This window comes from Bacillus rossius, chromosome 11 (assembly GCF_032445375.1).
Source record: "Bacillus rossius redtenbacheri isolate Brsri chromosome 11, Brsri_v3, whole genome shotgun sequence".
Classification (NCBI taxonomy): domain Eukaryota; kingdom Metazoa; phylum Arthropoda; class Insecta; order Phasmatodea; family Bacillidae; genus Bacillus; species Bacillus rossius.
In genome coordinates this window covers 28527605-28585486 of record NC_086338.1, presented here as the reverse complement: position 1 = coordinate 28585486, position 57882 = coordinate 28527605, and the positions used below count along the sequence as shown (strand labels likewise).

At 40.3% G+C, this 57882-nt stretch overlaps 2 protein-coding genes across 2 annotated transcripts; one reads left to right on the top strand and one right to left on the bottom strand.

Moving 5' to 3' along the window:
- Nucleotides 1-521: 521 nt before the first annotated feature.
- LOC134536441 (mucin-7-like) lies at nt 522-13388 on the bottom strand. Its single transcript, XM_063376155.1, has 3 exons — nt 13171-13388; nt 11911-12045; nt 522-567 (listed from the first exon to the last, which is right to left on the bottom strand). Exons 1-3 carry the CDS (start codon nt 13386-13388, stop codon nt 522-524), a joined length of 399 nt encoding a protein of 132 aa, XP_063232225.1.
- Nucleotides 13389-17730: 4342 nt separating this feature from the next.
- LOC134536743 (transaldolase) lies at nt 17731-45701 on the top strand. The gene is made up of 7 exons (XM_063376649.1): nt 17731-18046; nt 19429-19555; nt 29903-30010; nt 35657-35788; nt 37876-38138; nt 41598-41708; nt 44902-45701. The coding sequence occupies exons 1-7, from the start codon at nt 17941-17943 to the stop codon at nt 45066-45068; spliced, it is 1014 nt and encodes a 337-aa protein (XP_063232719.1). The 5' UTR covers nt 17731-17940; the 3' UTR covers nt 45069-45701.
- The last annotated feature ends 12181 nt before the right edge of the window (nt 45702-57882 follow it).

Here is a 57882-nt window from a genome sequence, read left to right as displayed (position 1 = left end):
GCTGAAGTGTATAAATAGTCACCTTTAATTGCTAAAACCATAATTGGTTCAATTGATTGGTCATGATGCTGCAGTGGGGTGCAAGTCCGCTGACAAGTAGGCCTCCCTACATTTCTCCAACACTCCTCCTGAAGTGTCCCGCGTTCCTTGTCAATACACTCTCCTCATACAAGCTATTCCATTCCCTGATGAATCTCATAAACCAGAGAGTTCTGCCACTTCTCTGTTTCTCTCTCTCTCTCTCTCTCTCTCTCTCTCTCTCTCTCTCTCTCTCTCTCTCTCTCTCTCTCTCTCACTACCTTAATGGATTTCTAGTGTTGAATGTGTTAGTTACTCTTCATGGTTGTGTTGTCTAGCCGGCCCAACCTGGAATGTAACAAGACGTCCCCCTTCTCTTATCTCCCTCAACATACGGTACATCCTCACAACATTTCTTCCATATTTCAAACTCTCCCACCCCATCTCTGATGGGCTCATCACAAGCTACCACACTTGCCCTTCACCCACCGCGCTGCTCTCCGCTACACACCCTCCAGCTTCCCATCGAGCACCGTCGAGTCTGGCCCCCTGTATCACAGCAGCACACTCCAGCATGGGACAAACCAGCACACTGCTTCCTCCCCTCAGTATCCTGCCTTGGAGAGCTGTCCCTCTCTTGATAAAACCACTTGTGCACCATAGTTTTCTTTGTGAATCAAACTTATTCCTCCAAACCATCCAAGTGCTGCTGAAAGCCTCCAGCCACCGCTGCCTGTCTCATTCATTGATCATGATTGTAAAGGGTAATGGTCCGCTACTGGCAGTCATATGGGAGGAGATAGGGGTTACTCCATCCCCCCCCCTCCCCCCTGAATCACCAGAAGTAAAAATAGCTGGAGATATGAAAAAAGCCTTTTCTTCAAGACATCAGAAATGTGTCAGTTTTTCGAAATGAATGAGTCTGTATTTAACTAGTTTGCCGTACCTACCCCTTAAATTCAAAATAGGGTCTGTTCGTGATGGTCTCGGAACATTTCCCTGTGGCAAACTTTTACCTTCCTCTGGCAACTCGTTCTCTACATGCACACTTGTTTTCTGTTCTTGCCACCTTCTCCACTTTCTGCATCAACTTTGCATGTGACACCTTGTCACAGAGTCGAAGCAGGCCCCACTCTGTTTTCCCATGTAAACCTCCTGGAACAAATCCTACAGCAAGCCCACCAATTAGATTTCAAATGAGCATCCCCTCCTAAACCCATGCTTATGCACTGTGCACTGATGGGAATATTACTGGTACGTAACTTGCTTGGTCATCTTTTTCTCTTCCTTGGTATCAGGACTGCCTCCTTCCATTCTTGAGGGATCTGCCCCTTCTCTAATGATGTACTATATACCATGGTCTCACAACCTAATTTTTACATGCTGTTTAATATTCCATCTTTACTTTTCCCTTAGTTGATCTGTCATTTACACTTCTCCTGTCCCTTCCCACTGCTGCTGCTGCTGCTGCCGCCGCCGCCCTTGCTCAAATACTGACAGGTAGGTAATGTTTTTCCTCCTTATTCCCCACCACAACTTCCTTCAGAACTGGCAATTACGGGATGGGTTGTTCCACGTGAACTTACCAAATCTTGTAAATGGCTCCAGCTTCACCCTCTTGAATTTTTTTTTAAATAATTTGTAGTTTTTTTTTTTCTTCAGGAACTGTTATTTTTACATTTTATACATCTATTACCTGGCTAAATTAACTGTAATATGAAGGCTCAGGAATTTTTTCCCCCTTCCAATACTGACTTAAGATTGTGACTAGAAAATTTAAAACATGAAATTTTACTTTGTACTTCATTGGCCCTTTATTAAAGCACATGGGCCCTATTCTTGATGCTGTGGAATAAATGAAATCTGATATATATTTGCAAAACCTAATTCTCGAACACTTGCTAGCAGAATTATGTATCGGATTGAAGTCACAAACTGTTGAGAATTATTCTGCCACCTCTTTTGCTGGCGGATAGTAAAGCTAGTGCATTGTAGACTGGTTTCTTTCCAAGAGTAAAGTATTTAGCTATTGCAGTATTAAATGTTAATACTTATGACTTTCGCTAATGTATGCTGCTACGAACAGTTTGAGTTGGAATACAATCATGAAAATGGTGGTGGTGATCAAGAGACACTATTATCTCGAAAGGTGAAAATCTTTTCAGGGGGAAATTTCTTCATGTGATGATGCATTGTAGTGTAGTTATCAGTCTTGTAGTCAAGATTATTTCTGTACCTACACTATTATGTCATAAGACAAATATGTCAAGAGGAACACTTATAAACACCTCCCCTTTAACACCCTTCCAAGAAATTGTGCTAATGATTATATTTGTAAAAAAAAAGTTTTATTTTGTAACAAAAAAAGTTTATGAAATTTGAAACTGCATGATAATGTAAACTACCATTTCAAACTTTAACATAGGCTTCAGTAATATTAAAACAAAAGACTATGCTATTCTTTTGGCATACTCTTGACACTTCAAACCTGATCAATTGTATATTCATCATCAAAAACAATAAATTAAAGATATACAGATGCATAAGTAAAAAAAAAAATATAGGTATATAATTTCATCATATTTCTGGTATAAACAAACATGATTTACTAATATTTTCTTAGATATCAATAAGAACAAATTATGCATTACAGATAGAAATTAAAATAGTAATAATGCTGTTTACAGGCTCTTCATGGCTAAAATTGAGAAAACCATAAGTTTGTAATTTATTTTGAGTTTTCTACAACTATTTTAATAGGGCTTTGTGATGTAAGAATTACCTTCTGACATTCTATTTCGCAGGTTGGTTGAAGTTTTTAATTTCCTAGGTTAGATTGGGCCATATACCTACTAAGTTCTTTAAATAAAAAAAGGGCCCTAAATTTCTGTTTCACCAATGAGATACATATTATTTCAAACAGGTTAAACACTGTTAATCGAAAAGGCCCTTAACATCCTTTTTACCAATTTAATAGACTAACATAAACTTGTTTTAAATATCTGTAACTCCTATAACATTAATGGTGAATGACAAATTTTTGAGAATAATAGTTTTAAATTAATTCAAATTTTTGGTTAAATTCAATGATCTTATGAGAGTAAACTAATAAACTATTGTTAAAAAGGAAGTAAATGGAAAAAATAGTTAGGTTACCATAAACTAGTATATAATAACTACAAGTTCTATCAATAAAATAGCTACTTTTTAGCAATATAGCTACATATAATCACAGAAGTATATTGCTCAAAAAATCCATTGCCACACTCAGAAAAATACACCAATGTTGACTCATGAAGGTAATTTTCATAGCCAGATAGTGAATGTAAAAATTATTAAGATTAAGAGATTTTATCCCAAGCCGTGATAAAATTTTTCTATTGTTAATTGAGACTGATCAATAACAAGTATAAAAATAAAAAAACCTCCTAAACAATTCCCTACACAAAATAATAGACAACCATTATTTACTATTCAAAAATTCAAGTGTTTTTAAATCATCAACCTGGTAAGAACTTGTTGTCCCTCGGTCTCCGTCGAGGATCGCCCTGTGAAGTCGTTTGGTTGCCTGCTTAGCTCCAGCCGGAGAGTGGCGAGTTCAGGCCTAACGTGGCCGGGACCGGAAGAAGTGGGACAGGGAAAGGATTTCAGGAGAGTTGGAGGTACTGGCGTAGGCAGTAGGAAAGAAGACATCTTGTCCGGTTCCGTGAGTGAGGTTTATTAACGGAAGCCCTATCGCAGCCTGGCCGACCACGTTGCGAGACGAACGTTTCTCCCACGCCGTGACCCGGACTCCCTAATTACAAAAATGATGAAAACACGCGGTCTTGTAGGGCGGCTGAAGGCGGCCCCGTGATGTACTCAGCTAATCGCGAAACTCGACTGTACGTGATGTGTTACTTCTAGCGGAGTGGAGCGAAGCAGGTCTGCTCCGTGCGGCAGCTAGTCAGCGACTGACACTCCGCCCGCCCGCCCGCGCGGGTCGTGGAGGAGGGGGGGGGGGGGGGGGGAGAACACGAGCTCGCGGCGGATCTACACACTAACACAGGCACTGAAATAACATTATATACATAAAAATACAAATACAAATGAATTACAAAATAAAATACATAACATGATACAAATACGTGGCCGTTCGTGAGCGGTCCAGGGCGTACGCGGGTGCGTCCCTGATCAAAAAACACTACACCACTGCATTGAACTGCACCAATAATGCAAGAGAGGGCGCTGACGAAGCATAACGACCTGAAGGAGCCGGGGAGACACTTGGGTCGACGTCAAACTAAAATAGAATATTTATATTCTATGATATCACTTTTATAAATATTAATTTCACATTAATTAAATTTCTTACTTACAGTAGATATTTGCACAGCTGTACAAAAATCTGGCATTATATTGTAATTGTAATATTATTTAAACAAATAAAAAATTTAAAACAAAATATTTGTTAGGTATAACACCTGTCAAGTTAAACACTATTGAGTGTATGTTCATATAGTTATTTTCTAAACTTTATATCAAAACCACGTGTGTTTATAAGAAATTTATTTGCTATAAATGCCCAACCAACAGCTAATCCGTTTTTTTTTTCCAGACATGCCCCTCTCCAAAACCATAGACCATTAAAATATTAAACATAAAATATTACAACATAAACCAAATCACACACACTTCTTTAAACTTGAAGTTGTACCTACTCATCGCTCAGGACATGGGTGGTTTGTTTGTTTCTTGCTTTTGAAGTCGTTTATTCTTGCTGATTTTTAAACACTGACTTGCATACATAGCAACTCTCCAGATAAAATTCTTATATCATTTTTACATTTTGTGTGAATGCACATATTGGCGTCATCATGGAAAATATTTCAGTAAATCACTTTTCTTGTAATTCGTCTATCCTCATTGTTAATAATAATTCGATGCCGAATTGAGGTTATCTGAATTTCTTGGCTGTTTTGACCAATAAGTACGCAAACTGTTTCTTATTCATATTAAATGAATAATATCAAACATTTTGATGATAAAAACTAATAATATCGAAATTACAATTAATTTACATGCGACGCTACTCATAAAATCAAACTATCCTTTCCATTTATGTACGAACAAACATCACCAGTTTCAAATGGCGGGGGAAAAAAAGGCAAATTCAAAATAATGTACAACAATGCGATTACCGGAAGCACAGTAAAACTGAAGACTCTATGGTCAAATTTAGCGCTACCCGCGCAAAGTACGCGGAGCGCGGGAACGAATTGAGCTGAGATTTGTGGCATAGTCGCAAAGAGAATAATCTTTTTGTGTAATTATGTGAGAAAAAAGATGATATTGGGATTAACATTTAACAAATAAAAATATATTAACAAAGTTTTGGAACTACATCTGGCGGACGAATACACGTATAACAAAACATGGAGTTAAAGATACCTCCATGTAACAAAAGCGGAGCAAACAACAACACTCAATGGCCGCAAGGGCGGCTATCGACGCATTTAGACTTCGAGACTGTTCTTCACGTTGCACTTACTTGCACTGTCGATGGATTCGTGGCACGAATATGCTATCGGGGCGAGCGTCGATGTGGCGTTGCGTCCTGCGTGATAGAGAAGTACCATTGCTTGGCGACAATAAGGAACGACTTGAAGCCAATTTATTAGAAACTATAAGCAAAAAAAAATTATTTTTAAGTGATAAAAATTTTTTAACAACGGTACAAAAAAACAACATTACACTGTAAACATTTTCGTAAATTATTATTTGTAGTACTTTTCCCCACAATAAATAAAGTTAACATTTGCATTACACAATAATATTTTTTTCTGCTTAAAACTACTTTTTTTATAAGTGATAGAATTTTCCTTTTCTCGGGTGTAACTTTACAGCACATTTTTGTTGTAAACAGTAAAATAAATTACATAAATGAATGACGACGCTCAAATTGATGGAGTAGGCACTGTTGTAGGTAGTTCTTTTACTTGGATTTGCGACTGGGAGGAATCGTCTGTGGTCGAATATTTTTCATAGCAAAATCTAACTGATGCATCAGGGTTGGATGTCGGTATTATATGTAGAAATAAAAGTATGAGATAAAATGGAGGACTGATGAAATTTAAATAAATAGTTTAAATAAGACATTGAAATACTAAATGACAATCAAATGATACTTACAACTTTCGAGTGTGTACTGTATTGTTAAAATAGGCAACTTTTCAAATATAGTTCATAAAATTGCATGTAAAATTATGATATTTAATTTTTATAAGTATTACATTGCCGTCGTCCGGGTTCTCGTGTTCGAGATCGGGCGTGTGTCCTAGCGGGAAAACTGGTTCTTAGTGAAAATGTTTCTGGGAGGCCGCCAGGCTAGCTCTGCGTCTAACCAAATTTAAGTTCTGTGGGTGCGTTGCCCCTGCGTGGCCCGCTAGGACCGTCGGCGAAGTTTGCGGTTGGAGGGATCCCTGGCTGTTAACACGTCACAGGCCCTGTGCAGCATAACATACTGATTCCTAGCTGGGGTAGGGAGACTCAACACAATAATAGACACGAATTCGAACTTGATACTGTCGGTGACACGTCGCGCACGGAGTGTGCGGAGTGTACGTTTAATCAGTCGAACAGTTACAATTACAGTTTACACTTACACGACGTACATTGAATTACCCTACGAAATTACATTGAATTAACACTGAGTGGTCTGACGCACTATCACTAATTTAAGCTCTCACGCCAGTCGATGTTAAGGGGGAGGTTGATTGGAAACGGCCAATCCCGAAAATTGCTAGTGTGGAGGCACCCGGGTTCACCTGTGTGGACCGCGGCCCGCGGCCCGCAATTAAATTAGATGCAAGTTCTATGCGTAGCTGTCGCCGGTGTCTGTGCACTCGATGTTTACAAAAATTCACTTGTAGCAGGAGTCGGCCCGTGCCGTATGGTGAACTGCCCCGCGTAATATCTAGTGCGGGGAGTTTATAGTTAAGTGGCTGGGTTAGGCCCTACACCATAAAAAAGGACCGGGGACGCACGGGCAGTTTACGCAACAAAAAAATATTAGGTTTAAATGACTATAGTTACCAGCAGCAAAGTTCAGTGAAGACAAAGGGTGATAACTCCCTGTGGAACGCATGTCCGCCCTGGTCTGCGAGTCGCTCGGTACTGGCGTTTGCCCTTGGCGCGAGGGAAGGTCTCAGCGTTCTCTCACGCCAAAGTTGCTTAAGTTCCATTATTCGGAAATTATTTTTATAGCAAGAAGCTGGGAGCATCTCTAAATTTACACATTAATTATTAATCACTAATCTGATTTACAGATACTCTTTAATAATTAGGTTTAGTAAAATTACGTAAATTAAGTTTAAAAATTAAATGTCACACCAGAGACTGTTCGTCACTTGCTGACTGCTCTAGTGGCTAGTCACACATAAAAACAGGGAGGTAATATCTACGTTAACATAACACTGTAATTAATTCAGGCTGAAGGCCGCAAGGGAGACAGTCACAAATGTATTAACATAATTTCACACGTGAGTGACTCGGGCACTCCTGAGTCGCACTTTCCTTGGGCGGGGGTTTTAATAAAAAGTGGCATTACTATTAAATTAGTCTGATTTGTTTAATGAACTGGGGTCGATGTGTTTGATTAATTACATGTGGTCCTCGTTTCTACCTGGTCCTCAGGGGCACGCCATACTCGGGTGGGCCATGGCTAGGGGTGCATTCCGTTAGCGGGGTCGGATATTGGCGGTCGCAGGTCGGGCTTTGTGGTGGCCTTCGGCCGGACGATGTTAGTTCTTAATTTTTTTTTTTTTTACCAAAATAAGTGCATTTACCAGTGGTTTTTGTATTTTGTTTCTAACTTTATTTTTGTTCAATGTTACTGGTGAAAATATTCTTTCAATTGCTGCGGATTAATGAGGCAGGCATAACATATGGCTTTAATGAACACTGTTTAAGAATGGGACATTTGGTCTCCTACCACATTTTTCATTCTAAAAACTGTATTCCAATAATCCATAAATTCGTTGTCTTTCTTCAGTGCTTCTACAGTCTTTAATAAACGCCATTCCCTATCCAGGTTTTCGTAATTTTTTTCTTCAATAACATTAGGAAAATGTTTGGCAAGTGTCATTATAATAAGATTTTTGTCTGATTTGCACTTTTCTGAACTCAGAATTGCTAAACCTTTTAGAACAGTCGTTAAAATTTATTCGTTTTCAAACTTGGATGCAAAATTCAACATAAAAGGCCACACATTTAACTTTCAATTGTATTACATCACTTGGTGGAACTATGTTCTTGTCTAATCCCATCAAAAGGGCTTTTCTCTCGCTCCTAGATAAACTTTTGTTATGCCTCAAAACTGGCTGTTGACAGCTGGATTTTTTTTTTCAATTGGCTTATTTGAAACATAGTGAGATTTCATGTAATATTTAATTATCATTTTCATTTTTTTCTCCCACTGATGAAATCAGAACGTGAAGACGTGATATTCAGTACCTTGATAATCTAAATTTAAATTAATTACTATCGGCAGAATAAAAGTGAGGAACAAAAAAACATGCCTTAATTAATGGGTTTTGTAGGGCTGTCAAAATGGATTTCACTATTTCAAATCCATCTTGAAAATTTTTTACTGAAATACGAAACCAATGCATACCACTGTTCTATGATTCGCTACACAACATCTTCATTGATAGCCAATGTGTTTTTTTCCCCATCTCAGCAAATTGTGTGGTTTCAACTCTACAGTTCCTGAATTTGTTTGAATTCTGCTAACCTCTTTATTGTTTTTTTTTTTTAATGAAGTTGTAAATATCAGCACATAATTCTTCTAAATGATTTGGCAGTTTCTTACATGCTTCTTTTGCACACAAATTAAAACTGTGGCAAATACATCTGGCTACAAATAAATGTTTCTGTGATGATTTAAGGCGTGCTTGAATACCAGAATAATACTATAACATAAGCACACTATAAGCATGTCAAACAAGCTGAACTCGATGCATCAGTAACATCAATTATGTTAAGAAACAAATCCTCGACTCTTTTGGTGGAATTGCCATAGTAACGAACCACCACTGCTAAATATTTATTTGCAGTTATGCCAGTTTTGACTCAGGACCTAATTAAAGTAAAATAATTATTTTGAAGCTTTTTTGAAATTTGTTACAGTGAATCTATAGCCAAAGCATTTTTTTAAATAGTTACATTTAGAATGTCCACACTGTATTTTGTTCACAAGTTCACTTGACGCCGTCCCCGTTGCCTAAACTGAATTTACGTAAATTTAAGCTGGTAGGTTAATTTTGAATCTCAAGGGGGGGTTCCTGGCCTCGTGGCAGTAGGCAGGGATGCGGCGACAAAGGACTCCCCGGGCTGTTATGGCCTCCCAGGACGCCTTACTAATGAAACACACGAGTTCTTTTGGTGATTTATTACGTAGCACACTCTACAGATCACACGTTCACGTGACTGGCCGCTTCACCGTCGACCTAAGCTCCGCGCACCTGAACCTGCTAGGGTCTCTGCGAGAGTACACGGACGTGGCGTGACGTGTGTGGACGATCGGTCCCGCAAATTAATTAAGGCAATACATGACACTAGATTACTGTGGTTAGTCCGCACAGGAGAATGATTTACTTATTAAAACACGTTACACTGAATTACTGCGATTAGTCCCGCACAGGAGAATATGCATGCGCGGATAGTCCGCGGGGTGGCTGGGCCACGTTAAGCTGGGCACGGACACGGTGGAATCTGGAGCGATATCACACACGTGGCCGTGGCACGTCCCAGGTGAATACTCGTCCGAAAGTTCTGGTCGCGTTCGGCGCAGTGCCGCCCTGCGTGGGCAAAGAACTATGTCCCGTGGTGGGACGTTAACGTGTGAGGCGCAGGTGCCACGACAGGTCACCTAATTGCTTACGTAAACTATAAAAATCCCTGATGGGATACACATATTATTAAAAGACCGCGCGTGGTTGCTAACGGCCGATTTGGGCCGACCGGGGAGCTGATATAAAACGTTTGGACTATATTTACCTATTGCAGTTATATGGTGTTGGCGCGAAAATTGAAGGCTCCCCGTGCGTGGGCTGCCGGCCCGGGCGAGTGTTGGATGGCGACTGACTAACCTCCCTGGCCGCCGGGGCCAGGGAGGGGGGAAATTCCGCGGGAAAACTGCGGAGCGCGGGAAGGTGACTTCGGCCAGTTTTGTGAATTATACCCTTTTAACATATGATCATTTAATTAACATTAATTATTGAATGGTTTAGATTTCTTAGTTTTTGTTTATATTATAAAAGGCCTGAGAAACAATACCCTTGCGCAGTGCCACACCCGGCCGGGCGCTTTGCACACGTAGGAGGCCGTGACTGACGTCACGCCGTTCGGGGCACTGCACTACGTTGCGCGCGCGGGCGCGTTCGGGGCGCGGGACTTATCAGGTGTTGAGGACACATAACGGCCTGTGCTCTCAGAGGGAGCACTGACGGCGGCGTCAAATGCCCCCCCCTCGACGAGGCCGTTCTGTGCCTCAACACCTTACACACACACTTAAAGATACGCCGGCACACTGACCTGGTAGACCCGTGGCGGCTGTCCATGGGGCGGCGTCAGGTACCTGTGCGTCAGCGTCAGCTGCGGCCGAGGTGGGCAGCGGCGGCGTGGCGGCGCCTTCGGCGGCAGGCGGCGGCACGTTCGAGGTGGCGCCCTCAGCGGCAGGCGGCGGCGCGCCCAAGGTGGCGCGCGTGGTGGCGCCCTGAGCTGCATGCGGCGGCGCGCCCAAGGTGGCGCGCGTGGTTGCGCCCTCAGCGGCAAGCGGCGGCGCGCCCAAGTTGGCGCGCGTGGTGCGCCCTCAGCGGCAGGCGACGGCGCGCCCAATGTGGCGCGCGTGGTGGCGCCCTCAGCGGCAGGCGGCGGCGCGCCCAAGGTGGCGCGCGTGGTGGCGCCCTCAGCGGCAGGCGGCGGCGCGCCCAAGTTGGCGCGCGTGGTGGCGCCCTCAGCGGCAGGCGGCGGCGCGCCCAAGGTGGCGCGAGTGGTGGCGCCCTCAGCGGCAGGCGGCGGCGCGCCCAAGGTGGCGCGCGTGGTGGCGCCCTCAGCGGCAGGCGGCGGCGCGCCCAAGGTGGCGCGCGTGGTGGCGCCCTCAGCGGCAGGCGGCGGCGCGCCCAAGGTGGCGCGCGTGGTGGCGCCCTCAGCGGCAGGCGGCGGCGCGCCCAAGGTGGCGCGCGTGGTGGCGCCCTCAGCGGCAGGCGGCGGCGCGCCCAAGTTGGTGCGCATGGTGGCGCCCTCAGCGGCAGGCGGCGGCGCGCCCAAGGTGGTGCACGTGGTGGCGCCCTCAGCGGCAGGCGGCAGCGCGCCCCAGGTGGCGCGCGTGGTGGCGCCATCAGCGGCAGGCGGCGGCGCGCCCGAGGTGGCGCGCGTGGTGGCGCCCTCAGCGGCAGGCGGCGGCGCGCCCAAGGTGGCGCGCGTGGTGGCGCCCTCAGCGGCGGCGGCGGCAGGTGGCGGCGCGCCCAAGGTGGTTCGCGTGGTGGCGCCCTCCGCGGCAGGCGGTGGCGCGCCCAAGGTGGCGTGCGTGGTGGCGCTCTCAGCGGCAGGCGGCGGCGCGCCCAAGTTGGTGTGCGTGGTGGCGCTCTCAGCGGCAGGCGGCGGCGCGCCCAAGTTGGCGCGCGTGGTGGCGCCCTCAGCGGCAGGCGGCGGCGCGCCCAAGGTGGCGCGCGTGGTGGCGCCCTCAGCGGCAGGCGGCGGCACGCCCAAGATGGCGCGCGTAGTGGCGCCCTCAGCGGCAGGCGGCAGCGCGCCCAAGGTGGAGCGCGTGGTGGCGCCCTCCGCGGCAGGCGAAGGTATGGCGCCTTCTGCGGCGCGAGTGGGAGCACGGCCGGTTTGCATCGCGCCCACCCCCCGTGAGCCTTCACGGCAGTTGGGGGCGGCGTCGGCGGCGGCGGCGTCGTCGTGGCTGTCAAGTCCGCCTCGGTGCCTTGTGGCACGGCGTCGACAACCCGGTGGTCTGCCAGACTAGGTCGAAATGTGGCGCTTTTGAGACGAGCGGCCGCGCCACGTGCTTTCTCGGTGGCTGGGGGCGGCGTCGTCGGTGGTACCGGAGGTGGTGTTCGAGATCCGCAGTGGCGCTGCGTGTGATCCGCCACCTGGTGATCTGGACTAGGTCGCGATGTGGTGAATTCGCGACGCGCGGCCGCGCCAGCCGCGCTCTCGGTGGCTGGGGGCGGCGTCGTCGGTGGTGCCGGAGGTGGCGTTCGGGATCCGCAGTGGCGCTGCGTGTGATCCGCCACCTGGTGATCTGGACTAGGTCGCGATGTGGTGGATTCGCGACGCGCGGCCGCGCCAGCTGCGCTCTCGGTGGCTGGGGGCGGCGTCGTCGGTGGTGCCGGAGGTGGTGTTCGGGATCCGCAGTGGTGCTGCGTGTGATCCGCCACCTGGTGATCCGGCCGGCGGTGTCGCAAAGTGGCCGTTTTGAGGCTTGCGGCCGCGCCAGCTGCGCTCTCAGTGGCTGGGGGCGGCGTCGTCGGTGGTGCCGGAGGTGGTGTTCGGGATCCACAGTGGCGATGCGTGTGATCCGCCACCTGGTGATCTGGACTAGGTCGCGATGTGGTGGATTCGCGACGCGCGGCCGCGCCAGCTGCGCTCTCGGTGGCTGGGGGCGGCGTCGTCGGTGGTGCCGGAGGTGGTGTTCGGGATCCGCAGTGGTGCTGCGTGTGATCCGCCACCTGGTGATCCGGCCGGCGGTGTCGCAAAGTGGCCGTTTTGAGGCTTGCGGCCGCGCCAGTTGCTGCTTCAGTGGCTGGGGGCGGCGTCGTCGGTGGTGCCGGAGGTGGTGTTCGGGTTCCGCAGTGGTGCTGCGTGTGATTCGCTACCTGGTGATCCGGCCGACGGTGTCGCGAAGTGGCCGTTTTGAGGCTTGCGGCCGCGTCGGTTGCTCCTTCGGCGGCTGGGGGCGGCGTCGTCGGTGCCGGAGGTGGTGTTCGGGATCCGCAGTGGTGCTGCGTGTGATCCGCCACCTGGTGATCCGGCCGACGGTGTCGCGAAGTGGCCGTTTTGGTTGGCCCAATTGCCACCTGGGCGGCAACAGGGGGCGGCGTCGGAGGCGGCGCGTCCGCGTCGTCCTGACGTGTCCACCCGATCCCCGCGTGCCAATTGTACCACAGGGGCTGGATGGGCGTGCCTTCCTCTACCTGTGGTGATGTCGTCTCCGCCCCATATGGCGACGGCGGCGACGGCGTCGGGGGCGGCGACGGCGTCGGGGGCGGCGACGAGGTGCGGACGGGTGTTTCGGTTGTTCTTAAAGTGGGCGACATCTTGGCCGCGACAGCGGCGGGGTGGCTGGCCGTGTGTGGAAGCGGCGATGCGTGCTGTGTCATGTGGTACAATCGTGGCGGCATCCAGTCTACTTCCGGCCCCTCAGTGTACTCTGCGGTGACGTCATCCTCCCACTCGTCCTGTTCCTCGTACTCCCAGTTGTACCCTGGGCATGGGTAGCCCTCGCTTGCCCATGCCTCGTAGGCCTCCTGGAAGTCGTTCATCTTCAGAGACTCGTGGTGACTTATGACCTTGTTGCTCCACTGTGCTTGGCTCGCGGCTGTCCTACGTCACCCCTCACAGCTGACCTGAAGGAGGAATGTGGTGTGGAGGGGTGGTGAGCGGAGCGATGCGCGGGCTGAGGGGTGGTATCGGGCGTAGAAGGGGTGGTGAGTGGAGTTCCGTGCGGGCTGAGGGGTGGTCCCGGGCGGAGGAGGGGAGGGGTACTGAGCGGGCAGGAATGCGGGGCGGGGTTGTCCGGCTGGCGCGGCGCCGCTCCGTCGCGCGGTGTTGCCACGCTGCGCGCTGTTGCACTGTCCCTACTCGACCCCTTTGTCCACTAAATTCTCCGTTTCGTTTTCTTGGCTTGATTGTCGAAAGAGTTTGGTGATGTTCTAGCCACACTAGTTGGGCGCCATTTTGACGCCGTCCCCGTTGCCTAATCTGAATTTACGTAAATTTAAGCTGGTAGGTTAATTTTGAATCTCAAGGGGGGGTTCCTGGCCTCGTGGCAGTAGGCAGGGATGCGGCGACAAAGGACTCCCCGGGCTGTTATGGCCTCCCAGGACGCCTTACTAATGAAACACACGAGTTCTTTTGGTGATTTATTACGTAGCACACTCTACAGATCACACGTTCACGTGACTGGCCGCTTCACCGTCGACCTAAGCTCCGCGCACCTGAACCTGCTAGGGTCTCTGCGAGAGTACACGGACGTGGCGTGACGTGTGTGGACGATCGGTCCCGCAAATTAATTAAGGCAATACATGACACTAGATTACTGTGGTTAGTCCGCACAGGAGAATGATTTACTTATTAAAACACGTTACACTGAATTACTGCGATTAGTCCCGCACAGGAGAATATGCATGCGCGGATAGTCCGCGGGGTGGCTGGGCCACGTTAAGCTGGGCACGGACACGGTGGAATCTGGAGCGATATCACACACGTGGCCGTGGCACGTCCCAGGTGAATACTCGTCCGAAAGTTCTGGTCGCGTTCGGCGCAGTGCCGCCCTGCGTGGGCAAAGAACTATGTCCCGTGGTGGGACGTTAACGTGTGAGGCGCAGGTGCCACGACAGGTCACCTAATTGCTTACGTAAACTATAAAAATCCCTGATGGGATACACATATTATTAAAAGACCGCGCGTGGTTGCTAACGGCCGATTTGGGCCGACCGGGGAGCTGATATAAAACGTTTGGACTATATTTACCTATTGCAGTTATATGGTGTTGGCGCGAAAATTGAAGGCTCCCCGTGCGTGGGCTGCCGGCCCGGGCGAGTGCTGGATGGCGACTGACTAACCTCCCTGGCCGCCGGGGCCAGGGAGGGGGGAAATTCCGCGGGAAAACTGCGGAGCGCGGGAAGGTGACTTCGGCCAGTTTTGTGAATTATACCCTTTTAACATATGATCATTTAATTAACATTAATTATTGAATGGTTTAGATTTCTTAGTTTTTGTTTATATTATAAAAGGCCTGAGAAACAATACCCTTGCGCAGTGCCACACCCGGCCGGGCGCTTTGCACACGTAGGAGGCCGTGACTGACGTCACGCCGTTCGGGGCACTGCACTACGTTGCGCGCGCGGGCGCGTTCGGGGCGCGGCACTTATCAGGTGTTGAGGACACATAACGGCCTGTGCTCTCAGAGGGAGCACTGACGGCGGCGTCACACTATCAGGGGGAATTGTTTTTATCAGAGCTGGAAGTGTGTCCATAATCCTCAAAGGTAAATTATGTTTTGCAATATAAGCACGCAATCTCAATTCTGTCTCTTTAACTTCTTTTTCAGTTTGGCATGTGGAGCTAGATTAAAAACAATGAGACTATACCTGGTGTGTTTCTTTTTACATCAACATTCTGCTTGTGTTTTGGAGTGTTTGCATGATGTGTCATTAAACGTTTGCTACTATTAATATCGATTTCACTATTAATATCGATTTTGCAATGAGCTGTGTGTTCTTTACTTTTACTTGAACTAATCCAAGATTTAAGAATGGTATCTGACAACCTTTCTTCTTTGAATTTTTGCTTGTATGATTTATTTATTTTTTTAGAAGAACTATGTAACTCAGAATCAGAACATACATCAATGTTAATGTATCAACATTACCTTTAGAAGTGGTTTCTTGTGAGTGGGAAGAATCTGCTTTAGGATCTTCATTTTCAACGAGACGTTTTTGTGCCTCACTAACTAATGCACTACACCTTTCTCTCTGAAATTCAGAGGCTGTGACGCCACTCCCGCTGCCTGGTTTTAGCTTTTTAATTAATTATTAGTATTGTAAAAGATCTCAGGGTTTTAACGGGGGTTCGGCCTCGTGGCTGCAGGCAGGAGTGCGTCTCGGAGTTTGAAAATTACGTTCAGAAATTACCTGGGCTGTTTAGGCCACCCAGGACGCCTTGAAAATAATTAATAAACAGATTATCAGAACACTGCACTTTATTCAACGTCGATACACTGGATGGTCCTTTTACTGGCCGCGTCCGTTGTCGTACCGCTGTGACACACGTAAACGCCGGCGAATAATCCGCGCGACCAGGATAGATTGCAAAGTGGATCGACGGGTTGAAGCTGTGGCTACGTGTCCCTGAGTAAGATTTAGCATACAGTCACGGAGTTGTGGACGCGACAAATTATACAGAAAAGTTGACTAATAGCGGAGTCCCCGTGATTAGGGTGGTTTGCAGTCTAGCTTGCGACAAAATTACAGACTCGAAAAGTTATGCAATCACGTCAGTGAGCGACGTACGCGTAAAGTCTCAATGCGTGGCAAGATGGTCACTTAAAACACATGTTACTAATTACACTAAAACATGATGAAAGTTACAATATGAAAGTTATTCAGTCTTTCACAAGATTCTCGACGATAACACTTAATTGGCTACTGGAGCCGAAAACTGCGTGCCAATATTACGCGGTCCTTAAACTGGACATGGCCTTACGTATTACGTTAAAAATCCCTAAAGGGAATTAAATATTAAGTTAAGTGTCGCACGAAGTATCGTGCGACTTAAGTGGGGTCGGCGCCGAGCTAATTGAAAGGTTTGTAGAAACTTACACTATTGCTGAAATGTTGATGAGAAACTAGAAGTGCTGGCCCGACGTTCGCGAAGCGTCCGACCCCTGTGAGCCCCTGATCCAGACTGAGCGCGAGACCGCCCGGCGGCCTCGCGCCTAAACGCGTGGAACGCGGGAAAACCGACCCGACCAGTTTTGGACTTAGAAACAAATTACACAACATATGCTTATAAGACAATTAGACATAATTACCCTTACATGAACCCTTCTTTTAAATTGTTATTAATTTGGTTGTTCTAATTAACAAAATGATCAAGAGTTTAATTAGGCGCATTGCCACACCCGGCCGGGCGCTGTCGTCGTCGCGGCGTTTGTTGCGGTGCACTTTCTTACACTTTGTGAAGATCACGCTCGGGCGTGTTCGTCGCACTTCGGAGCCAGTGTTGTTGTGGCATAACGACCTTTGCGGACCAGAGGGAGCACCGGCGGTTGGCGTCAGCTGATTAAATTTTAGAAATTTTTTATAACCACTTATCCATTTTTAAATTAGTGACACTAACATTGTTTAGTGCAAAATCCGCACACGATTTCTTTTAAAAATTCAATCTCGCAATTTTGTACAGGACAATATTTCACAAAAAAAAAAAAAAAAAAAAAAAACACGACGTGAGTGCAGAACCACAACGTACTCTGCTCTTCACTGCCGATTGACCTACTTGAGTTTCTGACCTGACTCGTCGTCGTCAACTAAAGAATTAGAAGCTCGGAATCCCTTCCACTCCTGTGTGTTTGAACATGAGAGAAGGGGAAGCAGCAGTACATAGACAGGGGATTCACACAATGCTTATCATCATTAGCTTTTCAAAACTGTTAATATAATTTCTATGACATAGGAGCTAAATATTATTCGGTCAACAAGGGGAACAGCTTTAATATCACACACACATACATTCCATAGTTTAAAAAAAAACTACGCTTAATAATAAAACAAATTGGTGTTACAGTAATATTATTATATTAAAGAAAATAGTACTAGATCTGAGAGTAAATGTACTAGACCACTAAAAAACTTACAAAAGTACTTGATATAGTACGAAAGTTCTAACTGTGGATACCCTGTTTCAGTGATTATTTTATATTGTCGTTGTGTATGGCTGAGCAAGTGAGTAGCTAGGCTGGACCCCTTCAAATGACGTCAGTCCATCAGCCTCATGCCTTTGAATTGATGGGGGGAAAGCGCGGCATTTGGGAAGAGGCCCACCATCATCTTAAACTTCCATACCCTTGCCAACCTTTATCTATGACTTGTAGTGTTGGCTTGTGGTCGGCCTCTGAAACTGAATTTGTGTTCATTACATTTTGTCTTCATAATGGGAGACGGCGATAAAGAACCGGACGCGAAGAAACAAAAAATGTCCTCTTTAGCTCAGTTGAAAAAGCTTACAGTTGTCGTGGCAGACACTGGTGACTTTGAAGGTAAGAACAATATTGGTTGTTCCTGGTGCGTTTGCCAAACAGCTGTTTTGCGTATTTATATTTATATATCTGTTTAATTTGTAAGTTACAGTATTTATATGCCATTCGTATAATGTAATGCGTGTGAAGACCTAAATTTTTTAATTATTTTTAATAGAAATGTATCACTGTATAGTGCTTAGTCATGCCAGTACCGAATATGTTAATGTGATTAACTGATTAGCGGCTACTGAGCATAGAGTAAGGCTACTGAGGATAAGTTAGCTTTAATTCCAGGTACTACAGTAACATAACCTTGCCATAAAACTCGGTTAAGTTGGTGAAAGACATTCCTGCAAAAACCGCCTAACACAACTTGGTATTATTCAAGTTCGTTTACGAAACGAAGCGACTTGGACAATAAAACTACTATACTTCTATACTACTATACTACACTAAGCATTTTTATAATATTAATGTTAACCTCACTGTAAACTAAAAATTACAGTGTTCGAGCTTACGAAACATTTTAGAATATTGACGTAACGTAACCTCACTTCACTCGAAAATTATGCTATTACTAAGATTTAACAGCATATTAACAAAAATGTACAACATATAGACTGAGCAGAACTTAGCTCTATCCGCTGGCTCTATCCGGCCGCCCGGGACATGTAGCCATAGTGTACCAACGTTTATACACGCGTGGGTGTAATCTACTGTGGTTATTATTTTAAGTCGTCTTTAATAAGCTCATTTACACTTCAATAACAGAACAAAACTCAGAGTCTAGGATGCCTGAAACGCTAAAAACAAATTTCTACCCTGTACAGTCATAGTGTACCTTAAGTACTCACATGTGGGTGTAAATAGTGTATCAGCTTCGTGGCAACCTACTCTGGTTTTAATTTTAAGGCGCCCTCAATGTGACCATTTATACCTCCATAACAAAATAAGTTGCCAAGTCACTAGATCGGTAGTAATAAACCTCCGTAAAATGAGATTAAGGCAGTGGTATGAATGTGCTGCGGTGGTGATTTCTGAATTGTGGGTTCAAGTGAGACAATGTTCTTTTGTTGCGGTTTGTGAACTGCATTGCATATCAGTGCTGGATCCAGAAGGTTGATAAAATTTAAAAGGGGGGTGGTGTTCAAAAATTGATTTTTTTCTGTTTTGCTTTGAAATTCAATTTTATCTTGTATAAATTTCATTTTGATTCAGTTACTCAACCATCTTTTTCCTTGGATCTGCCTTTGGTTGGTATGTCATTTAAATGTTACTCAACTGTTTGAAAATTAAGGATATAAATTTTCATTAGTCTAGGACAGCCCAGAAAAATGGTAATTTTTTCAATGAATGTGCAACTGGCAGAGTTAACATAAGTTGTGTTTCTGTGTTGGTAGCAATGAAGAAGTACAAGCCGACGGACGCAACAACCAACCCGTCTCTCATCCTGTCCGCGGCTGGCATGCCCCAGTACGCGCACCTTTTGGAGAAGGCAGTTGCATACGGCAAGAAGGCTGGTGGCAAGTAAGTATGCGTGAAACAACTCCTTGACTGCCATTTTGGCGTGAGTTTTAAGTGGACATTCATCCGCGACTTCAGGCACCATAAGAATAGGGGCGTATCACTGTTGATGTATGGACTATGACTGGTAGAGATGGTGGAGCAAGGGGATGGGCCATAACGTAATTCTTCAGAGTACTACCTTCGAGGCATTTCATTGAATTACGTGAAACATTAACTGTCGTGGGCGTTGTCTGGGAGGGGCCATGGGCCCCCTCTAAAACAACCCATTATGTAAAGATCTATCTTTCATAAGCAGCCATATTTATTCAAGAATGTCAGGTTTTAAAAAAGCACTTAAGGGTCTTCAGATAGCCTAAGAATGCATTTGAAAGTATAATATTTTTTAAAGATTTTGTGGGAGAGAAAATGGATGTAAATGCAAGTGGAGCCCAGGACATCGTGGGAGTCAAAACGCCCATCACTGAGGGAGCCTGCTTGAGCTTGCAAAATCATGACTGAAATGGGAATGATGAATGTAATTCTGTGGTGTCCCTCCCCCTGTTAATTCTACAGTTCCCCCCCCCCCCACGGAAAGTTATCCCTACTTGCATGGGAGTATTTAAAACCACTTCCCCCTCTTTTACCGAAATCCAGTCCCTAAGAAACAGGGCTATAAAGTGTGCGTGTGTGTGCGTGTGTGTGTGGAGTCCAAGCGCGACAGAAGTGAATCTTCTTGCTTATTAGGTATTGGTAGAGAGAAATTATTTACATTGAATGATACTTACTGATGAATGATACTTATAAATTTAATTGCACAATTCAGTAATGATTTATCACACAAATAAATAAATTGTAGATACTTTAAACAAAATAAAAGAAAATATAGTAGCGTAAATAGTTAGCCGTTACGAAAACTAAGAAGACAAACACAAGCAGCGTTATGAGAATTCTGTAGCATCACTGCTGTGTCATTTCTACGTCTCCCCTGCTGTCTCCCCTTCCGGCCGTTACAATTAACATATATCATGTTACACTATGTATCTATCTCCCCTTACTGTCTTTTCATTCGATCGCTAGTGCATGCGTTGGAGTAGCGTCGTTGCTGACGCACTCTCCTCCCCTACCTGTTCCCCGACCATGTACTTATTTCTCTCAGGTGACCAGAATTTTCGTTATGCTCAAAAATTGTAGCCCCCTGAATTCAAAACTTTTAGCTCTCAAGAGATCTCCCTCTTCCACAAATCCATGCTACGCCCACGCTGGCTATGGTTACAAATTGTTTGCTACAGCTCCCAGGCTTGCAGACATCACACACAGCTTGTATCACAAGTGGCACGGTGGCAGTGATTGCTGACGTGTCGTGCTCATGTGGTGAGGGTCAACCCTAGTCAGGGTGGTTTGGTTTAAACCACGGTTGAAATCATGTTTAAACAAAGTGATATTTATAAAAAAAAATTTAAAAAATTAAACAAAGTATTTCTTAATAGAATATCTCAATTTTTTTTATTCAAAGGTCTGATTACATTCTAATATAAAAAAAAAAGTTAGCTCATTAATGTTTGTTGTGATTTACAGTCGAGAGCCATTCCACCTAAATTCAGGCAGTTAGCAAGAAAATGTCTGGTCACCATCAGGGATTTGCTTTAAAAAATTACAGTAGTTACAACCATTGGAGACAAGAAGTATGCTAAAAGTATTTCACCTCAAAAATTTAAATGTTCGTGATTGTATGTATTTTTAACTTTGCAATTTGAAAAAAAATTAAAACCAACCTGTTTCATCTAAACATGTTTTTCATTTCGGTTGTTACAAAACATTACATTTATTTTCAAATTCAATTTGAGATTACTTATAATCATTTATGGATTTTATAATTTCCCCCATTGCCTTGTCCCAAAATTTTCAGATGCCAAAATAAAAATCCTTGCACATAGCCGACAAATAAAAATACCAACTAACAATAAATAATGCTCGAAATTCTATTACATTTTGATGAAATAATTTTATTAAATTAAAATTTTGAATGTATGCACATACTATTTGTGAGACAGCGCTTGGAGGTTAACGGGAGCGCAGGCCGCGAGCAGAGCAGCCTTCCACTCCGCGGCTGAGTCGCTCGCGTGGCCATCTTGGCCTTCGAGTTGAGGGCTTGCAAGGGGCGAGGGGAAAACCAGTACAATAGGCAACAGTGTCACTCGAAAAGATCTGCACCCAGCGGGGGGTGGGCTGAGGAAGGGTTTTAAACACACTGTTTGTCCCAAGAGATTGGAGCGATGTACCCTCCTCGTCTGAAAGACAACTCGCAACTGACCGCTTCCTACGGCCAACCCTGTCTATATACATACCAGCGAGTGGTGGCGGATGTAGAGTTTCGACATCCTCTACCATAATATATCAACAAAATTAAGCTTTGGATAAGTGACAATTTTCAATAGGTGAACCATCCACTTAAAATAATTTTGAAGGAACAGGATGTAATGACATCATAAATTAAATCTAGTGCTTCTGTGTTGTGTTTTTATGTTGACTATTTATCCTCTGCAAATCTTAGTTTTTTACACAAGTTTTTCAGTTATTAATTATTGATTTAACATTATTTATTGAGATTTATTCATATGTATGTATCTATGTTGAAGATTCTGGTTGAAATATTTTTTTCTCTGGAGATGCATGATCATGTTGATATAACACCATGTGCTTGCTGTACAGTGGAGGAATTTTGAAGGCAGACTATAACCTTCGCTAGACGTGGCTGATAACCTCACGCCAAGATAAGAGTTCTTGTGGACGGTAAACCCAAGCATGCTGGCTTCGCGTGAGAAGTACTGCATATTCAAGGTCATGCAGTGTACGGAAATAGTTAACAAGCAGATTCGAGTAAATTTGTAAAGTATTCTCTTCAAATTACATTCAAAGAGACTGAATTCTTTAAAGAAATGTTAGTGTGAATAGTTACATTAGAATTGGAATAATCTGAGCCTTGATATTCCAAGATGGGAAAAAAATAAAAATTCCTGAAGTGTGCCAAGTCACACGAACAAGCGGTGAGCGATAATCTAGACCTGGCTCTTGAGTTGGCAACACTACGTCCAAGGTCACGTAGGCAGTGGCAGTCCGTATGCTTGTACGGTGACTGGTTCGCGCTCATTTGTGTTGTTCAGTACAGTGCGTTACTAAAGTAGGCCTACTGTAATTTGAAACTGGATTTTCTTGCTCTTTGTGAGTTATCTTTTGCACAAATGAGTGGAAAGGCCAAGAGAAAAGTTTGTTTCTATTACAGAGAAACTAGAAGCATTGAAGAGATTTGATCAAGGTAAAGCACTCGAGAAGATTACGGTCGACTACGGTGCAGGCAAAACAACCGTAGGAGATTGGCGCCGATACAGAAGCAAAATTAAAAAGTTTTCTTCGGTTGGATGTGTTAACATTTCGTCGTCAAACAGAAAATAATTGAAAAAATCTGATTATGAAAGAACTAGTGAAGCACTTTTTCTTTGGTTTAGTTAACAGCATCAAAGAGGAAGTCTTTTTGGGTCCCATTCTTCAAGAAAATGCTCTGTTTTTCCATAATGAGCTGGAAGAAGGTGAAGAAGATTTCACTGCAAGTGCAAGATGGTTGGACAGATGGAAATAAAAGATATGGTATCAGGCAACTTGAAATATGTGGTGAAATACTGTTTGCAGACTCTGAAGTTGTAGAGAAATTTGCAAGAATTTTTAAAAGATAATTACAAAAGAAAATTTACGTTAGATCAGGTGTATAACCATGACGAAACAGGTCTCAATTATAAAATGTTACCTTCTAAGACCCTTGCCACAAAAGAGTAAAGGCGGCACCAGGTTTTAAAAAATCAAAAGAGAGGGTAACAGTGCTTGCTGCAGCAAATGCAGGTGACCACAAACTGAAGTTAACGGTCAACAGTAAAACTGCCAAGGTACGAGCTTTAAAAAAAAATAACAAAATCTGCATTGCCTGTTATTTACACCAATCAGAAATCAGCATAGATGGACAAAACCATTTTTAAAAAGTGGTTTCTTGAAGAGTTTGAGCCTGAAACAAAAATATTTGAAGAAAAAAATTGCCCATGAAAGCAATTTTGACTCTAGAAACGCAGAGTGTCACTCTGATGAAGAACTCACTTGTGACTGAATCCGAGCTCTTACTTTTGCCAACAAACGTCACTAGTCTGATACAATCCATGGATCAAGGCTTATTAGAAACCATGAAAAAAAGTATCAACGTTATCTGCTAAATCTATGCTGCAAGCAACAGAAGGTGAAGTGACAGTAAGCAATTTTCTTAAGAAAACTATGATGAACTATGTTGTTAATTGGATAGTTGAATCTTGGGATTAAGTGAGGATTGAAACCGTGAACATATCTTAGAACAAAATTTTAAAACCTAGACATGAACAAGACGACCCAAATGACAATTTGCCTTTATTAGAACTCATAAAATATATTACTGGTTGTGAGAACACAGATTTCAGTGAATTTGCTGAGTGGTTGAACAATGATGTGATTGATTCTGCTATTATTGAAATAGTGTCTGAGCCAAGTGAAGTGATGACGAAGATTGTTGTGCTGCTACTGTATCTGTGATGACTCACACAGACAGACTGGCAGCATTGGAGGCAACGCTATGCTACGTGAAGCAACAACCAGAAGCGACCCCGAGTGATACCCTTCTACTTAGACGATGGCGTTGCTCTACTTTGAAGCAGAAGACCTTGGATAGTTTTTTTTTAAGTTGTATATGCTAATGAGTCTTTCTTGTAACACTGTTAATGTAGGTAGTATGTGTCTGTAATTTAAAAATTTACACATTAAATTTGACTTGGTTTTACATATGCAGTTGAAAATTCTGATATTTTCTTTTTTTTCCATGTTATCCGAGATAACCTCAGATTATTGTGACTATACTGTATTTCCACATTGGGAACATATTTTTTTTATAGTTGGTACATGTTGGAGTTATGTCTTTAGACAGTATGCAGAAAGTATTTAATGTGATAACATAAAAGAAAAAGTGTGAATTTGCAAAGCACATCATATAATGTTTATAAACTTGTTTGCGTACTTTATGTGATGGTGTAGGGCTGTGATGGCAGTGCAGATCCTGCGAAGAGTCAAGTCCAGATTGTTGCACGCAGGACTGTTGTAGGTGTCGCTGGTGTGTATTGTCTGGGTTTTACCCTTTTTGCCCCACCACCAGAGAGCCTCGCTGTTCTGCCCTAGGATTTCATTAACGTCTTACGTCCCCGGGCAAATGTCCCCGAGATCCCGATGGATCCCCGCATTTTGTGGTACTTTATTTACCAGCCATCGGAACTCTTAGTTGACTGGTTGAATTACCATCCTACCATATGATCTATTGCACTTAGCTGTTTAGAGTGGTGTTTATAAATACTTACATAGGCTATTTCCTGTTTCTTCCTTTATTATGTAACCCATGTATACCCATCATTTCACCCACATTTTGTGGCAGTAACATCTAGTATCAAAAATTGAAATATTTTAATGCATGTTTAGGTATAAAGTGTTTTTAATATATCTTCCTCTCCCCCATTTTACAATTAATTAATTTATGAATTTAGAATCAGAAACTTTGTTAGATGATAATAGTTTTACAAAATGTTATCTTATCATACAGATATTTGTCAAAAATAAAATTTGGTCAAAATTAATGCTACTACTATTTGGTTATCTATTTAGATAAATCTCATCTGAATTTATGTACAGTTATTCTCGAATCTGCACATTCAGTAATCCAGGATCGATTGAGCTGCTTGTGTTGTAACATTTTCAGGTTGATACCTGTTTCGCAACAGGTTACATATTCATGTTTGTACAATTTTTACAATACTGTGTACATCCATAGCCATAGAGAGGCTTGTTACAACTTGTTCTGAATGTCATTTCACTATCTGTCAATATTTATTTGGTGTTCCCATTACTATTGTAATGACTTTCAATAACCTGGCAAAGTCGCTAATCTGGCACTGCTGTGGTCTTGTACATGGCAGGTTGTAGAGACTTTACTGTATCTTCATCAACCAGTGTGTGCTGGAATGTGATCACATATTGCCATATTTGGGTGGTTAGCAACAGGAAGAACAGGGAAAAGTCAGGCGATTTTTAACAGGGAAAAGTCGGTTAATTTATTTGGTAGTTAGGGATTTTTTTTACTGATGAGGTTACTGAGAAATTGAAGTTTTAGCAGAGACTTGTTTTGATATATACTGGTTTCATGTACCTATACTTTTTTCTTTCTTTCCAACCTGAATCTGTCAGAAAAAAGGTTTTTCTTCCATTCGTTTTTACTCATAAGTGTATCAGCATTCAACCATGCACATTAACTTTAGTGTATTCGACAAAAGAGTGATAAAATAATGTATAGTTGCCTTTTGCAATAGTGATGTATGGTATGCCCATGAGACAATCTTTAAGTTGAATTTTTGATAGTTATTGGCGACTTGTATCAGTGGACAGGGAAATTTATTTCCCAAACCAGGAAAAGTTGGGAAAATTTACCACATGTTTACTAGCTACCCTGCTTAAGATGAAAGAATTTCATTGATCTGCAATGTGTTCTGGAAACTTCCACAGACTATTACTATCTAGTATCAGTACTGCTTGGCTCTATGATGCATTTCATTATTAATAAGTGAACATTCAGGCAGACTAATATTAATAATCATAAAAACCATCAGTGATGCACTGTTTTGTTTGTATTTGTACTGGCATTAGGAAGTTCCGTAGTCATAATAGTTGATGTGTTACTCTTTTGAGTCTGTAAAATAGTGTTGCGTCACACTTGGCAAAGGCTTGAAGGACTATCTTAATATATGTAGCTCCCATTTGCTCCTTTACATAAAATAAACTGCTCACAACTTTAAGTTACAGCGAAAAGAATGTTTGCTACATAAAAAAATATGACTTGGAATGATTAATGAATTATATTAAATCAATAATAATATGTAATCTTTATGGGAGATTCAAGGTTAACCTACATCCTATCTGCCATAGAATATTTGGGACAGTAATTCTAAATCTTTTAAACAATTTTTTTTCCAATAAACAATCCCTAATTACAGTTTTGCCTAGCTTGGGTGTTGCAGACAGTTTAATTTAATTTCTCCCTATGCCACTCCTTATCCAAACCCACAAACATTCATAGAACACAGCTCAAAGTCTATGGAATAATAATATAAATAATTTTGGTTTTATATATATCAGCTCCCCTGAAATATTATTTTTTTTTTTGAAAATCACAAAAAAATGTTAGAAAACAGTCAAATTCAGTAGCTATTTACTAGTTGGGCACAACGCACTATCTCACGAAACTGCAATAAAAGCATATTTTTACCTGCTACAAACTTCAACCAATAAAATAATAGAATCACCATTAAAAGGCTGCTAGTGTGTTCAGTATATTAAAGAGATTGCAATGTAGTCTTGGAAATTTCTGATTCTACAGTTTCTGTGCAGCTAGTCTGTTTTTTATTATAGTACATACTTATGCCCATATAATATTCTACCAAGTCAAAGTATTTTTTAAAAAGTTTAGCATATTGTTTTGAAAATAAAACATCTCTATTATACATTTCAATTAAAAACTTCGCTTATAAATAGGTTAATTACTTCAGCAAGTCCTAAACAAGTTATCGCGCCAAACGTTGGTGCTATATATTACAATTGTCCTTAACCTTACGAAATGTTCTTGAGTGCGTATTACAGATATTTGTAATTACTTATTAGAGAATAGGTTAGAATTGCATGTTTAACTATAGGTTAACTGCAGGGCCACCCATACACATATGGTGGATTTATATAAATGTATATTCCCCCCCCTACACTCCTCCTCCTTGAAATCCTAAAAAAAAAAATCTACAAATCTACAAAAGTGTATCATTACCACCAATAAAAGAGAAGAATTTGAATGCAAACAGCGGGCAAAGTGTTTCTACCCCCGAATACAACAAAAACTGTCTAAAGTGATCAACTTTGACTATGTACATGTAAAACAGTGGCAAATGCAAGAAATGTTTTGGTTGGGGAAGGAGGGGGGTGGGAATAAAAAAATAAAATAAAAAAATGATAACCTAGGTGACATGTGTTGTAACATGGTAACATATTGTCTTCACTGGTATATTTCAAATTTTTTTCATAGTTTCGGGCATCTGCCATTGCTTTCATATATCTATACTATAATAAAACAGTAGTTTTTTTTCTGTCTGTCTGTTTGTACGCGGTGTTCTACAAAACTACTATACAAATTTTAATGGGGTTTTCAAGTTAACTTGAGCGTAGCAGAGAAAGAAATATAAGCTTTATTTCATAAAAATCGGCTCAAGGAAAGAAAAGAAATCTTAATTTTATGGCATACAATATAATCATTATAAGAAGCCATTAAGTTTTGCTATTGTAAGGAACTAAGTAGAGAGTAAGAAAAAATAAATATCTTGACAGTTTTTAGTGTCACCATATTTGTTTCAATTTTCAATACCCTTTTTGTATATTACAATTTAAATTGCAGACAAAATCATGTTTCATAGACACATAAATAGTGAGTGTGTGTCATTTCTCTATGTCCACGAGGTCTCGCCGCGTCAATTTTCTCCTTGGGGCGAACCCATCCGCTTAATTAAATTAAATAAACAGCTTTTATCGTTGAATGATTTATTTCATGAAAATCTGCTCTCATATAGACACTAATGAATCACCAACATTTTCGATAACAATAAATTGTGATATGGCAAAAGTGTTACAACATTGCTCTCTAATCGTTTGGGATGAATGCACGATGGCGAATAAAAAAGCAGTTGAAGCTGTGGACAGGACACTACGGAACATTGGGCGCGATGAATGGCCAGTGGGGAATGTCACACTACTCTTTTCTGGAGATTTCCGGCAAACTCTAACAGTTGTAAGTCGAGGGACTAGAGCCGATGAAATCAAAGCTTCACTGAAGAATTCTTACATCTGGCCTCAAATAAAAAAAACTGCAATTAACAATTAACATGAGAGCACAGCTGGGTGGTAAATCTCATGCGGAAGAATTTGCCGGTGTTCTATTAAAAGTTGGAGAAGGTTCCCTCCCTGAGCAACACGGTCAGGTGATGCTTCCAGAAATACTTGGCAGAGTCGTATCTTCGGAAGACGAACTCATACGTTCGGTATTCGGGGATCTGTCAAACATACATCAGGAACATAAGTGGTTATGTGAACGTGCCATACCCACTCCAAGAAATGACCAAGCTGCTACAATCAATGAAAAAATTTTAAACGAATTGAATGGGGCTGAAGTGGTTTACACATCGTTTAACAGCGTCCTTAATCAGAACGACGACACTAATTATCCAGTTGAGTTTTTGAGTTCTCTCACTGCAAGTGGTCTTCCTGTTCACAAAATTGTTCTCAAAGTCGGTGTTCCAATAATGCTTCTGAGGAACCTTACTCCCCCAAAATTGTGCAATGGAACCCGACTTAAAGTAACTGCTTTACAACGAAATATAATCGAAGCTGAGATTCTTACTGGATGTGGCTTAGGTGAAACTGTTTTCATACCACGCATACCGATCATCCCGAATAACTTCCCGTTCGGGTTCAAGCGCACACAGTTCCCAATAGCAGTTTGTTTTGCGATGACAATAAATAAGTCTCAGGGTCAGAGCCTTAAGGCAGCTGGTGTAGACTTAAGGTCTGATTGTTTTTCCCACGGCCAGATGTATGTGGCTTGCTCGCGGGTCAGTAATGCAGACAATCTTTACATTCTAGCTCAAGACGGAGAAACAGTAAATGTGGTTTACAAAGAAATTTTATGAAGTGTCTTCCCGACATTACATTTGAAAGTAGAAACATATTTACCCAAAATTTAGGTAGTAACATATTTTTATTGCAAAGACTGAACTAGAGGTGAGAAATTTTATCATTTGTGAACATAAGTAAACTACTCCAACTGTTTCAACTGTTATGTTGTAATGTTCAAATTTCTAAATGGTGCAAGATAATACAAAATTCTATGCGGAAAAAGTCGTGGGCAGCAGCTACGTATAGTTATAGGTATAGGGCTATGAATGCTGATTTTTCATATACTGCATGGATGCGAACATGTAAGAATAATCTATCTATCTTACTATAATAAAACAGTAGTTTTTTTCTGTCCGTCTGTCTGTTTATACGCGGTGTTCTACACAACTACTACACAAATTTTAATGGGGTCTTGGGTATAACAGTCAATACTTAATTATTTGCCTTCAATGCAGTTACCTTATTTCACGTCCAGCGAAGCGGGCGGGTTCGGCTAGTGTATTCATAAATAAGTTGTGTAGTTTGGTTGGTGTCTGCCACACTGCTGTTCTGCAGGAGCCCGGCCGCCCAGTTGGAGGCTGTCATCGACAAGTTGTTCGTGCTGTTCGGAGCCGAGATCCTCAAGATCATTCCCGGTAGAGTGTCCACTGAGGTCGATGCCAGGTGGGTAGTACTTCCCAATGTGCGTTGAATGCTTGATGTCCTGCCCTCCGTAAATGTTGAATATCACTGCTTTCCCACAAATTATTTTTTTTTAATTTCAAAATGCATTTAATTACTTTGTAACATGTTTCATTCTAACCATTTCAATTAGAGGCTTAGCATAATACAAAGGTTTTTAATTAAAATGAATTGGAAATGTGTACTTTGATATATAACATTTAATTTTATCTTAATAAGTTTTCTTGTGAAAGTAATAATTGACAAAGAAGAATGTTAACCATGACCAAAACATGATTTAATGTTTGAAAGTGTTTATAATTATGGCTTCAACCAGTTGAGTTCTGAACTTTTTGTAACCATTTTCTCTTTCTTAACAATAGTAACAAAACAATTCATTTATCTATAGCAATTTGTAATTTGAACCAGAGATTTGTAGAAAAAAAAAGCATTTCTAAGATTTTTCTAGTAACATAAGAGATATTGTGTAGTAGTCCCAGAAGAATATTTATTTTCATTGTATGTAAGAAAAACTTTAATTGCATACTAAAGACACCCACATTTGTCCTAATAGCTTTACGAAAATGCTCATAAAACTTAATAGTTCATACAGATTATTTATTTGTACGTATGTATTTATAACATGTTATATTACAAGTTGCTTGTTCTGTGTGTGATCCAGCTGAAGACCAATTAATTTTGGCTGAATTCAGAAATACAGATGATGTGTGAAGGGTTTGGTTTGTAGGAGTGATAAATCTTGTTTATGGTATTGTTTAGTGGTGCAGCTAACAATGCTACAAGCTGTTAGCAAGTGTGTTGTCATTGTGATAAGATAGCAGCGTTCAGCCATCTTGTTGACCTTGAATTCACAAATATCTCTTAACGGCAAACTGCAATCAATGGAGTATAAATACACAGTTCCCGCTGTAGCCAGAATCTAAATCAAGAAATAGAAACATATAAAGCAAGAGCAATAAATGAAAAAATCTGGTACTACATAGACGAAGATCACTTACTCTCTAAGAAACAATTCAAGATATTTTTAGAAAAAAAAAGTATCTCAGAATGGATAAATGAGTTACAAGTGAAAGATGGCAATTATAATATAAAAAATTATATAACAAACTTCACACATTGGTATAATACAAAAGTAAATGTTAATAACTCCATTATCTCCCTTATTACTGGACATGGCCAGCTTCGATATTACTTAAAAAACTATTTAAACAAGATAGAGGATGATACATGCCAGTGTAACGCGGGTGTTCAAGATACTTACCATCTCCTATTTCACTGCACATTATTTCAGGAAGAAAGAAAAGAATTGACTGACAAGCTACAAGAACACTGTGAACAATGGCCCCTACAGAACAAGGAACTTTATGATGAAGAAATTTTTCCGTTTATAAATAGATTTATGATAACGGTATATACTATAGTTAAAACCCTAAATGATGATCTGGATGATTAGTTACATACTTTCCAATTAGTGGTATAAATCAATTATTTTATAAGGATTTATGTTTTACAATTTATAATACTACATTGTTATATGAGTAAAGTTACATCAACAATACATAATTGTCAATTTTATACTAACTATTTTATACATGTTTTAATTTCAATAGGTTTTCTTTTTAAAGTGTTAGTGCTTGTTGTGTATTGTTGTGTATTATTAGCATTATCAGATTTCATAATTAGTACCATATTGTACAACAATAATAGATAATTGTTAAATCTATATTATTAACTATCTATATGCTACAAGATTTTAATAGACATTTTAAAGTTTTAGTTTGTTGTGTGTTGTTGTGTAATGTCAGTGTAGTTAAAGTTATAATCAGAATTATATTTCTAAAAGATTATGTAAGACCAATAATTTTAACTGTTGATGTAACTGTGACAGTGGCTGGTAATTAACATAATATCAGCCACTGCCACATTGAGGGGTTGGTCACCAGGCGGTAGCCTCCCAGTGGTTCCCCGTGGAAACCGACCATCTAGTTTCCAGATGATCGGGCCAAATACCGCCTTCCGATCTGGATGAACTGTCCTTCAAACACTCACCCAGATGGGACCTCAGGGTATTTCCAAGCCGATACAATAAATATAACATTTGTATACCTATAAATACTATAACTTCTTTTTTATGGCAGATATTATGGTTTCAATAAGCAAATTAACAATAGAAATATTAAACGCAATACATTAACACCCCGGTAGGGCCATTAGGCTAAGAGGGGTTCCGCGAAATTCTTTCATGTATGTAGCCAGTAGGGCAGTGGCGCTGCAGGTCAGGTAACCGGGCCTAAAAACGGGCTGTAAACTGCACGGCGAGGTTTCCCCTTTAGCCTTGCAGTCGGTGGAGATACTGAGGCAACCCCCAGGTGCCTCCAGCCTGGGCACTGTAGTTGCCATTTTCCAGCTGGGGTTGACGGCGGTCGTCGCCCGACGAGTGCAGACGCATCTGGGCCTTAACCGGCTGTAAACCCGTCGGGCCGAGGTATGGCGGGTCGGAGGGTTTTCCGAGGCGATGAGGACACCTCTCGTGGCTGCACTCTGAAGCGCGGTGGTCTGGTCAAACTACCGGCGAACAGTCTGCCGACAAGACCAAAAGTTGGTCGTAGTACGGGGAGAATCCACCATGTTTGAATGGTGCCCCGCTGAGGTTTCCTCTAAGGCCCAGGATTCTTGTTGGGTAGGACTCGTACTTGGGAGTGGTGCCCCGAGTGCTTTAGGGGTAGGTACCAGGGCTCCCTAGCCCTTTGAAGTGCTGACATGATGAGCGACAAGGACAGCTCCGGTTACCAGCCTGGACAGCTGGCAGAGGTTGGGTAGGCCTCCACTGGACCACGGGTTTGCTGGGTGATTGAGGAGTCCCAGTGTGATGCGGGAGACTGGGGTAGGCGCCAGAAGTGATGACAACTCCAGAGGGCTAAGGGAGCATCCAACTTTCTGGTCAGCTGAGTGGGGTAGGGGGCTGGATGTGGTGCATATGCTGGGATGGGTAGCCTCAGTCTCTTTGCATAGCCAAAAGCTCTAACACTCCTCCTGGTTGCGTATGCGGCGTATCCGCATCCATGCCCATGGGGGCCCCAGGCGGTAGGGCCAATAGGCTAAGAGCGCTGGGTTAAGAAAGAAAAGGGGGGAAACCCTGTTTGTGACATTGTAGCCAGTAGGGTTGCAAAATTTATGATAATAATATCTCAAAAAAATATATTTTGCCAGCTAAACCTTACAAATTTTCCTGAATGCAGTTGTTTATCAGTTATGATCAGTTTTATGGTGTGCATAGATATTCGTGATTTGTTTGTTTAAAGTATTGTGTTATAAAAATGTCTTGAACACATTATGTTGTTAGTTGGATTAACATATGTATTTATTATGATTATGTTTATATATTCTAACTGTGCTATATTTTGGGGTTTATTTCACTCCTTTTCAGTATTTTTTTAAATAAGCTTCTGAAACAATTTTGAACATTTATTTGTTGCTACAGTAGTGTTAGGATATCCCGAAGGCGGGCAGGCAGTGGCTCAGTTATGAAATTGTTTGACTTCTACCAAGTTTATTTTCATATATTCGGTCAACATTTCTTGGAATTTTGTCAGTTGGGAACTCCAGGAAACATGCACTGTGGCGCACTATTGAAGTAAAATGTTCACAGGATTTTATTTTTGCAGCCAATCGGGACGAAACATGTCTTTGTGTAAAATTTTCACTCCAAAAACGTATGGAGTACTTATTTAGCCTTGTAAAACTGACCTTGTAAAAGAGTTGTGATATTGTGAATGGTCGGCTGAGCTAAGGTACCACGTCACCCTAACAGAGGTCATCAGTTGTCACTTGACCATCATACCGTCCTGTCGCGTCATTTGTAGTTCAACAAATGTGGATGGTATTTTGATAGATACTTTTAATGTGCACTGGTTAGGGCCAATCCTTTTTTTATGGTACCTTTTTTTTGAAGTGAAAACTTCTTTAGTCACGTTGAGCGATTTTTGGTAGGGGCAAAACTTACGGGTTCGCGTCACCGACATGCTAGTGACGTGTTGCGCCAGACTGGCGACGCGCAGCGGCCTGTGTACATGGGTAAGATCTTGTGAGTTCGCGTCACCGACATGCTGTAGTAGCAGTACAGTGAAGTTAAATTGACCGTGTTCAGCTATTTTCTTTTGTTTATTTATTTACGTAGTGAATGTTGATTATTTGTGGATATAAGTATATAGTTTTTTTATTTTTAAAGGATAAAACTTAATTTATTCTATTTTTTTTAAAGGTTATAAGTTTTTATTTTATTTTTCAAGGGAATTTTAACGCTATGTGTGGTATATATTGCGAGAATTGGCTATTTTTTAGTAGGTAGTTAAGGTGAGGTTATGTTTTTCTTTTGTTTATTTATTTAAGTAGTGTATTTCTTCAAATGTCAGGTTATTGACTTATGAGAGGTAATGTTGATTATTTGTGGATTTAAGTTCTTTTTTTGAATTTGTTTGGTTAGTTTTCATTTGAAAATTCGACCCCAGGCGATGGTGGTTTATGTACCATATCGGTTTTGATCGAGCATCGAAGCTTGTATTATCTTAAGATGAATACCTAGACAGTATTGGTATGTAATTTTACAACCCTGTTTGGTGAAGGATAAATTAATAACAATTAAGAACTCTTCCATTTATTCATATTAACTTTTGAGTGTGAAAAGACTAATCTCAAATTTAAACAACACTGTCTCTTGATTACACCATTCAAGTGTTTTTTATTTATTTGGTTTTTGTGACATTCCTACCAACACCTGAATAGTCTTTAATGGTAAGCACCATACACAAATACATCTTCATGAACAATGACGATGTCACTAACATTAACTTACACACAGAAGTACGTAATTACCAAAAAATACTATCTACTGGGCAACTTAAGACAGACAAAAACTAGATTTCTGGAAGAGGTCTCATTATGAATAACATTATGAGCCATTACACTTATCTCATTTCTGTAAAATTTATTTCAGTATTATTTCAGTTTTTGCCAATTTTTAAACAGCAAATGTGGGCAAAATGGATATGTTTTATGAAAACTTCTAAGTGTGAAAAACTTAGTGCACAGTACTGTTATATGTATGGGCAGGTACAGGAAGCCTTATAAAATTATTAGGGTCACTAATCAGACCCATAGGGATGAAAAGAATTGCACTCATGGGCGTGTGAAATAGGAGCCCGTGTGGTATGTGTCGCTCACCCGTGTTTAGACTTTGTAGACACAGCTGGATAGTGGCCAGTTGAATGGCTGGGATGCAAACATGTCAGAGCGAGTGTGCATTCTTCCCTGTGTGTCCACGTTTATGGAAGTCAACTCTTTAACTGCATCGTCGGAACGCATCTCAAGTTCACGAAGTATTGCCTACTTTTGTCAAATAGGGTTTGTTTTGCTCCACTGTGTTGCCCTCTGTAAAATGGATACCTTGAAGTGGCAATTCGTTTTTCTCCATAGAAAAGCCTGTTTTGTATTTCTCTGTATTTTTACCAGCAACTGCTGACTGATTTTTCAACATTTGTAAGTAATTTTTTTTCAGCAGCAAAAGAGTTGAAAAGAGACAAGTTTGCCTCCTCAGAGAGCTGGGACTACGTCGCGTGGTGTTGTGTGCAGGTTGTCGTTCGACAAGACTGCGAGCGTGGAGAAGGCCCGCAAGCTGGTGAAGATGTACGAGGAGATGGGCGTGGACAAGGAACGCATCTTGATAAAGCTTGCGTCAACGTGGGAGGGCATTCAAGCTGCAAAGTAAGTACTGTGGAGTCTTCTCTTCTGTGCTCGTGCCTGGAATTTGTTCACTATTTATTACAATTTGTAAAAATTTTCACTAAGTTTTTTATTTTACATTCAAATTTAAAGTTTGAAATAATTAGAAAACTTTCTAAGTCTTATTGGTTGAAATTTAACTTCTATGAATTTGAAATGGCCAAGAAGAAAAAAATGATGTATTTTTAAGTTTGGCTACAGAGGATAATAATACACATACAACACAGAAATTTAGAACGTCAGGCTTGTTCACTCGAAAATAAATTGTAGTATATTTGCCAATTTTCTGGCTTATGTACATTTATCTCATTTTTTTCTTAAGTTTAACTTCTTTGAAGCTGGTCAATATCAGAACAGTGAGACTTTTTGAAGGTTTTTTTGTCTGTTACAATTGTGAACTCCCATTGAAGGTGAATTTGTACCACATTTCAGCTATCAAATTACTTGTTTAAATGCAGTGAAATTCATATTTCAACAGCAGTGCTCGATAGAATGTTTTCATTATAGCACACTACAATTACTTGTATGCTTGTATACTTGCAAACTTCAACGTGTGTTTCAATCATTTGTGTACCCTACAAATTTCATATTTCTTTATCTGTAAATTTTCACTTGTAATGCATAAAGTCACCATGCACCCATCTTTATTTGTATACAGTAAGGTTTTTTTTAAAAAAATTAGTCTTTGTTTTGTATACTAACACTTATTTTCTAATTATTAATTGCATTAATTAAGGACCTATTTTATAAAGTTATTGATTTAGTAGTAGTGTCCTCAGTGTAGTAGTCTTTGGTTAAATTAATAATATAAGGGCACATTTGGCCTTCATTACTATGGCACAACAAACAACCAGTGCAAGTACCAGATAATCGAGCTCTGAATGTTCAGATTATTTTAGAGGGAAGAAATTGTTTTAGTCAATGATTATATTTGCATGAACATCAAAACATACAAATACAAAACAGCAGACAAACACTGAAGTGCCAAATTACTATAGTCGACTATTGTATGGAAAGGTGCTTAGTGATAGAATTTATGCATTTGACAAATCATTCCTGTGACTGTTGATGTATTTGTGTGTTACACACAGGAATAGTTGATGCAAAACATACACAGACTAAATATTAAATGAAGAACAGTGATGCTACTTATTCTTGTGATTCTAAACTTGAAGTGGAATTTTTGTAGCAATAAATATTTTATAATATGCTTGTTTATATATTTTGGTGCCTAATCAAATTTTTTTATTGTGACCATATTGATGTTTACATCATTTCGTAAACTATTTCAATGTATAAGAATTAAGAAAAATGGCAGTGTAATCTTTGGCTACTAAAACAATATGCATGGTCATAAATGGAATGAAAAAGTAGGCGAATATCCAAAATTTTCTATTCTGGTTCAGTTTCATTGCCATCCAAAAACCAAAATTCTTTACTTTAATTTTTGGGATTCCAAGTCTTACCAGCCATTTATAGCATTCAGCGAGGTAAGATCACAAATTTCCACAAGTATGTTTTCTTGCAGTTTTCTTAAGATAATGATGACCTACTGCAAAGTAAAATAACAAAAAAAACCCATAAAAACTAACCTTTTTCTGAGTCATTATGAATGCATAGCATGGCTCATGCAGACAATATTTGGTGACAGAAAAAAAAAAATGTGATGGACCATGAATTTGTTAAAATACTAAAATAACTATGTAATACCGCACAAATTTCACACAACTTTTTTTATTAATTCATTATAACATTTAAAATTGTCTACCACAACAACTCTCTCAAACATCAAAACACAAAAATAATTTTCAATTTTCGACATGTAATAAAGATTAAAAGCAAGTTTGTAAAATACAGTCTACCAGCTGATAGAAACTAAACTTCGTTCTTGAAACATTACTACCAATCTGTAGGGAAAAAATCTATGCTGGTAATGGTAAAAAAGGATAATTTTACGGAAAAAATGTGTGGTTATATTTTTACCCAAAATTTTGAGGGCGGAGCACTACCCTCGGGAAATTTCCAACTGCCGTCCCGGTGTAAGGTGAAGGGTGCGGCTCTCGTTGCAGGGAGCTGGAGGAGAAGCACGGCATACACTGCAACCTGACGCTGCTGTTCTCCTTCGCGCAGGCCGTGGCTTGCGCGGAGGCGGGCGTCACCCTCATCTCCCCGTTCGTCGGCCGCATCCTGGACTGGCACGTGGCCAACACGGGCACCAAGTCCTTCCAGCCGCAGGAGGACCCCGGCGTCGTCTCCGTCTCCAAGATATACAACTACTACAAGAAGTTCCACTACAAAACTGTGGTGATGGGCGCGTCCTTCAGGAACACAGGCAAGTCAGCTGCGTACTGACTCAAGACCTGAGCGTAGGCAAATATTGTAATAGGAACAATACGGGAAACTGGTAAATAAAACGAGACAAGTGATGCCAGCGAACCTGGCGGTGTGGAGTGTACCTACGTTTTAAGTGCGTTTAAAATCGGTTTCCAGTAGTGGCAGCTAGCGGCGTGGAGTGTAACTATAGCTTGAAAGCAGTGCAGTAAGGTATCTCTGCTTTGCCAATGCTAATTGGTCAGAGGTTTTCCATAGTATCCTATCACAAAATTTGCTGTCTGCCAACTTAAAACTAGAATTTTTTTTTTTTTGACTTGGCAAGTAGGGTGTGTTTTAAATTAGTGGCACTTTGAGCAAAAATATCTGAAATGGATTACTTAGTTCCTGCATTTTTCTAATGGGTCTGTAAAATAGGGCATTGCGATATTTCAAGTAGTTCACTGGTAGTTATTGACATGAAGAATTTTTATGTTTTTATCATTTGAGCAAACTTAAGTAATATAACTTAAATAAATGTAGCACAAGGATTCTCCTTTGTTAATAGTGTTGTCAGAAGAGGCATTTGGTTAGAGAGTAATATATATTTTACCATTAAAATTAGTTTTTGGATATATTTGTTCTTCAGCCAGTATTAAAGAGAGATTCTGATGGTGAAGCATAAAAAATGAGGATGGACAAGTAGGGAGATAATTTTACAACTAAATTTATAATGTACAGATTACTGTAATTGAAAGGTACTCATTGAAGAATATAAATGTAATAAGTAGATCCATAGTGCTCAACTAATAAAAATCCTGGTGAGGATTTTAATGTTTATGTTGATTTATTTTTGTAATTTGTAAACTTTTTTCATACCTGATAGCTGTTGTGATTTCAATTGTGGCATTATGGTTTGCTATCTTATTTATACCAATGTTGTATTTTCGTAACTGTTTATTACTATTGTTATAGTTCAAACAACATAGAAGAGTTACTATACAGTATTATGTCAAGGAAAAACACTTTTATCACTAAGTAATATAGTCTTACAGGAATTCTTTTTATTTTCATTTTATTTAAATGATTTGTATTTAATATTAAATGGTTAAGAAAAAATCACAGACTTGCTAAGAAATTTTAAAATAAGATTTTATAGCTCTCACAAATGTGTTGTGTGTTGGAAACAAATTTTTTTTTCATGGGCTTTGTTTGATGTGCACAAATAAAAAGTAGACACAGATTAATGATGGGACTAGTTGGTTATTAAAAGATTTCTTATTGTAGCATTTGTGTAATGCACACATTATATTTGTGTTTATACATATTTATAAAATAAGTTCTATACTTGATTGCAAAAATTATACTTTTGAACATTCATACTTACTGTCATTTTAAATCATGTAAAAAGGATACTAGTTACCAAACCATAAAGTTTGTACTAGGGATGGGTCGGTACCGGTTCTCGGTTCTCAGCATTTTAACCGGCACCAAGAACCGCAGCTAAAATGTCGGTGCCGGTACCGGTACCGGCAGTATAGCAAAACCCTTTACGAAAATAGTCCTTCACTATAACTTAACTGCAGCATGAAATGGCTCAACTCACGTCCAAACCACATATGAATTATTTTTTTGGACTTCCGTGGAATAATATTCATCTCTAACTATAAAATAAATAACACGTGAAAATATTTAATGTTCTCGCCACATCTGTAAACAAAGTACGTTTTACAATCAAAACATAACAGTTGAAAGTGCCATAGATGTAGTTCATAGAGGTGTGCAACTCTATGACGTGCCTCAGCAGAGATGTGAGAACAGAAAGACGCCATGTTTGTTTCAATTTGTTTTTAAAAATAGGCAGTTAATTGAGTCTTTGACACGTAAGTAAGGGTGACTGGTGTATTGCAAATTCCACAGAATATTTGTTTAATATAATTAATGATTGATTAAAAATTTTCCGTAATAATTTTTGGCGTTATAAAATTTTATGCATTTTTTTGTGCAGTGCTTTGGAATGTAAGTTCACTGCATCTGCAGCCATCTAGTGTAATGGCTAGTAACTTTCTCATTTAGACAAACGGGATTTTTTTGAAGGGGGAAGTTACAAAATGCTTGTTGACACTTGTAAAGTATAATTATTCTGGCCAAATAGAGCAAATTGTGTAAGAAATGGCATCAGAAGTGTGGCAGTAATTTACTGTTGACTGTGCAAACATACTGAATTCAATGTAGGCAATAAGTTTGATGGACAATTTAATATTCTAATTCTTTGAAAGTTCACCATCATTGTATTTATTTCCATTATTGTAACTTTTTCTTTTTATTCCTATGTTTTAAAGTAGGGTTTAATTAATATAGTAAATTTTAGTTTTATTAAGGTTGGTGTGTTTACTGTAGCTTGAAAACTATACTAAACCTTTTAATTTGCTTTGATAGCCTCTTTAAAGACTGAATCATTATGCCAATGCATTTCTTTGTAAGCATACAATAAAAAACATTGAGGACAGAACAATACAAACAAATTATTATTTTCAGTGTTATAAACAGTAAATTGTTGAAGTTGTAAGTATGGACACATGCTTTTTAGTAGCCAAAACAGTAAATAGTTTATTACTTAAAACACCTCATAAATAATGTGTGAATAATATTTATTTTATTTTTTTAAGTCAGAACCGAGGAACCGAGAACCGAGAACCGATTTTTAAGAACCGGTACCGAACCGAGAACTGGGAAAAAACAGGAATTGACCCATCACTAGTTTGTACTAATCTTAAAACACCATTACCATTGTGAAAATTCTGAACCTTAAAATATTGGTTCCCCAACTTTGAAAACATTACAGTCAGTCTGAAATAACATTTCCATTTGGTAATGTAATTAAAAAAATGTAACAGTAGCAAACTCTTGAAATATGTTCTTGCAGACTTTGCTGCTCAGACTGCTGAAAGTCATCGTTTGTGTGTGAATGTTTACTGTAACTCTCATAACACTAGTAAGGGTGGTTGAAGTAATGTAGTATAAAGCCAATGGTATAATAAATAGCCTAAAGTTTGAGTTCATTTCTGACCAATAAGTGATAGTATTGAGTAATTTTCATTTTGTATACATTTTAACTAAGGGCCAATTGCAGGCTGATATTAGGTTTGAATTTGAATATTTGCAAAAAAAATTAAAATAAAATAAAAAAAGTGAATTATTGTTATACCAACCTAGTTAACTATCTAATATATTTTTTTTTTCTTTTTTACCAACCTAGTCCAAACTTTAGCAGTAAATTCCATTTTTGTTACTTACATCACAAGGAAATGAAGCTTCATACTTCCCCCCCAGCTTTTGGTATTTTTATGAGTGCTAAGAAAATTACACTTTGCCAGTGATGAAAGTGCGATATTTGGATCACACAACCCCTCCCCCCCCTACATTGAAAAGCCATGTTGAATGTGATTCCTTAAATTGGGATTGGGCGTGTGTGTTCCAGGCGAGATCCTGGCACTGGCCGGGTGCGACCTCCTCACCATCTCACCCAAGCTGCTGGAGGAGCTGGACTCCAGCACCACACCCGTCCCGCAGATACTCAGTGATAAGATAGGTATGTCTCTGGTTGCTGCTGGAGCGCACTTTCCAGACTTCCAAGTTGGTGCACACGTAAAGGAAACACCGTACTCAGGAAGGAAATAGGGGACACAGTAGAATCTCAATGATATGTTCCTGTTTCATACGTTTTCCCGTGTCATACGCAGATTAATTTTGGTCCCGCCAAAAGTACTATGTTTACAATGGTTTACTTGCCCGGAACATACACTGATAAAATCATTAATTTCCCGTTTCGTACATTTTTACTAAGTGGAAAAGTCCCAAAATTCACAAATGTTTTTTTTTTTTTTTACATTCCTCCTTACAAACTACGGTTTAATGCTTTTATTTGGAAAAATGTCTATTGTTTACCTATGCAAACGTAAGAAAATAAATAATTGTGCACAATTTTCGTAAAACGAGTATTAAAAATTCATGGCATGAGGCCTATTCAATACTTAAGGCAGCATGGCAATGCTGCATAATGCACAAGTTCCTTTAAGCTCCAAGGTTGGTTAGTCTGCTACTGCTTAAAGGAATGACAGACGTCTTGCCTGTGGATTGTGCTTTGTGATTTTGTTTTTCTGTAAGAAGACGGTGCAATGATTGCAGAAGCTTTACGGTAGCAATCATCTACGCCTGCTGAAAATTAAAAAAAAAAAAAAAAAAAGCTCAGGATACGAACACTCGTGATTTGGGCAGAAAAACTCGTGGAAAATCGTAAGCACGAATGTAGGCGGAATTGGTTTTGCGTGATAAGAGTTATTGCAATACAAATTTCATTTAAAAGGTGAGAATTTGTAGTGTGTACAGTGTTTTCTCGCATAATCATTGCACATTTTATTCTAATATCAAGTTAGAAAAGTTGGGTTGCGATGATTATGCGGGAGGAAAAAATTTTGTTAGGTAAAGTTATTCATAAAGACAAAACCTGCTCATGGAAAGGACTTTTATTTAAAAAAAGGTGGAGTATACAAGACCACGCCAAACCATTTATATTAATACATTAGAGTTCCGTTATAGCGAGGTGTCACGGTTTCGGGTTTGATCCTCGTTATAACCGTGTCCTCGCTATAACCGAATTGGACAGATTTTGGCCCCCAAAAAATTAAAAGTAACCGAAAATAGCATATAAATTGTGTTTAAACCTGTATAATTGGAAAATAACAGGTTGTATTAACGAAGTCTTAATTTCTGTGAGCAGATGTTTGATTTCTCTTTAAAACGATACCCCACAAGCACGTATGCGATCACCGATTGCGTCAAAATAACCAGAATACCCTACCACGCCACATAAGTATAGCATCTCAGCCCGCGGCCGACGCAGCAGTGTCCTTCTATCTATCGTCAACGCGGGCTGTCTGCTTGCAGCCATGTTGGTTCGAGATGTTGCTAACAGGTGGTGCTAGTGTAGCGCGACGATTTAATTCCTTACAAAAAAGCAGGAGTGCGGCTGCGGCAACGCACGTACGCCTCAAACGAAATAGTCGCTTGAAAAAAAATACTTTTTTCATTTAAAGAAACCTGTAAACCTTTTTAGAAAATAAATTTGGGATTAAACTCAAACCATCACAACCCCTTTCCCGGACAGATTCTCCAACAACTGACCGAAACAAAAGTTACAAGAAAACTGTCCGAGCGATTCGGGAATAAATACGGTAGTGCCTACTATTTGTCAGATAGTAAAATAAATAACGTGACGTTTTTGTAAACGTGTCACGACTGAAATAATTTCAATGCGATCAATTAGCAACAAGTATAAAGACGGCTCTGACTTTTTTTGGCCTAACATAGTTATAAACAATGTTGTTATTTGTAGGGATGGTATAACGGTTCGTTATATACAAAAATAAACAGATGTTGCGTCAATTGTAATTTTGTTGTTTTTATTTTTTCATACTAGGATGCATAGACAAAATGAACCCAATGTTTCATTCACTCGTTTCACACGTACATCTGCCCGTCGAAAACTGCTGGTAGCTCGCACGAGGAAAATTAACGACAAATAATATTCTTCAGTAGTCTTTGACTGCAAGTACACGAAATTAGTGCGGCCTTAAACATGACCGCACCCGGCGAAAACGAATTTCGCCCCGAGCCAAAACGCCTACGAAGGTGGCCGTAATTTCTAATTATGTCCGAATGAAATATAACAAATAATTAGGTTAATTTAAGAATAGGCCTGGCTCCGACCACCAACGTGAAATTATCTCTTCAAATGCTTCTACATCATCTGCGAGAAGCCACCGAACGCGACCTACTGGTGCAGCGATCGGCAGACGACTGGTGAAATCCTGCCACTGTCTCCTCCACGCAGGGAGTAGACATCACATGACCTCTCGGCACAGTGCTCAGACAATGACTGAATTTTACAGCCTTCCTTCTTCGTGCGGGCAGTGTCCTGGGCTCGCTGACGTAATTTTCATCCAATCACGGCGCATAGCAACAGAAGCTTCCACGAAATGCTTACTTCTGTTCCCACGACGCAGCGATTTTGTCTCTTTCTCACACTCCAGTGACCGTGACTCACATGCTTAGCGGGTGAAACAAAGCCTCAGTCGTGGAAAAAACGAAGGAGAATTACGTCAGCATGCTGTCTCACACAAAGAGGCCAGCAAAAAATTACGAGAAAAATAAACTTGTGAATTTTAAAAATAAAAACAATAAACCCGGAGAATTTCGTTCTTTCAAAAACTTTGAAATGAAACCACTTTACCTCAATTGAAAACCTAACCTGAATTTTGACAAAAAAAATTTATAATGATTATTGCTCGATGGCATGGGGAAGGCTGTAATCTGGGTTGTTACAATTTAAAAGTAATGCGAGGCTTTTAACCAGCAACAAATATTTGTGGTAATGGAAACACCCACAAATGGTCTAATTTTAAAAGAGAAAACTGAAAAAATAGCGCATAACATGACATCATTTTAATGATTTTTTTATGTAGCAACAGATCTTTACTATTTCCCTGTTAATAAATTTTTATCATCCAGTCCCTTGAAAAAGTCTTAACAGGGTTTTACTGTATTTCTTTCAAAAATGTTGATAAAAACATGTTGTATATCTTGATAGCAGTCATAATTTGGTGTGTATATAATACAAAATCCTTTATTTTTGATGTTTTGTGAGTTAAAGCAGCATTTTAAATTAATTTCACAATAATGATATATTTTGCAATCACATTGCGTCATTTGCTTTGTTGTTCCAGCTCGGAAGCTGGACATAGAGAAGCACCCCATGGACGAAGCCAGATTCCGCTGGGAGATGAACGAAGACCAGATGGCCACAGACAAATTGTCCGAAGGCATCCGGAAGTTCGCAGCGGATGCTCGCAAATTGGAGGCGACACTCAAAGAGATGCTCTCAAAAGCCTGATTGGAGGGGGAAATGGATGCAATGTGTACAAGGTGTTGCAACGGACATTCCATTGTTTTGTGTTTAAAGTCCTCTGAATGTTCGTGTTAGTAGTCATCTGCCACTCTCGACAGTTACTACTTAACATTCTTAAAAACAGTCGACTATCAGATGATTAGAAGCAGATGGCAGTAGTTATTTGTTACAAAGGATATGGTACATTAACAAAGTATGAAAATCAAGGACTTCCAAGTACAATGAATGATGAACCTTGCCCTTATGTGGTGAGACTGTCTTCCATAAGTTTTCTGCATAGAACTCATGTGTAATATTGGACCAAGCCAAAGTCATGTAGATTACATAGTAGTCTGTGACTATCATGTTGGTTAAGTGTTGTTCAGCTGACATAATGTGCTTGACCCAGTTTGCCTTGTAATTGTTCATCAGTGAACTACTACACCAAGTAATGGCCAGGTGCATTAAATAACTATGGTAATTGTGCAGATGTATTAGATGGGAAATAGTTGAGAGAGTTTGGGATGGGAAATAATTTTATTTTGGTGCTATGAATTTTGATGTCTTATTTTATGTACAATTTTAGAATTTTTGGTTTACTTCATTTTAAAATAATAAATGTTGATTTATTCTTTTCCACAGATTGTTTTTGATGAAATTCACAACTAAGTATCCTGGGCTGAACTAAGCCAAATTTTTTCTGCCATTCATCTGTTGTGTAAATTAAAGGTTGCCATTAAGGAAAAGTTGTGTATTTAAAAATGGCTGCAGTAAAACTGCAAAATTTTGGGCCAAATACCGTATTTACTCGTGTATAGCGCGCACCACGATTTTTGCAACAAATTCCAAAGAAAAAAAATTGAAATATTTTTTCCCATAAATAAATTTTAATAACATGTTGTGGTACCTGATAATTTAAATTGATGTGTGGTGATGCGTCAGGAAAATACTTAAACTCTGCTGTGTAGACGGAAGATAATAAAGCGCTGTATCGACACAACTGGTAGGTGGGAGGGAGACGTGCCGCGCTACGTTGCTAAGCTGGTGCGGAGAACTAGATGACTCACCGGTCGCTGGCTGCTGGGACGTGGAATGGAGGAAGCGAAGAAAGCGATCGGGGGGGGGGGGGGGGGGGGGGAACTGGTGACAAAATTCTCTTTCTCTCTCTCTTTTTTTTTTTACTAGCTTCTGAGCTGGCTTTCTGTAAAGGAGGGAGATCTAAAAATAAACAAGAGACCATGACGTGCGCGCGCGCACGTGTGTGTGAAACAGAGGCCTTGTTGCTTGTGCGTATGAGTGGGGGCTGGCCAGAAACGTCACCCGTCAGTCACTCCTCCCCGCCTCCCCCCAAACTTTTTTTCCCCGTGTATAGCACGCATCCTTATTTTTTTCCTTTACTTGAGGGGAAAAAAGGGAGCGCTATACACTAGTATAATTTTATACTGCTGAATACCATTATATAATTGGAGCTTCAGTACAGATAGGTATGAACTAGTGATGAAATGGATATCCGGTAACTATCCAACATCTGGCCAGATACTGGATTAAAAATAAATATGAAATATAAAATTCAGGTTTTTTTTATTTAATCAGCGTAACAAATATAACCACCATTCACAAAGTACTCTTACTGAACTAAGGGCAAATTAAGGTGAATGAATACCAATTTCTCAGCATTAAGAGGCAACAAATGATTTTGCTCATCTTCATAGACACAGCCAGCTTCAGAAAAATCTTTCCCTGTACACGTTGCTTGGCAATTCATAGCAGGGTAAAGCTTGTTCTAGGAGTCTGGTGAAGCCTGTTCTTTTTATTATAGATAATGGTTCATTGTCTATTGCAATCATTTCAGCTATTAAATGATTGTACTTCTTGGCTGTTGCATCATTTCAGCTATTAAATGATTGTACTTCTTGGCTGTTGAGTCATGCAACTTCCATTTGAATGATTCTGTCAAAGGCTTTTTTTTTTTTTTTTTTTTTTTTTTGTTGCTGATACTGAAGACGAACTTGTGCCTGGGATGGCTAAAGGCATTTTAGTAGGCACAACAGAGGCTGGAGCTTCATTCAGGGCACGGACTTCATCTGTATGTTTTTTTTATTTGATTTTTCATGGCAGAAGTACTTAGAAAAAATAGGATACTGTCAAAACTCTGCTACTAATGTGCCTTATGAAAAGTAATTAAAAATCAAAACTCTGTTTTAACTATTTTGTTGTTACGTATTGTCTGGGCGTCAGAAATTTATTCAAAAATTGTTATGTAACTGCATATAAAATTTACACCAATAACATTAAGAAAATATTCTTGAATCATATTATTAACTTTGAAAGATTTGTGCAATGGGAGTGCATGACTTGATGTAAGTTTTTGGACATACACCATTGCTAAAAACTTTTTCTGTTGAAGAAAAACTAAAAAATAAAATAAAGAAATATATAAATAAAACCCAAAAAAAAAAAAGGCAAAAAACACAAAATTAAGCAAAAAATTGCTGTTGTCAACAAGGATATAAACACAAACAAAATATTCCGTGACAGGAATATGGTCAACAAAACAAAGAAAAAAGTACTAAGAGAACGAAAAAAAACCCACAAATGATGACAGCACAAAAATATTGAACCCAAAAAGAATTCAGCACAACAGTTGAGATGAGACAAAAAAACACGACAAAACGAACACAATAGTTTTACCAAAACAGAAACAAGCGACGTTTCGGGAACTGCAATCTGCTCCCGTCCTCAGGCAGAGACGCACATGGTACGGAAACACAGGTGCGACTGAGTAGGGGCTGGCCGCCGTTTCCTCATATGCTCGGCTGGGAGCGTGTGACAGCGATACCAGGAACTCTTACGTTCCCATAACTCGCTGAGTAGGGGCTGGAAAAATGAGGGTATTTATCAGAGAAGGGGCTACATCTTGCTCAGCCAATGGCAGACGAGCTGTCTCCCCATTGGCTGTGCACCAAGCGGATTGGTTGAGTACTGGCTATTGTTTTGTGCTGCAGGGATGTTTCTCTTTTTATCAAAGGGATCCACATATTTTTTAATTCAATGCTCTGCTGGCTGAAAATATTTTTATTGCTAATAATGAAGGCTGATTCTTTGATTTTCTTTTTTATTTTATCGGATTCCTGTACGAGTGCTGTGGAGTCTTCCCAGATAATTTTGTGGCTATTTTCCCATGTTTGTTTATTTTTATTTTTTAGTTTTTCTTCAACAGAAAAAGTTTTTAGCAATGACGTATGTCCAAAAACTTACATCAAGTCTTGAATCATATTCTTTTTCATACTATGTTGGTACCTGCCATGAATTAAAAAAACCCTCTTGTTTGGTACACATCTGCTGGTTTTCCTTCACTGCCACGAGAAATTTTAACATTGCATAACAAACAGCAAACTTTTGATTGTCACAGGTGATCTTTACCCATGTCATTATCGTCACTAAATCTGTTTAAAATTGTATTAAAATACTATTATAATAACCTCAAATGATCGTATTTGCAATCAATTCAATAAGTCTATGAAATACTTCCTAACTTTGCTCATGAAAGAAGACACGAGTAACCGATCGTTCATGTGCCACCTTTGTGAGCTCACTCGTTACGATGCGCCAATTGGCAATGTTCAGCTGAATATCCAGCCAAACAGTTATCTGTTTCATCACTAGCATGAACCACATTACTCACTCTATCTACTAAAACTTCCTTACTACTTGGGGGTCATTTTAACATGTACAGTAGAACCCCTGTCATACACTTTTCAACGGAGGGCACAAAAATGGTGTATGATGCGGGAAAGTGTATGAAAAGGGAATGGTAATAATGAAATTTTTTTCCAATCTAGCATACCAGCACAATGCCAGATTAAACATAAATACATATGTGTAAATAATTGCATTACATTACTGAAAGATATGAATTCATAATTATATTATACATATAATAAAACCACCAGAATTGTAAAATACAGTCCATAATCAAGTAAAGCTGACATGAGAAACAGTGGCCTTAAAAAATGTTATGAAGTCCTTTCTTGGAGGGGGGGAAAATCACCAAGCCTAAATTAGAAATTAAAAAAATTAGGCTATTGTAAAAAAAAATCAGAAATTTTTGCTTGTTTGCTACATTTTACAAACAACTTTATGCAACAGAACAATTTTCAATAAAATTTAAACTTGAGAAACGTAAAATACAAAACAATCCAATCGTAAAAAACAATAACAAACGGGGATATTCAGTTCAAAGATAAATGACTGCACAAAATATGAGATCTGTACCTTGGTAAAGCACGTGCACCATTTTCATGATCATTTCTTGTTTGCGCCACTAGTCTCGCTTGGTGCTGGCCATAGATGCCACTAGCGAAGTGCACAGTCTTCCTGATACTATCCATATCTATGGTGAGATAAAGTTATTTTCTTACGTTTGCAAATGTAAACAATGATCGTTTTTCAAAATAAAAGCATTAAAACGGAGTTTATAAGGAGGAATATAAAAAAAATTAGTTAATTTTAGGATTTTTCCGCTTCGTAAAAACGTATGAAACGGGAAATTAATGGTTTTATAAGTGTATGTTCCGGGAAAGTAAACCATTGTAAATATAGTACTTTCGGCGGGACCGAAATTAATCAGTGTATGACACGGGAAAATGTATGAAACGGGAACGTATCATTGAGGTTCTACTGTATTTATATGGTAGATTACACAGAGACCAATATTTAAATAAGGGCTGGGTCAATCGGGGAATTATACTATTGTACTGATGCTAATCACTTGTTACCAATTTGGCTGATGACGAATATCGATCATTCTTCCAAAAAAAACGAACACCATGAAAAATTTTGGTTTCTTGCCTTCATAACTTGAGCCATGCCAGTGGCGTAGCATGCCATCTGGGCACCTGGGGCGGGAGACCCATTTTGCCGCCCCCATTCTATAGGTGCTTAATTAAAATTAAATTTCACATGCAATGAGGTACCTTTTATTGAAGTTAAAATAGGATGAGCGGTTTTACAAGCGGATTCTACGGGCCTTATGAGCAGCGAAGTCAGAAATAACTTTGTCAAAATCAATATTAGCAGTCAATTCTTGTTCAATCGACAATATAGCCAAGTTTGATAGTTTAGCGGAGCTCATAGTAGATCTGAGGCAATTTTTTATTAGCTTCAACTTCGAAAAACTTCTCTCACAACTTGCAACACTAATCGCCAAAGTCAAATATATACGAATCAAGATGACTATATTTGGAACCGAAATTCCGAGATTCAGTTTTTGAATGAACTGGAGGAGCTCTAGTGGTCCTTTACCACTTATTTCTTCCTCCGATTCAGAACAGGCAACAACAACAAACTGCTGAAGACGCTTCCGCTCCATCTGAAACTCGTCCTTGTCGATGTCTTCTAATACATGGGAAAGATCACACTCGAACTTGCTGTCCAAAAGTTTCGCTGGCATCAAAAATCCGAACTTGTCCGATATTTCTTGAATTTGCTGGAATCGAGTCGTCATTTCTTGAATGATCTTGTCGAATGATGCGATTATCTCTCGACGGATTTCATGTTCGTGAGACAAAGCTGCATCTTCAGAAGATTCATCGCCATGCATGCGTTTTTTCCTGCGAATTCTTCTCGTTTTGAGTTCGATTCCGAGTTTTTCGCAGAGTCTTAGCAAAGTAAATTGCTTCTTGCACGAAACGGTCTCTACTTTCCACTAAGAAGGTTTTCAAAGCGCAGAGTTTCTGAGCACACTTATCCACACTTAGTCCTCGTTGCTGCAGGCAAATCTGTGCGTCATCTACTTCAGGTAGCACTGCAGCCCAAAAGCCAAGAAAAGTTAGGAAGTTAAATGACTGCATGGCTGTCAGGAGAAGACTGGCTCCCGATCTTGTTTCGGAAGTTTGAGATGAATCTGTTAATTGTTCCAGTACCTCAAGAACTACTTCAAACTTATTTTTAAGCATCTTGACAGCTACATGTCTAGCGCTCCAGCGCGTTTCAGTGACTCGTTTTACTGCTTGACCTGTGATGGCAACCAAAGCGTTCCATCGAACAGTTGATGCAGAAAAGAAGGCAAACAGCTTCTCCAGAGTTCCAAAAAACGTCACGGAATCCACTGATTCAGAAGCAGCGTGTACCCCAGCCAAGTTTAGTGAGTGGTTTGTGCATGCAACGAATATAGCTTTCGGATTCAGTGCTTTAATCCGGGCTTGAACTCCATTGTGGATCCCTGACATTGTGGCAGCATTGTCATAAGCCTGTCCTCTCAGATTCTGTATGTCCAGTCCGTCTGATGTTATCTTCGCGAATATATCGTTGCTGAGATCTTCTGCATTTTTCCTTTTGGTTCGAAGAAGTCAATGAAAGATTCTACCACGGCGACTTTTTCTCCTTCGATATGTAGGTATCGCAGAACTTGGCTCATTTGGTCATTGTGGGAGATGTCTGGTGTACTGTCGAAGATTACGCAATAATATTTAGCTTCTTGAATACGACGGATGATGGTGGATCGAACTTGCTGTCCCAGTAAGTTTATAAATTCATTCTGGGTTTCTGGAGATAGATACGAAACTGAGACTCTTGCTCCCAGCTTTATCTTTGTCAAGTGTTCCATTAGAAGAGGGTCGTATTTAGCTAGGAGGTGCACTAACTCCAGAAAGTTCCCGCGATTGCCACTATCATCTCCTCGAATGTCTTCTCGATGTCCTCTGAAGGCCAGATTCTGTTTGGCTAAGAACTGGATAATATTCAGCAACCTGTACAGTACATCCCTCCACTTCTTCTCCTCACTTTCGAAAACTTCTTGTTGTTTCTGATCGATGGTTGCTTTACAGTTCAGGCGAACTTCCAACTCCTTCCATTTCAAGAAGCTCTGTTCATGGCCCAGGCTATTTTCATGGTCTCCTATTCTTGGATTTAGCTTCCACCATTTGTTGAATCCTTCTTCAGATGCGAAGTTAGAGCCGGAATTGCCAAACAGCTTGTAAGAAAAACAATACAAGGATTGCTTCAAAGGCGAGTACACCATCCATGTTCGGAGAACCTTTTTGCAGTTAGATAATGGTTTGTAGAACCACTCTTTGGTTAGTTTTCGGGTACCGCCTTTCGTTGAAGTCCCTGAGCGAACAACATCGGCAAATTTGGAATCGAATTGCTGTAATGAGTCAGATCCGCGACGTACTAGAAGCGTTCTTACTTCGTCGGTCATAGGAGAAGGCCAGCAACCTACATCGTCGAGATTCACATCTTTGATTTCGACAGGAGCAGAAGGCACGATTTCAATTAGGTCTTCTTTGGCAAAATTCACTTTTTCTGCAGGCTTATGACTAGATGCTTGAGGTACTTTTGATGAGTCGACTTCGTCTTGACCATGCTCTGTGGTGGGACCAGAACTACTTCCAACTGCCACGGAAGGTACGTCTTCTTCTTGTACCTGTTAAATAAGTTATGTACACCAATCCCTCACTTAGCACGACTAATTCGTTCCTAAAAATGTTTGTGTTAATCGAAATCGCGTATTCTGAAGCATTAGTCCCCATAAATATAAGGCTAAATTATTTAATGTGTTCCAAGATGTGTAGGGAAGTAATCTTTACATAATATAAATGCGTAGAATAATACTTGAAAATGCATATGTCATATCATTTATCTTTTTAAGCCTACCACCGAATACGTTAGATAAAGAAAACATGGCACAGTGTAACGGGAGATAAGTGGTAACATATTTACCGTCAGTCAGCAGGTTGGCTTGCCCGCCCAGGCGTGACCTTCAACACGCGCGCGCGTCTGTCTGCCTGCTGTTGCAAGCAGCTGGATCCTTTGTTATTACGTTTAAAACTTAACAAAATTAAAACACTTTTATGAAATTAAGAACCGGTTTTATATAACTTTAAAACACACAGCCATATGTAAACATTTAATTTGTTATGCACACCTCTTATAAAAGCGGCTATGTAAACAAATCAGTTAACAGATAAACAGATTTAGATTTTCCCTAGAGCACAAACATAACATTAAAATACGGGTACACTCCCTATTTAACGCGGTTGTCGGGGGACATAACTTTTACCCGCGTTGTTGCATAACCGCGATGTTTCGATGTGACCAAGGTCAAAAGGCATAAAACACCGCCTGTGTTCTAATAGGTCGGCAAGCACGCACAGTATAGACGGCCCGCCTTTGTGCGGACTTTGCATCCGCAGTTTCCACTAAACACGGGTGAAAAATAAAAACAATAAATTTTAAAGATAAATATTAAATGTTGAATTGTTTTTATTTTTCCGCGTGCCGCGCACAGTTTGTCGCACGGCCTACGAGCGCGCCACACGCCGCCATACACACGTGCGGCACACAAGCTGCTGCTGCCAGTCTCGTGGTGTTAGCCACAGTATCTGCTTCGTCAGTGTCCGTAACAAAGTAAGTGCAGTGTGTGCGGTTACACACGATTCTGTGGTCAAAGTCTTCTAAAAAGAAAGGCCGTAGTGATACTTCAAACCGAATATGAATCGCAAAGTACCGAGTTTGATTGACAAAATAAAAATTCTAGATTTACTTACAGATAGCTTGTCTTTTGTAGAAGCACGCCGCAGATACAGGAAAAAAACGATTCTAGCATTCGTACAATAAAAAATAAAGAATCGTCTATCGTGTCAAGTGGTTAAACTTTATTATCCATGCTTACAGTAAATTATAAATGGTCACATGTGGGAAACAAAAATTGCGCCAATTTAATTTTAGCGCAATCAGTGACGCCGTATTAAAAACCGTGTTAAACTTTGTCTTTACTTATTTCACCAAACGCTGTGTCGAGTTGCTGAGTGTGTGTGGCTCGGATCGGCAAGTGTTATATTCCCCAGCTTCTGTTTAAAGGTCGGGAGACCGCTACACATAAACATTTCCGGGACTTGTTTACTACCTCACGGCAAAAGTGGTACAGTATGGTTCACGTAAATATTGGACCACTGGGAATTCCTGGGCAAAGATTAAAAATACGCTAGCCGATTTACTTTAATATTTAATGTTAAAACATTATACCAAAGTAAAAAGATGAACTTGTATAATACAATGAATTACCCAATAATATTACGTCTGTAGGTTTAAGTTGTAACAAAACATTTATATACAGATGTCCAGTAAAGTACCAATTAAGATTCTGGAGTGGAATTTTAAACACCGGACTACCTGATTTTGCTTTGTACGCAGCGACGCTGCTCAGTCAAGTGACTCATGCTCTGCCTGTGTGCTGCGTGAACACATTCCCTCCCCCACTCCCCCTGGTGTTTCTGCCCGCTCTAATCTCTACCTCTCTCCATGTTCTCGGCTAGCCTCTCCCTACCCAGCGCTTGCCGACAACCAAGCCTATCCAACATCAATCCCTAGCCGAGTCACGCTGGACAATGTCGCTGGATGGTGGGCTTTATCAGGTCCCCTGTCCGATGCTTCATTTGTGAGATAAAGCGACGTTAAGAACTAGTGTTTCAGAAAATATCACTGGGCTGGATTGGACCATAATTTGAAAACCCTACAAGATAGAGGAATAATGTACGGAGATATCTTGTTTAGAATTTTACTGCGGACATTTTCTACACCTAGGCTTTTTTCTGCCCAATGCGTAATTTGTTAGTTACAACGCAAAATTATCCTAATCGGCTGTCAACCATTTATTCCATTATTATTATTCATTTCTGACTGGGGGACATGGTTTGACCCGCGATATACCCGATTCTGCGATCAATCGGGGCGCGATATACCGGGAGTTTACTGTATGTACAATATGTACATATACAAAACATAAAAGTTAGTTAAATATTTTCTGGGGTGAAATTAACACTATCATCTTGCTTTTTTTTAAAAAAACGTGTCCAATTTCATCTGCTTTGGTTTCTGTACGGTACGGCCTGGTCTGCAGCCGGGCATCAACGGTAGGGCCTGGTCTGCGGCCGGGCATCAACAGTACGGCCCGGTGTTTGTTTATCTGCGTGAGCATCTCTTTCCCCTCGCATTCCAAACCACTATTCCCCCCTCGAATTCCATACCTGACGTCGCGTCGTTTCCGAGATTTTTTTTAGCCTGTGGCGATTTCCGTGCTAACTGAAATTTACAGACGTGCTATTCGAGACTAGGGCAGTAAAATTTACATCGTGCTAACTGAATTCGCATTAATTGAAGACGTGCTATGCGAGGGATTGGTGTATTCCCATGAATATTGGCCGGAGGACACGTTTGAATTTTAAATAAGTATTTTATCTATCACAAAACAAAAGTGGTTTTGGTGACGGCGTGGTTTGCCGGGCTTATAGGAAAATTTACAAACAAAATTGATTTTGTATGGCAGCTACCTTTTTTAGAGTTTCTCGGTAAAAACTGACTGAGTAAGCCATGTTTTAGAAGTTATTAAAAGATAAAATGACGAGAAATTTGAGAAAAATCGTTGGCGCCATTTTTGAGCTAAATGAAAAATTAAGTTATCCAGTTATCCAATAACAAAAAAAAATATATATATTCATAGACAACTACTAGATTTACAAAACATCTTCTATTGAAGTTTTAAATTCAAGTAGCAGGACAAAATTCAGTTGTAAACTTAAAAAGATGTACCTTAACTCAATGTAATTTATGTTAATATTATCCATACTTTTTAAACAATAATCAATGTTCAAACAGCTATTAGAGCAATTTTAAGTGTATTATAAAATAAGATTTAATGAACGAGTGTGACTCCGTACTCGGAGACAAACCTAGGTGAATAGGTTTTGCGAGACTAATGTAAGAAATATTGTAACTTTTGTAAACAATAAATAAGAATAATAATAAATAACGGGAGTAATTCTAGGCCATGCATGATTCTAGATGGAGGAATCATATACCTACTTACACTGGAATCACTTCCGCTGCTGCAGGATGCCACCGAAGACGTTAACGTGGCTTTCGAACCAGAACTGGAACTAAAATATTTCAGTAATGCACCTTGAGACTTCTTCGCATCTGCTTCTTTCTTAGCCTTTTTTTTTTTTGCGGAATTCCGCACCGCTTTCTTTGACTCTCTTCATTTTCAAAAACTAGTTCAAAGATTGGGTAAAGTTCTAAATGTTTAGTTTTAGAAGATTCAACAGTATTTAAAAGATCGAAACACAATCAAAATGACTTTCGTTCCGTATCAGAAACTCTCGCGAAACAAACATACGAGTAAAGCGTGATTGCGTAACGGTACTTCACGATGCACTAAAACAAACAAAGATCAGTACTGTAGCATGTGTGCTACAGCTGCTACCTTTGATAATGTTTATGTTGGCAGAAATGGTTAACGTATTTTATTAATCTTTCGGATGCCCTGGTAATAGGAGTTATTTTGGATTTAAGTTTGTTACATGTTGTTTTAAAAAAGAAATTTGTAATTCTTGTTTAGTCTTATTATTTTTAAGTTTAAATTTTAAGTAATTAAATTGGTCTGGAAAGTTCGAAGACACTACCGAATATGTTGGTAATCGCTGCGCTAGACGGCGCGCGAGCAGAACAGCTGATTGTGTGACGTCAGGTGTGACGGGCGAGCGGAGTCGCCTGGTGGGCCTGGGCGGGCGCGGACGTGAGTAAAACGCGGGTTGGCCATGGTGATGGTTCCACATCGAAGTAACTGTATACGAGTGTTCCTTTTTGAATATGAACGGGGTTCATTTATATAATTTAGAACGCTTTGGTACGATGAACGCGAGTGGTTGGTGAAGCGTGTGTGAATATCGCGAGGATTTTCCAAGGATGAATTATGTGCGCCGAAATAAACTCCAAGACGGTATGGCGAAGGATTCGTCATATCCGTACAATTACCTGCAGCTACGGTAACGTATAATGGCAAGGGGTTGCCATTAAAAACACTCGTGAGCAAACGAGTGTATTTGGTGACTGGACATCACGACGTCAAAAAGCAAGTAAGTGCCAGCCGTGCCACAGCCCCGTTGACCCCTTTGACCCCTGGTGCGAAACTATAATTTGTGGATTTTTGGGATATAAATTAACGGACTAATAAAACTGAAACTGGGATTTTACGTTTAGCGTGTTTCACCCAATCCCTGCCAGACCTAGAAGAATAAATATAGTTTAAAAAACTAAAGAAACATGCTTTTAAAGATTATCAAACTAAAAAGTTAAAAATAATTTTAAAATTTAATTTATGACAATAGTATATAAGCAATACTAGTATAAATGAGAAAAGCGCTTGAGGCGCTTTGTGCCATATTTTTTGTAAGCTGACGTCACAGAAGTCGCGCGTCTTAGACCGCTGGGCTAACGAACGCAAGGAAATTGGTGGGACATTTTACAGTGATGAGCCACTCACTCTTAGTCGAAAGAGTTACAGACGGACAGACAAACAAATATACAGGTGAAGCTAATATAAAGCATGTAAAAAACGCGTCGACCGTTAGAAAATGACTTAACTGAGAAGGGCTTGTAAACCCATAAATTGTAATTTGCTAAATTTTTGGTATATTTATTTGCATGTTAAGGTGTGCCAATTTTTTGCTAGATTTCGCCTATGTTAATTGGTATTTACAGCGGTGATACGCCCGGTGCGTATCTATATTTGTATTTGTATTTGTATTAATATGTTCTTATATATTTTTAATGCATTTTTGGTAATTATATTTAATTTTCGGAGCTCCGAAGTATATGATCAAATTATAATTTTTTGGGGGAATTGTTAAAGTATTTTTTAGTATTATTATATAGCTATTTTTTATAAGTAGTAATAGGGTATGTATTTTATGATGGATGCGCCGATTTGTGATGAAACGATTTTATGATATATATATATATATATACCGTATATACTCGT

Coding starts and splice junctions, on each gene's coding strand:
- LOC134536441 (XM_063376155.1), bottom strand. CDS start 13,388: ATGACACAGCACGCATCGCCGCTTCCACACACGGCCAGCCACCCCGCC. Junction 12,046..13,170: donor ACGCCCATCCAGCCCCTGTG/GTACAATTGGCA, acceptor TCGTCTCAAAAG/CGCCACATTTCGACCTAGTC. Junction 568..11,910: donor GCCGTGAAGGCTCACGGGGG/GTGGGCGCGATG, acceptor GCTGTGATACAG/GGGGCCAGACTCGACGGTGC.
- LOC134536743 (XM_063376649.1), top strand. CDS start 17,941: ATGGGAGACGGCGATAAAGAACCGGACGCGAAGAAACAAAAAATGTCC. Junction 35,789..37,875: donor GAGGGCATTCAAGCTGCAAA/GTAAGTACTGTG, acceptor CTCTCGTTGCAG/GGAGCTGGAGGAGAAGCACG. Junction 41,709..44,901: donor GATACTCAGTGATAAGATAG/GTATGTCTCTGG, acceptor TTGTTGTTCCAG/CTCGGAAGCTGGACATAGAG.